Consider the following 72,089-nt stretch of genomic DNA (forward strand, 5'->3'; position numbering starts at 1 on the left):
AGTTTTTACTCAACTTTCCATCGCCTTACGGTGCCCGTGAATGTTTTCACGAATAAGACTCTCATTTATTCATTTTTCCTTGTGCTTCTGAACAAAAGTGTTACCCTTGCTTAACTTAGCATATTTCAAAGATTGATCGGAAGGTCTTTCTTTGAACTAGGGTGCGGGCTTTTGGACGGGTTTAGAAAGAAAAGGCGGCATGCCGACTTAAAAAAAAGTAAAATAACAGGGTTCAAAATTATAACTTTTGGAATCAGATCTTTTGCAAAACCACAACTTCTGACCCAGTTTCTTCGAGTCTGGGAAATTTTGGATTTTTGTATTGATGGGACCGAACCGTGAGGCTTGTAAGCACGTGATTTTTGCCCTATGTGAGAATTACTCCCAAAAAATTCAAAATAAAACAATTTTCCTTTGTGTGCAATTTTGAGAATTTTCGTGGCATTTTTGATAAATTATTTGTATTTGTCCATGCATGTTTATTTGTTAAATTAATAAAAAATACAAAAATATGCCGCATTTGCATTTAGGATGTAAGTCTACAATTAGAAGTAATTAAGTTTGTTTTACAAGAATGAAAATTACAAAAATATGCATCGTTTGCATTTTTAGCATTCGATGTCAAATTGTGCAATTTTGTTTTAATTGGTGTTTAATTATGTATGATAATTGTTTCTAGGAATTAATTAGTATTTTTGATAAGTTAATTTAGTTTATAACTTAATTTAGAATTTTAGTTTTATTAATTAGAAAGTAAAAGAAAAGAGAGTAAAAAATATAAAGAAAATCGGAATTGGGCCTCTTCTTCAATTTTAAACCTAGGCCCAAAACACCTCTACCCAACCCAAAACCCCTTGACCCAAGCCCAACCGCCCCCCATCTGACCACACGACCCCTCCCCCCTCACACTCCTTCTCTCATTTTTTGTTTCATTTGTTACCCCTAAACTCTAAACCCTAAACCCTAAACCCTAAAACTCACTACCTAAAAAACCCTAAAGACCCCTTCTCTTTCTCCTAGCCGCCGGACCCATGCACCCCCTCCCCCTCTCTTCATCTTCTCCGTTCACCCCCACACGAAACCCCACAGCCCCCCCTCCGTTCACCACTGTCCATGCACCCCATCCCCGTCGCCGCTGAGCAACCACCAGCCCACGACCATAGCTTCAGCTCCCTATCCATCGTCGTGGCACCCCAAACACCAACAACGAGCCATGTTTGACCACCACCAGAAAACCTCCATTAACGTCGCCACATGAAGCTCGAAACTATCTGAAAAACCAGCCACCCAGCTCACCGGAATCAACCAGCACACCCCCCTCCTCCGTGGTCCACCATTGACAAGCAGCAGCACTGCTGCGTCGACCAACCCCCCTCCCCGTCCATTCTTCTTTTCCGTCGTCGGACCACCCAAGTCAACACCCCGTCCGCCATTGAAACTAAGCGACGCAGCCAACCAGACGATGCCATAGCTGCTGGTCCTTCTTCTTCTTCGTCCCCAGCTCAACCATGAACGACCACCCAACGTCCAGCTTCACCTCACAAACGACCACCCCTCACGTCGAACACATAACAACCGTCGACTCTAAACCTTCACCAACCAAAACAACCTCCCCTAATCCTCCTCCTCACGCCAGCGACTCAACAAAGCTCACCGAAAAACGACCCATAAGACCAGCGACCTCCTTCAACAGCCTTCCACGACCACACGCACACATATGGATAGAGCAGCAACAAGAGGTCATTGAAACAAAGTGAGAGATAGACGGAGGAAAAGCGAAGTAGTCCAATTAAAGTCCGGTGAAGTTCTGTTGAGGTCGCCATTTGAAGTCTGCGATCTCGTTTGGTTGCTGGTTTTGTCTTCGTGAATCAGCTTTAAAGGATTTTGACAGTGAGATCTAGCCGGTTTTACATTTTTGGCGATTTCCATTAAACGGGTGGAGTTTTGTTTGAGTCGAGGTTTTGGTTCGAGGTCCGGTGCGTCGAGTTCGTCGTTTGTCGTTCTGAGTTCGTCGAGGTTAAAAGTGAATGTGGGTTTTCGTTGAGTCGAGATCCGGTACGTCGAGGTTGCTGTCTGAGTTTCTGTTCCGTTGCGGTCATTTCCGGTTAGTTGGTTTAAGTTTCATTTCTGTCTGTATTTTGTTTGATATTCTCGGATTTGAAATCAGTATATGTTTGATTCTTTTCTTGTTCGTTGTTTATCATTTCTTGAGTATTTCTTCCGTTTGTTTTATTCATTTGTTCTTGTTTAGTTTTAATATAGAAGTGTGTTAGTTTAATCACTTGAATCCGTTATCTTGGTTGTAATGTTGTTAGATTTAATTTGAAGTTCCATTGATTATTGAGTTTAGTGATTTGAATTTACTTGTTTGTTATGTTCAATTTGTTACTGTTATTGAATCGGAAAGTATGTTTGTTATTAAAAATATTGTTCAGTCAAAATGATTTCAGTTGTTTCTTTATTGTTCATCATATGGTTTGGTTCCCTGAATTCTTAGTCTTTGTTTTGATGATATTTGACATAATCTGTGTTTCTAGTTTAAATTTGTTGATGAAATTTGATTAGGAATTGGTTATAGCTGTTGTATTTTGGTTAATTGATTAGGTGAATTGGTTATAGCTGATGTGGGTAGAATGGTAAATTGCAGTATTTTCAGGGGTAGAATGGTAATTTCAGAGGGGTATTTTTGGAATTGAAAAATTGAACAATTATTTATTTTGAGTGTTCTGTCCACTAAGCGCTAATATATTAAAATAATACATAAAATAATACGTAGTGGGGGACAAGACATAATGGTGGGGAATTAATACATTGTTTAATATAGTGGGGGACAAAGCATGCGGTAGAGGGGCAATAAGGGAATTAAATAAGGAAAAGATATGTGTTAGTGGGAATTAATACATTGTTTAATATAGCGGGGGAAACATTAGGTAGTGAGATTCAAAAGGGGGATGGGTAGAAGATGGTGAGATTTAATTTAAGTGCTTCAAAGTTTGGCTATAAAGAAGGGGGGGCTGGACACAAGTTAAGGGAGATTGGAAGAGGAGATTCGGGAGAGAATAGAGGGAATTTCTGAATATTAAGAGAGAAAAAGGGAGGGAATTTCTGAATATTAAGAGAGTTTAAGGGGGATTCTCTGAACATTAAGAGAGATTTGAGGATTTTTCGGAACAGAAAAAAACATTATGGAAATCTAAAGAGAGAGTAGTATACACCCGATATACAATTTGCATACACTAGATATATAGAGGGGTCAGAATTTAAGGGGTAAACATTAACTGGTCTTTCAATCTAAAAAAAAGGTTCACTTTGTTTCTGCCCGTTGATTGTTGTTGGTGTTTCTGGATTTTCATTTGGTTTGTTCCTTGAGTTTGGTTGGTTATTTGCTATTACTTCACTGGTTATTACTGGATTTTTTTGCTTGATTTTAAAATCTGTCACTGGTTTCTCATTGCTGGTTGTTACTGGTTGCGGGGTGTTGCTGTTGTTGTATGCTACTGCATTTCTGCTGATCTTCCTCTCCTTTTGCTTCCAATGTCAGGTACACAACTGACATGCTGGTTACTATAAGCTGAAACATGAAGCATGAATACAAATAAAGAGTTGAAGTTTTAATTTGATTTAGTTTTGTTACTAATTGTACTTAGGACATTTTATACACTACTATTTTCTTAAAAAAATTCTGCCATTTCTGTATAACTGGACAGTGTTATAGTAATGTAGTCAATAATGTCCCGTTGTTTTAGTTTGGTTATTAGGTAGTATAAGTTCAAATGTATGTTAAATAAAACCAGGCCAGTAGACTGTTTTAATATCATGGCAACTTAGCTCCAACAATCAATTGTTTGAATTTAGGAATAAAACTAGACCCTTAAGTTACTTCATTCCAATTAATTGCTCTTTCTAAAACTTGCATGTAACTTGCTTAGTTAGATACTATCATCTTATGTATCTGTAAGTGCAAAAATTGTGAACATATGTAGAAATAATTAACTAGGCCCAATATTGGAATAAGACGACCCAAGTCAAGTTTAATACTACATGCGGTGAACCTGGGCCCACGTTGGCCAACGGGCTGTCCATATTGTGTTTACATTCTGATTTAACAAATTGCGTTCGGAACCCGACTATAACAACTCGTAAGCATGTAAATAAATTAGGACCTTTTCTCTTTCATTTTTAGAGACTAATTTAATAGAAAAAATGTAGGCACTTTAGGATTATCCTTTTAAAAAAAAAGAAATGAGCCTCGCCCAATAAAACACACAAGTTGCGGGGCCCTCAATAATTGGTTAATAACTGTATAGACTTCGGGATCGGTCGTTTAGCAAATTTCACGGCTTTACCCAAAATAATGATACGCTAGTCGCTTTAGGCGTGCCTTTAACAATTTACTTTCGTAAACTCGGGTGCACATTTATGTGACTCAAATCCAAATCTCAACAGAGTCGAAAATGTGTCGATAACCACAGGTACATTGATGTGACGTGGTTCGAGATACGTTTTTCACAATGTTGTAATTCTCTGTTAAATTAATAATAATAATAAAAGCGGTAAAGAGTATAAAGTTTGCACATAAGTTCATAGTTGTATAAAATCAGATAATCAAGCCGAATATGACAGTTGAGCGACCGTGCTAGAACCACGGAACTCGGGAATGCCTAACACCTTCTCCCGGGTTAACAGAATTCCTTATCCGGATTTCTGGTGCGCAAACTGTTAAACAGAGTCATTCTTTTCCTCGATTCGGGATTCAACCGGTGACTTGGGACACCATAAATCTCCCAAATGGTGACTCTGAAATTAAATAAATAAATCCCGTTTCGATTGTCCTTTAATTGGAAAAACTCCCTTCCGCGCCCCTTTGCGGCGGCGCAGGTGAAAAAGGAGGTGTGATAGCTCTGGCGACTCTGCTGGGGACGAACCCAGAATCTCTGGTTCAGGGTTCAGAATTCGAGCTTAGATGAATTGTTATATTTGGCTTTATTTATTATTTGATCTTATTACATGTTTTGGCCTAAATGTGCAAAATGATGTTTTTTTACCGCTTTGATATTATTTGAACTGTACATATAAACTGTGCCGAAACCTTCTCTTCTCACTTCCGGGGATGTGCTTACTGGTTGAGACTCCCTATTCTGTTAGTGTCATAACCTGAAATAAAAGAGACTCGGAAAGTTTCTAAGTCGGCTGGCCTTTTGGTTCCCGGAAAGGAGCTTCTTCCTCAACTCGAGTTGTCCGCTCGGGTACACTGTCTAGAACATATACCGAGGTTGAACCTAGAATAACTTGACTTTATGCCGGATCCCTAGTAGGAACTTTTATTTGCATCATGTTGCATTTGACTTAGGGGACTCAACACAGGGATTGGGTCCGTCTAGGACAAGCAACCTGAAATGAAAAAAGACCATCCTGCTGTATCCTGTTTGTTTTGCACATTTATTTGCTTCAGATATGTATGCCGATCGGCTTCTGAAATCGGGAATCTTTGAAAAATTGTGAAAAAGAGAAAAAGAAAAATAGCAGTATAGGGAGATAACTACTTGTTTTTAGAAAAATAAAACAAATGTCCAAATAGTGTCAAAACCCTGCCGAAATTTTGAAAAATGAAAAAAATTGTCTTTTTTAGTTTGATTTATTTGAAAAAAAAAAGAAAGAAGTCTTGTTTACAAGTTTAGTTTATGTTGCCCGTACTATGCAGGTCTGATTCTCACCGGATGTGAGATATGTAGGCAAACCTCTTCGATTCCGGCCCACCATATTCAAAAAATCCAAAAATATTTTCCATTACTCGCTTCTTTAGAAAGACTTTATTTTAGACCTCAATTATAAAAAATATATATATATAATACAAAAATATTTCCTTTTAATCTCTCTCAAAATCCAAAATATTTGTTTACAAATTCAAAAGAAAATTCAAGATTCAAAAATATTTTTCTTTTCTTTTGTAGTATTTCTTTCATAAATTCAGAGTAATAGTCCAAAAATATTTCCTTTCTTCTTTAGAAATTTTTTCGAAATTTCCAAAAAAAAAAAAAGAAAAAAAGTTAAAATTCAAAAAATATTTCTTTAGACGCCTTTCTTTTCAAAAAAAAAAAAAACAAACAAATCGAAATCCAAAAATATTTTCTCTCTTCTTTGTAAGTATTTTATTCGGAAAAAAAAGTTAGTTTATTTTCTTTATCCTGATCGGCCCGAACTACGCCGGTTTGTTTCTCACAGGATGTGAGATACGTAGGCAGCCCTTATCGGGTCCAACTTCCCCTTTTGCAAAAATAGCCAAAAAAAAATGTGTCAAAAATTTTAATTTTTCATAGATTTGGGTGATGTTGTTTTTGTCAGAAATAGCCGAATGTTTGCAAAAAGGACGCCGGACGGCTGACTTTGCATAAACGGCCACCTTTGGTCATGTTTTTAGGATTTTGGTCAGTTAGCTAAAGCAGCCTTAAAATCTTCGTCCCCGAGGTGCTGAAAGGTCGCGTTGGCAAAAACCCGGTCTTTTATTTTAATTTAAAAAATAATAAGAAAAAGAGTCAGTAGTCAAGAATACCGTTTAGATTTTGGTCAAAATAAGCCGAGCCAGCTTCGGTGGTGTCTTAAAACCATTTCTTGCCGAGATAGCCTGAGAGTAGCTTTCAATTGTCAAAAGGCTATTTTCGTAAAAGAACGGACAAGTTTGTGAAGTGTCATAAAATAATCTTCCCGGCCTCAAAATTCATGTGAAATTGGAAAGGGGCCACGTTTGCAAAAACAGGCGTTTGGTCAAAATCGGCATATAGGGGAAGGAATCTGTCATTTTATTTTGCTTGAGTTTGTATTTCTTTTTATTAGAGAATGTGGGCCGAGTCCATTGCTCATCTTTAAGTGATTCCAAAAATGTTTTATTGTTGTTTACCTTTTATGTGTCAGAACTACGCACGGTCTGATTCATGCGGGGACATGATACGTAGGCAATCCACATAAGATTCGACCACCATTAAAAGAAAGAGAGAAAAAAAGGCAGCGCAATTACAAGAAGCCGGATATTTGCACATAACTGAAGCAAATGCATTGATAGAAAGGGTTAACTGCCTAGTTGCATTGCATCCTCAATATGTGTTTCCTATCTGTTAAAAACCCTAGCGATAACAGGTTGCTTCCATTTTGTCATCTTTCAATAATCCAGAAAGGTGGTTGGTTGTGATCCTAAAGTAACGCTTCCCTGCAACAAAGGCAAAAGACAATGGCAGAGAGCAACGGAACTGAGTGGGTTGGTACCGACGCCAGAAAGCAGTTGATTGAACAAGACTACGGGTTGGTAGAAGAGGTAAGAATGTTGAGGCAGCATGTGGCAGACATGTATCAGGCATGGATGACTGGGAAAGCAACACCCCCGCCACCGCCTAGCTTCTTAAACTCTGTCCTTACCCAAGCACCTCACACAATAACAGATGATCCCCCATACTCTCCGTATCTACCCACTTATAACAGCTTTCCCAGCCACCCGAGTAGCTTCATCAATCTTCATCCAACTATATTCTCTCAACACTACTCCCCTCCCCAACGCTACTTCTCTCCACAGGACTCCCAAAGATATGCTTCACTTTCCACGTATCCAGCTCCTCGAAAGGCCTACCCACGAGCACATCAGAAACCCCCTGGATAAGGTTTTAGGCCAAATCAAGCATTTATGAATGAGAGGTTGCTGAAACAAGGAAAGACTCTCACCCCTATCGGAGAATCTTATGCAAGTCTGTTTGAAAGAATAAAGCATGCTGGCCTGATTGAGCCGCTCCCCGGATATACTCCAGATCCACGTGCAAGAAGCTTTGATCCTACTGCACGATGCGCATACCACTCCAATGTTCTAGGGCATAGCATTGAGAGTTGCTGTTCGTTGAAAAGGGAAATAGAAAGAATGATTCACGAAGGAGTGATTACGATCGGTGACAGTAATAAAGAGCATGTGAACCCTCTTGGGATATTGACTAAAGCTAAAGATGTGGAAGCAGATAGTGGTCTTGATGCAAAGCTCAGTGGCTAAGATGCCATGCTTGGTAATTGGGAAGACGCTCCCTTTCTTGGTCAGTCGGAGCGGAAATTTGGTGGTTCATTTTATTGTCATTTCTGTTGTCCGGGTTAGTGACAGGGTTGTAATCCGGACATTGTCTTATGTCAAACCCTTTTATCCTTCCATTTTGTCATAGTGTTGTCTAGGATTGTTTTAGGTTTGTTCCAAGGTTGTACCCCAGTTGTTTTTCTTGTTTTGTTATACGAACCATTTCACTGCTTGTCTAATGCAAATTCCGGTCTTTTGTTACCTCCAGTCATCTTCTTTGTTTAGTTCTTTTTATCCTTTTGTTTTGTCTTTGTTCAACGCCGATTCTAGTGACATGACATGCACGCAAAGTTTAGGCCTAATCTCAAAAGTTAATTATAAAGTCATTGGGAGATGATCGAGACACTTAAGGGAAATAAGAACAGTTTGAGATCATTTGAAGCCCAAGCCACGTGAAACTGGGGCAAGTAAAACATAAGGAAAAACCATAAAAGCAAGTTAGCCATATTAACAAGGGGGTCGTTCATGGTAACGAAAGTGAGATTATTACCCAACGGCGCTTTTTAAAAAAATGACAAATGACAAGGCGAATGTGTGGATATGGTTATCAAGTCCGGCACAATCAGAAGATGTGGCGAATATTTTAATTGTGTTGTTTGTGCTTAGCATGTTTTGAAGATTAGAATGACGAAGGCGTTTTATTCTGCTATCTAAATACTTTATCCTTCGTTAAACCTTTTGAGCCTTATTGGTTTTCTTTCATACCCCTCGTTCGGAATCAGTAGCAAAGACTAGAAAACACAAGCATGGAAGAAAAAGAAAAAAAAAAGAGAAAAGAAAAGAAAACAACAGAAACAACAAAACAACAAAAGAGAAAGGAGAAATGAGCAAAAGAGAAAGAAAATGAAAAAGAAAAGAAAAATAATAAATAAGTGGAAAGGAAAACGAAAAAAAGGGGTGGAAACTACGTTTGACCTGATTCCTCAAAGAAGGATACGTAGGCGCCTCACGGATCGGTCATAGTGTAACATAGTGTGCATAGTGTGCAGAGTGTAACATAGTGTAACAAAGAATCAAAAATCCCCAAGCAGAAACTGGTGCAGGAGTTGTGTTTAATGGAAAGAAATCTGGTTCCGAAGGTTGTAAATTTTGAACCCAAATTGATTCGTTTTGAGCCACTAATATCCTTTCTTTCTAGCCCTAGCCAAAACCCCACGTTACGGTCCAAAGAAAGACCTTTTGATCAGTTTTCGAAAGATGCCAAGTCATGCAAATGGAAGTCGAGAATAACACTCTGATCCCCGGCAGAAAAGCAATAAAATGAGAGAATCTTATCGGTGAAAACCTTCACGGGCTCCTTGAGGCGGCTATAAGTTGAGAGAAAAACCAAAATGAGAGAGACTTGATAGTGAAAACCCTTCGGGCACTACAAGTCGAATAAAGATTGAGAATCATACAGGAAAGCACCAAACGAAGATTGTGAAAGGCGATTAACAACGGAGGATAGGCCACGTGTGCATGTCATGACCAATAGAGTTGGTATCCACATCTGATAGGTTTTACTTTGTAGTTTTCTTGTTAGGAGTCATATTTTTCTTTTACCTTTTATTCTTTTTCTTGTACCTTTGTCATTGCCTCTTCTTGAGTCTCTTTGGTCAGAACAAGCAAGAAATGATTTCAAAATTTGCCATCAGCTTTCCAATTATGCGAGACGAGATCTGACTAGTAGATCAAAGTGGTATAAGTCAGGAAAGAACAAGCGCAATGAGTTGGTAATAGTCAACGTGCTTTGAGGTTTGCGCAAAATACCCAAGATTGGTCCATATCAATTCAGGGATAGTGCAACAAAAAGAAGGCCAGGGGGATTAAACCGAGGGTATATTCGATGATGAGATTGACAAAAGGATGGACCAGTGTCAAGAAGGATATCCCCAACAGAAATCGAGGATTATAAGGCCAAGGCCAGCGGAAAATCAAGAAAGAACAACGCGGAAAGCAATGGACATAATTGGGAAATTCATAGGAGACTCAAAGGTGGGGGAAATGCCAAGTTCACGGACAGTACCGCAAGAAGATATTGGGTCTGCACCGGGAAAAAGGTATTTCAGTAACACATACAATGAAGGGAATGGTTAATCAATGAACATGCAAGATCTTCAAGTGAAATCAGCTGGCATGAAAAATACATGAGGTCAGATAAGGGGACTGGGAAAATGGTTAAGAGGTTTGTAAATAAGGAATCATCAAGAAGGTCGGAAGGTATCAGCCCAGTTCAAGATGGTCAGACAACGCATAGATGGGAAAATGGTTGATAGCATCCCCAGCAGGAGTATCGCAACCAACCACCACGTTTTAAACTGACCAAATTTTCTTTGATTTGAAGTAGGGACAGGGAATGTTACTGACGACGGGAAGATGCGCCACAAGAAAGATTGTCAAACTGGGGCAGAAAATTTTCGTTCATTTCGAAAATTTTCGAGAAGTCTAACACAAGTTTGGTGGAAAGCGGTATCCCCACCAGTTTTTCGGGAGAAAGCAAAACAAGTTTTAAAGAAAGCAATGTCAGGAGGAAGATAACACGAGTTTTAAGGGAGGTAGTCTTCGAAGGAAGAAGAAAAAAAAGAGGACCTAGTCTGATGAATCTTCTCCTAGGATCAAAATCTTAGTCTGATGAATCTTTCTCCTAAGATTGAAAACTTAGTCTAATGAACTTTCTCCTAGGATAGAAATCTTAGTCTGATGAATATTTCTCCTAAGATAACAAAAATAGAAATCTTAGTCTGATGAACTTTCTCCTAGGATAGAAATCTTAGTCTGATGAATCTTTCTCCTAAGATAGAAAACCTAGTCTGACGAATTTTCTCATAGGATAATTTGAGAAAAAAGAGGAAGACCAGTTTTGCAAAAGGAAACGGTTTGCAGAGGAATGAAACATCGGTCTTGAGGAAGGAGTAAGATAACATATTTTGAAAAAATGTTATCCCCAGCAGTCCACAGAAAAAACAATACAAGTTTTGAGGAAAGTAGTTTTTCAAGATAGAAGAAAAATGGTTGTTGAGGTCAGGAGCCCGCCTGTAGAACGGAGGTTGTTTATGTGAAAAAAGTTGAAGAGGTCAGGAGCCCCCCCTGAAGAACAGAATGGCGATTTATTATTCGAGTTTGTTGTTGAGGTCAGGAGCCCCCCCTGAAGAATAGAATGGCAATTTATTTTTCGAAATTGTTGTTGAGGTCAGGAGCCCCCCCTGAAGAATAGAATGACAATATATTTTTCGAAGTTGTTGAAATCTCGCCCGCCTGAAGAAAGGAATGGCGATTTATTTTCGAAGTTGTTGTTGAGGTCAGGAGCCCCCCCTGGAGAACAAAATGGCGATTTATTTTTTCAAAGTTGTTGTTGAGGTCAGGAGCCCCCCCTGCAGAACAGAATGGTGATTTATTTTCGAAGTTGTTATTGAGGTCAGGAGCCCCCCCTGAAGAACAAAATGGCGATTTTATTTTTGAAGTTGTTGCTGAGGTCAGGAGCCCCCCCCTGAAGAATAGAATGGCGATTTATTTTTCGAAGTTGTTGAAATCTCGCCTGCCTGAAGAAAGGAATGGCGATTTATTTTTCGAAGTTGTTGTTGAGGTCAGGAGCCCCCCTGAAGAACAGAATGGCGATTTTATTTCAAAGTTGTTGTTGAGGTCAGGAGCCCCCCCTGAAGAAGAGAATGGCGATTTATTTTTCGAAGTTGTTGTTGAGGTCAGGAGCAACCCCTGAAGAACAGAATGACGATTTATTTTTCAAAGATGTTGTTGAAGTCAGGAACCCCGCCTGAAGAACGAAATGACGATTTATTTTTCAAAGTTGTTGTTGAGGTCAGGAGCCCCCCCTGAAGAACAGAATAGCAATTCTTTTTTTTCGAAGTTGTTGTTGAGGTCAGGCGCCCCCCCTGAAGAGCAGAATGGCGATTTATTTTTTGAAGTTGTTGTTGAGGTCAGGAGCCCCCCTGTAGAACAGAATGGCGATTTACTTTCAAAGTTGTTGTTGAGGTCAGGAGCCCCGCCTGAAGAAAGGAATGACGTTTTATTTTTAAAGTTGTTGTTAAGGTCAGGAGCCCGCCTGGAGAATGGAGGTGTTGAAATTTTCAATAAGTTGTTGAGGTCAGGAGCCCCCCCTAAAGAATAGAATGGCGATTTTTTTTCGAAGTTGTTGTTGAGGTCAGGAGCCCCCCCTGAAGAACGGAATGTCGATTTATTTTTTTTCGAAATTGTTGTTGAGCTCAGGAGCCCCCCCCCCTGAAGAACAGAATGGCAATTTATTATTCAAAGTTGTTGTTGAGGTCAGGAGCCCCCCTGAAGAACAGATCAGGAGCCCCCTGAAGAACAGAATGGCGATTTATTTTTGAAGTTGTTGTTGAGGTCAGGAGCCCCCCTGAAGAACAGAATGACATTTTTTTTTTAAAGTTGTTGTTAAGTTCAGGATCCCCCCCTGAAGAACATAATGACGTTTTATTTTTAAAGTTGTTGTTAAGGTCAGGACCCCCCCCCCCTGAAGAACGAATGGCGATTTATTTTTCGAAGTTGTTGAAATCTCGCCCGCCTGAAGAAAGGAATGACGATTTATTTTTGAAGTTGTTGTTGAGGTCAGGAATCCCCCCTGAAGAACAGAATGGCGTTTTATTTTTAAAGTTGTTATTAAGAGCCCCCCCTGAAGAACAGAATGGCGATTTATTTTTTGAGGTTGTTGAAATCTCGCCCGCCTGAAGAAATGAATGGCGATTTATTTTTCGAAGTTGTTATTGAGGTCAGGAGCCCTCCCTGAAGAACAGAATGACGATTTATTTTTTGAAGTTGTTGAAATCTCGCCCGCCTGAAGAAAGGAATGGCGATTTATTTTCGAAGTTTTTGTTGAGGTCAGGAGCCCCCCCTGAAGAACAGAATGGCGATTTATTTTTCGAAGTTGTTATTGAGGTTAGGAGCCCCCCTGAAGAACAAAATGACAATTTATTTTTAAAGTTTGTTGTTGAGGTCAGGAGCCCCCCCTGAAGAATAAAATGACGCTTTATTTTCAAAGTTGTTGGTTGAAGTTGGGAGCCCGCCCATATAACAGAGGAATACATTTCAGTCTTTAAATTTCAAGTCTGGAAGTTGGGAGCCCGCCCATATAACAGAGGAATACATTTCAGTCTTTACATTTCAAGTTTTGAAGTTGGGAGCCCGCCCATATAATATAGGAATAAATTTCAGTCTTTTAATTTCAAGTCCGGAAGTTGGGAGCCCGCCCATATAACAGAGGAATACATTTCAGTCTTTACATTTCAAGTTTGGAAGTTGGGAGCCCGCCCATATAACAGAGGAATACATTTCAGTTGTTAAATTTCAAGTTTTGAAGTTGGGAGCCCGCCCATATAACAGAGGAATACATTTCAAGTCAGTAAAGCAGAGGAATATAGCCGAAATCCCCAGCAGGAAACAACAAGAATCCCCAGCAGAGGAAGGAAGTCCAAGACTCGATGGAAAAATAATGTGAAGCTCCCGAGAAGGAAATAAACAGTTCGAGATCGGCAGTCAAGGGAGAATACAAGACAAATCAGAAGTAAAGAAATGTCAGAGGAGTCACTGAGACATCAAAGCAACAAGAGACACAAGAGCATGGCTGAAGATCCAGATAAGATTTTGTAATTCATAGACTATAGTTTAGTCTAGCTTCTTGTTTTCTTTCAGCATGGTGTAATAAGGTGGTCGGCAAGCAGTAATAACAGCATGCAACAGCAGTAACATTGCAGTCCCATGGTAGTCCCAGCTACCAAAACTTCCTGAACTACATTAACATGATTCCCTTCTAGCCAGGGATATGTAGGAAACCTTTGAAGCAAAGGTTCGGTTAAATCTTTTTAAAAAAAATGCTTCACACGGAGTACTCGGATGGGCAAAAATCGTTCGTATCTTCTCACTTTATCTTTGAACGAAAACTATTTGTGTTTTCGGACAAAGAGGGGCAGTTGTAAGCACGTGATTTTTGCCCTATGTGAGAATTACTCCCAAAAAATTCAAAATAAAACAATTTTCCTTTATGTGCAATTTTGAGAATTTTTGTGGCATTTTTGATAAATTATTTGTATTTGTCCATGCATGTTTATTTGTTAAATTAATAAAAAATACAAAAATATGCCGCATTTGTATTTAGGATGTAAGTCTACAATTAGAAGTAATTAAGTTTGTTTTACAAGAATGAAAATTACAAAAATATGCATCGTTTGCATTTTTAGCATTCGATGTCAAATTGTGCAATTTTGTTTTAATTGGTGTTTAACTATGTATGATAATTGTTGCTAGGAATTAATTAGTATTTTTGATAAATTAATTTAGTTAATAACTTAATTTAGAATTCTAGTTTTATTAATTAGAAAGTAAAAGAAAAGAGAGCAAAAAATATAAAGAAAATCGGAATTGGGCCTCTTCTTCAATTTTAAACCTAGGCCCAAAACACCTCTACCCAACCCAAAACCCCTTGACCCAAGCCCAACCGCCCCCCCATCTGACCACATGACCCCCCCCCCCAACTATTTCTCTCATTTTTTGTTTCATTTGTTACTCACTACCTAAAAAAACCCTAAAGACCCCTTCTCTTTCTCCTAGCCGCCGGACCAATGCACCACCTCCCCCTCTCTTCATCTTCTCCGTTCACCCCCTACGAAACCCTACACCCCCCCTCCGTTCACCACTGTCCATGCACCCCCTCCCCGTCGCCGCTGAGCAACCACCAGCCTACGACCATAGCTTCAGCTCCCTATCCATCGTCGTGCCACCCCAAACACCAACAACGAGACACGTTTGACCACCACCAGAAAACCTCCATTAACGTCGCCACATGAAGCTCGAAACTATCTGAAAAACCAGCCACCCAGCTAACCGGAATCAACCAACACACCCCCCCTCCTCCGTGGTCCGCCATTGACGAGCAGCAGCGCTGCTGCTTCGACCAACCCCCCCTCCCCGTCCATTCTTCTTTTCCGTCATCAGACCACCCAAGTCGACCCCCCGTCCGCCATTGAAACCAAGAGATGCAGCCAACCAGACGACGACATGGATGCTGCTCCTTCTTCTTCTTCGTCCCCAGCTCAACAACGACCACCCAACGTCCAGCTTCACCTCACAAGCGACCACCCCTCACGTCGAACACATAACAACCGTCGACTCTAAACCTTCACCAACCAAAACAACCTCCCCTCGTCCTCCTCCTCACGCCAGCGACTCAACCAAGCTCGCTGGAAAATGACCCATAACACCAACGACCTCCTTCAACAGCCTTCCACGACCACACGCACACACATGGATAGAGCAACAATAAGAGGTCATTGAAACAAAGTGAGAGATAGACGGAGGAAAAGCGAAGCAGTCCGGTTAAAGTCCGGCAAAGTTCTGTTGAGGTCGCCGTTTGAAGTCTATGATCGTGTTTCGTTGCTGGTTTTGTCTTCGTGAATCAGCTTTAAAGGATTTTGACAGTGAGATCTAGCTGGTTTTACATTTTTCGGTGATTTCCATTAAACGGGTGGAGTTTTGTTTTAGTCGAGGTTTTGGTTCGAGGTCCGGTGCGTCGAGGTCGTCGTTTGTCGTTCTGAGTTCGTCGAGGTTAAAAGAGAAGGTGGGTTTTCATTGAGTCGAGATCCGGTACGTTGAGGTTGTTGTCCGAGTTTTTGTTCCGTTGCGGTCATTTCCGGTTAGTTGGGTTAAGTTTCATTTTTGTCCGTATTTTGTTTGATATTCTCGGATTTGAAATCAGTATATGTTTGATTCTTTTCTTGTTCATTGTTTATCATTTCTTGAGTATTTCTTCAGTTTGTTTTATTCATTTGTTCTTGTTTAGTTTAAATATAGAAGTGTGTTAGTTTAATCACTTGAATCCTTTATCTTGGTTGTAATGTTGTTAGATTTAATTTGAAGTTCCATTGATTATTGAGTTTAGTGATTTGAATTTACTTGTTTGTTATGTTCAATTTGTTACTGTTATTGAATCAGAAAGTATGTTTGCTGTTAAAAATATTGTTCAGTCAAAATGATTTCAGTTGTTTCTTTATTGTTCATCATATGGTTTGGTTCCCTGAATCCTTAGTCTTTATTTTGATGATATTTGACATAATCTGAGTTTCTAGTTTAAATTTGTTGATGAAATTTGATTAGGAATTGGTTATAGCTGCTGTATTTTGGTTAATTAATTAGGTGAATTGGTTATAGCTGATGTGGGTAGAATGGTAAATTGCAGTATTTTCAGGGGTAGAATGGTAATTTCAGAGGGGTATTTTTGGAATTGAAAATTTGAACAATTATTTATTTTGAGTGTTCTGTCCACTAAGAGCTAATATATTAAAATAATACATAAAATAATACATAGTGGGGGACAAGACATAATGGTGGGGAATTAATACATTGTTTAATATAGTGGGGGACAAAGCATGCGGTAGAGGGGCAATAAGGGAATTAAATAAGGAAAAGATATGTGTTAGTGGAAATTAATACATTGTTTAATATAGTGGGAGACAAAACATTAGGTAGTGGGATTCAAAAGGGGATGAGTAGAAGATGGTGGATTTAATTGAAGTGCTTCAAAGTTTGGCTATAAAGAAGGGGGGCTGGACACAAGTTAAGGGAGATTGGAAGAGGAGATTCGGGAGAGAATAGAGGGAATTTCTGAATATTAAGAGAGAAAAAGGGAGGGAATTTCTGAATATTAAGAGAGTTTAAAGGCGATTCTCTGAACATTAAGAGAGATTTGAGGATTTTTCGGAACAGAAAAAAATATTCTGGAAATCTAAAGAGAGAGTAGTATATACCCGATATACAATCTACATACACTAGATATATAGAGGGGTCAAAATTTAAGGGTTAAACATTAACTGGTCTTTCAATTTAAAAAAAAGGTTCACTTTGTTTCTGCCCGTTGATTGTTGTTGGTGTTTCTGGATTTTCAGTTGGTTTGTTCCTTGAGTTTGGTTGGTTATTTGCTATTACTTCACTGGTTATTACTGGATTTTTTTGCTTGATTTTAAAATCTGTCACTGGTTTCTCGTTGCTGGTTGTTACTGGTTGCGGGGTGTTGCTGTTGTTGTATGCTACTGCATTTCTGCTGATCTTCCTCTCCTTTTGCTTCCAATATCAGGTACACAACTGACATGCTGGTTACTGTAAGCTGAAACATGAAGCATGAATACAAATAAAGAGTTGAAGTTTTAATTTGATTTAGTTTTGTTTCTAATTGTACTTAGGACATTCTATACACTACTATTTTCGTAAAAAATTTCTGCCATTTCTGTATAACTGGACAGTGTTATAGTAATGTAGTCAATAATGTCCCGTTGTTTTAGTTTGGTTATTATGTAGTATAAGTTCAAATGTATGTTAAATAAAACCAGGCCAGTAGACTGTTTTAATATCATGGCAATTTAGCTCCAACAATCAATTGTTTGAATTTAGGATTAAAACTAGACCCTTAAGTTACTTCATTCCTATTAATTGCGCTTTCTAAAAGTTGCATGTAACTTGCTTAGTTAGATACTATCATCTTATATCTCTGTAAGTGCAAAAATTGTGAACATGTGTAGAAATAATTAACTAGGCCCAATATTGGAATAAGACGACCCAAGTCAAGTTTAATACTACATGCGGTGAACCTGGGGCCACATTGGCCAATGGGCTGTCCATATTGTGTTTACATTCTGATTTAACAAATTGCGTTCGGAACCTGACTATAACAACTCGTAAGCATGTAAATAAATTAGGACCTTTTCTCTTTCATTTTTAGAGACTAATTTAATAGAAAAAATGTAGGCACTTTAGGATTATCCTTTTAAAAAAAATAAATGAGATGAGCTTCGCCCAATAAAACGCACAAGTTGCGGGGCCCTCAATAATTGGTTAATAATTGTATAGACTTCGGGATCGGTCGTTTAGCAAATTTCACGGCTTTACCCAAAATAATGATACGCTAGTCGCTTTAGGCGCGCCTTTAACAATTTACTTTCGTAAACTCGGGTGCACATTTATGTGACTCAAATCCAAATCTCAACAGAGTCGAAATTGTGTCGATAACCACGGGTACTAGAACCACGGAAATCGGGAATGCCTAACACCTTCTCCCGGGTTAACAAAATTCCTTATCCTCGATTCGGGATTCAACCGGTGACTTGGAACACCATAAATCTCCCAAGTGGCGACTCTGAAAATAATAAAATAAATCTCGTTTCGATTGTCCTTTAATTGAAAAAACTCCCTTCCGCGCCCCTTTGCGGTGGCGCGGGCGAAAAAGGAGGTGTGACAAGGCTGCCTACGTATTCTTAAAAAGAATTAGGTCGAACGTAGTTCAAGACATATGAGTTGCTTTGTTTTTGTCACTTTTCTTTTGCTTTCTTTTTTTTTCCTTTCTTTCCCTTTTCTTTCTTTTGCTTTACTTTTCCTCATTTTCCATTTTCTTTTTTTCTTTTTCTTTTTTTCTTTTTATTTATATTTCTAAGCTCTAACTTCTGATTCCAAAAAGGGGTATGAAAGAAAATAAATAAAGCTCAAAGGGGTAACAAAGGATAAACGTATTTAGATAGTTGAATAAAATACCTTCGTCATTCCAATCTTTGAAATATGCCAAGTACAAACAATACAAATGCAGACAAACCAAAGAAATCATACATAATATCTTTTGACTGTATATGAATTGATAGTTATTTCTACACATTTGCCTTCTATATCTATTAAATACAAAGCACCATTGGGCAACACTCTCATTACAATGAATGGCCCCTACCATTTTGGGCAAACTTGCCTTTGGCTTCAGCCTGATGCAGAAGAATGCGTTTCAATACTTGTTGACCCACTTCAAATTTCACGGGAAACACCTTCTTGTTGTATGCTCTTGCCATTCTCTTTTGATACAATTGACCATGACATACTGCCGCCAGCCTTTTCTCGTCAATCAGACTTAACTGCTCCAAACGGGTTTTGACCTACTCATCATCATCAATTTCAGCTTCAACAACAATCCGAAGGGATGGAATTTTGACTTCCACGGGTATAACTGCTTCAGTACCATATACCAACAAATAAGGAGTTGCACCTACTGAAGTATGAACAGTAGTGCGATAACCCAGCAAAGAAAAAGGCAACTTTTCATGCCATTGCCTAGAAGCTTGCACCATCTTTCGAAATATCTTCTTTATGTTCTTGGTAGCTGTCTCAACAACTCCATTTGCCTTGAGGCGATACGGAGTGGAATTTCAATGCATAATCTTGAAATGTTGGCATACTTCTTTCATCAAATGGCTGTTAAGATTAGCACCATTATCTATGATTATTACCTTGGGGATTCTGAACCGGAAAATGTGGTTTGAATGAACAAAATCGATCACTGCCTTCTTGGTCACAGATTTGAAAGTCATAACTTCAACCCACTTGGTGAAATAATCAATGGCCACCAGAATAAACATGTGCCCATTTGATGCCGCTGGCTTAATTGGTCCAATGACATCTATGCCCCAAGCAACAAAGGGCCAAGGTGCGGACATCGTATGCAACTCAGATAGTGGAGAATGAATCAAATCACCGTGTACCTGGTATTGATGACACTTGCGCACAAATCTAATGCAATCCCATTCCATGGTGAGCCAATAATACCCTGCTTGAAGAATTTTCTTTGCTAAAACATACCCACTCATATGCGGCCCGCAAACTCCAGAATAAACTTCGGCCATGATGGTCGAATCTTGTTTAGCATCTATGTACCTTAGCAATCCAAGATCTGGAGTTCTCTTGTACAAGACTCCCCCGCTCAAGAAAAATCCACTAACCAAATGTCGAATTGTCCTCTTTTAATCACCTGTGGCCTGTACCGGATACACCCCCATCTTGATGTATTCCCGGATATCATGGAACAACGGTTCACCATCAAGTTCCTCCTAAATCACATCACAGTAAGCATGCTGATTACGAACTTGAATATGCAGAGGGTCAACATAAGCCTTATCCGGATGATGTAACATTAACGCCAGAGTAGCCAAGGTGTCGACAACCTCATTATGCATCCTAGGAATATGCCTGACCTCTACTGATCTAAATCATTGACAAAGATCATGCAAACATTGTCGATACGATATGGGCTTTAGATCCCGAGTCTCCCATTCTCCCTAAATCTGGTGCACCAACAGATCCGAATCTCCCAAGACCAAGACTTCTTGGACTCCCATATCTATAGCTAACCTCAAACCCAAAATGCATGCCTCGTACTCAGCTATGTTGTTGGTACAATAGAAATGAAGCTAGGCTGTAATAGGGTAGTGGTGCCCTATTTCAGAAATGAGTACAGCCCCTATTCCGACACCTTTCATGTTAGCAGCTCCATCAAAGAAAAGTTTCCAACCTGGATTTTCATCCTGCTCCACCTTGTCAATATGCATCACCTCTTCATCATGAAAATAAGTCTTCAATGTCTTATACTCTTCATCCACCAGGTTCTCAGCCAAATGATCGGCCAATGCTTAGGCTTTCATCGCGGTTCGAGTCACATAGATAATGTCAAACTCTGTGAGCAAAATCTGCCGCTTTGCAAGTCTTCATGTGGGCATAGGCTTCTGAATGATATAATTTAAAGGATCCAGGCGAGAAATGAGGTAAGTAGTGTAGGACAACAGATAATGCTTCAACTTTTGTGCCACTCAAGTCAGGGCACAACATGTCCTTTCAAGGGGAGTATACTTAACCTCATAGGATGTGAACTTCTTGCTGAGATAATAGATGGCTTGCTCCTTCTTTCCTATGATGTCGTGTTGACCCAGCACACAACCGAATGAATTATCTAAGACTATAAAATAGAGAATTAAAGGTCTCCCAGGCTCCGGCGAGACCAACACAGGTGGGTTTGAAAGGTACCCCTTGATCTTATCAAATGCCTCCTGGCACTCATCAGTCTATTTGACCGCAGCATCCTTCTTCAGCAACTTAAAGATGGTCTCACAAGTTGTCGTGAGTTGATCAATAAACCTACTAATGTAGTTTAAATGCCCGAGCAAACTCATCACCTCAGTGTTATTGTTTGGGGATGGCAATTCTTGGATGGATTTGATCTTTTACGGATCCAACTCAATGCCTCGCCGACTGACCATGAACCCCAACAGTTCCCTAGAAGGAACACCAAATGCACATTTTGCAGGGTTGAGCTTAAGATTGTACCTGTGGAGCCTCTGGAAAAAATTTCTCAAGTCTCCAACATGGTCAGACTGCTTTCTTGACTTGATGATCACATCATCCATATAGGCCTCAATTTCCTTGTGTATCATTTTGTGAAATACGGTAGTCATCACACCATGGGGAACGTAATGCTATCGGGTTTGCTGTAACCTTACCCAACTTCTACCATGTTCACCTCATCAAATAGACCCAGCTTAAGTTGTACCTGCGAAGCCTCTGGAAAATTTCTCAAGTCTCCGACATGGTCAGACTGCTTTCTTGACTTGATGATCACATCATCCACATAGGCCTCAATTTCCTTGTGTATCATTTGTCACACCTCCTTTTTACCTACGCCATCGCAAAGGGGCGCAGAGGGAGTTTTTCCAACTAAGGGACAATCGAAACGGGACTTATTATCTAATTCAGAGTCGCCACTTAGGAGATTTATGGTGTCCCAAGTCACCGGTTGAATCCCGAATCGAGGAAAAGATTGACTCTGTATAACAGTCCGCGAACCAAAAATCCAAGTAAGGAATTCTGTTAACCTGGGAGAAGGTGTTAGGCATTCCCGAGTTCCGTGGTTCTAGCACGGTCGCTCAACTGTCATATTCGGCTTATTTATCTGATTTTAATACATGTTGAACCTGTGTGCAAATTTTAACTGTGTACTGCTTTTATTATTATTATTTTTACGGAGAATTGCAACATCGTGAAAATACATCTTGAACCACGTCACATCAATGCACCCGTGGCTATCGATACATTTTGACTCTGTTGAGATTTGGATTTGGGTCACATAAATGTGCACCCGAGTTTAAGAAAGTAAATTATTAAAGTACGCGCCTAAAGAGACTAACGCGTAGTTATTTTGGAAAAAAAGCCGTGAGATTCGCTAAGCGGCCGATCTTGAGTTCTAAGTAATTAGTATATACAATCGTGAGGGCCCCGCAATCTGTGAGTTTTACTAGGCGAGGCTCATCTCGTTTATTTTAAAAGGACAATCCTAAAGTGACTACATTTTTTCTATTTATTTCTGTCTCTAAAGATAAAGAAAAGTCATAATTAATTACATGCGTATAATGGCCCAGCTTTTATTATTTTTGCTCCAACAACTTAGCAATTTCAGCGGCTATACCAAACGAGAAGATACTGTTCAATTGAATTCCATTCAAGTTGTTCAATTCTACTAAATGCAAACTTAGGCGTGTATGGTAGGCTGAAGTAAACTGCAGTAAATTAAAGTTGATTCTGATTGATATACATGAGAAATTAGCTGACAACTAACAGCTCCCGCTCTAACATTCATCAGCTATTTCCAGTACTCTAAACCTACTTCCCTATTCTACTTCAATTCTGTTTTCAAAAAAAAAACTACGTCAATTGAGATTATACTATAGCATGGCTAAATGATAAATATCCAACTAATAGTCCATTGTTTCCATCACGCACAGGAATATAAATACACTAACACTCAAATAATAACCACATGAACAACCTAGGTGTAGGGTTTATCAGTTTGAATTTAAAGCAACAGTTTACATTAACTGAAGATAATTCTAACTAAACAAATCCCTATCCAATACAACTCAAAACCATCAGAAATAACAACTAGGCAGTAGCTAGGCAGCACGAAGACTCGGATCATGCTTCATTTCATTCCAATAGCTAAGGATATACAAATGTGTACCTGGTATTGACAATACAAGAAGAAGAAAAAGAGGATCAGCAGTAGCAGTAGTAACAAACAGCAGTTGCAACAGCAGTGCAACAACAAATAACCAGCAGCTACAACAGCAATTGGCAACAGCCCAGTAACAAATCAAAAAAGAAACCAGTAAAATAAACTCCAGCAGCGACCAATGAAACAATAACACCAGCGACTGAGGCAGCCTTGAAGTTTATTGTTTAAACACTGAACCTCAACTCTTTCTCAGTACTCACTGAAAGACCCTTTTCCTTTCTTTTTAGTTCTTCTAATTCTTTCTTTAAACTGACTTCAAGACCTCCAAAAACTTAAAGAGCACTCATTTTCTGCTCCCCAAACTCTCCAAAAATCCATCCTCTCTTTTCAGTCCTAATCCTCCTCTTTTATAGCCATCCAGGCCTGCCCCCTCTTTAAAACTTAACTACCCGACCCACTTCCCCACTAAAAATCTGCATTTTTCCACTTAAAACCCACTAATGAAAGCTTTTTCCTTATTTTCAGCCCTCATTCCCTCTTGTTCCCCATTACCTTATTAATTTAAAGACATTTAATACCCCACTAACAAGTCACTAACACTAAAATATTACCCTAACTGTTCCATTCCCAAATCAACCCTGAAACCCCTTAATATTACTGCCCTAATACAATTTATTCATCTGCATTAAAACTTTTAACTCTAAAATCTGTCCAAGCTAACAATTGCTTAAAACTAATTCTGATTAATAGCTATAACCAATCCTCCTGACAACTGGATGACTAAGGTTAAATTTCAATTGAAACAAATGAACTGAAATTAAATCAAAACCAAACTAACACAACACAGAACTCAACAGAATCCTTAAAACTGAAACTGAAAATTGAATCAAAATCATATTAACATCACACAGAACCCAACAGCATCATTGAAGTTGAAACTTGATATGGTGATTAAGCTAACACAATTCTAAGTTAAACCTATCCAAAATGCTGGATCACTGTCAGTTTAATGACACTGAACCCTTAAGCTAAGTGTCCACAGATCATCACACACAATAACCATTTGACGAACTTATTGGTCTACAAACAAGAATGAATTAATCGACGAAAACAATTAACCGATTGCCTACAACAATTGACAGCAATCAATCAGAAATAGATAATCAGGCAATTCAAGCAGCATTGACAATAACAGGGATTTATAATAAGACTTAACTAATCGTCGAAACTTATTCAAATCGATTAAATAGCCTATAATTATACACAACAATGAGCAGAAACAAATTCGACCAAATAGAAAGGTCTGAGGGAGAAGAACAGAACAATCGACAAAAATTAAAAATTAATATAACAATACTAAACAAATAAACAGATGTTTAAAACATCAAAAATAGAATAAAGGGAAAAAGGAAAAATACCTTAAATGGAACAGAGAACAGACGGACTTGAATCGACTCGGACTTGAACTTTTTTGAGGTCAAACGGACCTTAATCGAGTGTTCTCAATTGACAACACTTCGACTAAGGTTAGTTAAACACCCAAATTCCCTTAAATTTCGAACAGAAACCAGTTTTGTTTTTCTAGGGTTCTTACGTTTCAATTTGGGGTTCAAGTGGTTCTGGTCTGATTGGAACGGAACCAAGCATGTTTTGGGCATGAGGGAGGTCAGTGGGTGCCAAGGTGTGAGTTCATGGCGGATTGGGGTAGGTCCAGGTTTTGCTCGAATCTTCAAATGAAAATTTAAGAAGTTTGAGGATGATTCGAAGCAAACGGGTACTGGATTTGGATTGGGGGTGGTTAGATGTTCTAGGGGTGTTAATTTGGGGGTCATTAGACGAACTAGGGTTCTAGACTGATTCTTCGATCTGATATTCGAAGCAGATGGTGATGATTCGAGGACAACGGAAGGTAGATTTGGAAAGAGGAGGGTGTGGTGGTTCAGGAGTGTGAAGATGGGGGTCATTGGACCACCGGAACCGCCGTGAGGCGATTTTCGGTAGGCGGTGCACGGTGGCAAGAGGCGGGGGGTCTGTTTGGTCTCTGAGGCTCAGAGACGAAGAGGTAGGGGGGCTTGGTTTAGGGGGCGGGGTAGGATTTAGGAATATATACCGGGTGGGGAATTTAATCCCAGCCATTAGATCAGTTAATATCAACGGCCAGGATCAAGGAGATTAACCCATACTGCGTCGTTTGGTTTAAGTAGGGGGTCAGTTTGAACCGGGTAACGGGTCGGGTTGTAAGGGAAGCCTGGGACCGTTAGATCAAGTTAATTTCACCGGTCCAGATTGAAACGCCTGAAACGACGTCATTTTGGCTGAGGCTGTAGCCGGACTGGATTGGGGCGGGTATTGGGCTGATTCAGGGTGATATTGGGCCTGAAACTTCCTTTTTAAAAACCAGCCCAATCCGATTTTAGCCCTTCTTCTCTTGTTCCTTCTTTTTCATTTTATTTTCTTTTTTTGATTTTTAATTACCAAAACTCAAAATTAACTTTAAAGTATACTAATTAATCCTTGATAATAATTATCACCCACAATCAAATACAAAGACAATCACACAATTTGGACATTAAATGCTAAATGCAAAGTACATATTTTTTGTGTTTTTTTTCTTAATTAAGGTAGAAATAAACATGCACAGACAAAAATACAAATAAATCACAAATAACACAAAACCATTTTATTTTGAATTTTTGGGAGTAGTTTTCATAGGGCAAAATCACGTGCTCACAGCTGCCCCTCTTTGTCCGAAAGCACAAAGAGTTTTCGTGCAAAGATAAAGTGAGCGGATACGAGCGATTTTTGCCCGTTGGAATACTCCGTGTGAAGCATTTTTTGAAAAGATTTAACCGAACCTTCGCTTCAAAGGTTTTCTACATATCCCTGGCTAGAAGGGAATCAGGTTAATGTAGTTCGGGAAGTTTTGGTAGCTGGGACTACCATGTGACTGCGATGTTGCTGTTACTGCTGTTGCATGCTGTTACTACTGCTTTCCGACCTCCTTATTACACCATTGCTAGAAAAAAAACAAAAAGCTAGACTAAACTAATGATTACAGAATCTTATCTATCTTCGACTTGCTCTTGTAGTCTTTTTTCTGATTTCTGAAATGGGATTCATGCTGGGGGTATTTTTGTTGTGACTCTCCGCATTACTGACTTTTGACTTGATCTTGACATGCATTCCTCTGTTCTGCAGGCGGGCTCCTGACTTCATCAACTTCAAATATAACAACCTCCGTTCTAACAGGCGGGCTCCTGACTCCTTCAACTTAAAATTTAACAACCTCCATTCTACAGGCAAGCTCCTGAGTCCAACAACAACTTAAAAATAATTCAGCCTCCATTCTCCAGGCGGGCTCCTAACTCCAACAATAACTTTGAAAATAAATCAGCCTCCATTCTCCAGGCGGGCTCCTGACTTCAACAACTTCTTAAAATGTAACACCTCCATTCTCCAGGCGGGATCCTGACTCCTTCAACTTAAAATTTAACAACCTCCATTCTCCAGGCGGGCTCTTGACTTTACAACTTCTTAAAAATACAACACCTCCATTCTCCAGGCGGGCTCCTGACCTCAACAACTTCTTAAAATGTAACACCTCCATTCTCCAGGCGGGCTCCTGACTTCAACAACTTCTTAAACATATAACACCTCAATTCTCCAGGCGGGCTCCTGACTTTATAACTTCTTAAAAATACAACACCTCCATTCTCCAGGCGGGCTCCTGACCTCGACAACTTCTTAAAATGTAACACCTCCATTCTCCAGGCGGGCTACTGACTTCAACAACTTCTTAAACATACAACACCTCCATTCTCCAGGCGGGCTCCTGACTTCAACAACTTCTTAAACATATAACACCTCCATTCTCCAGGCGGGCTCCTGACTTTACAACTTCTTAAAAATACAATACCTCCATTCTCCAGGCGGGCTCTTAACCTCGACAACTTCTTAAAATGTAACACCTCTATTCTCCAGGCGGGCTCCTGACTCCATCTTGACTTTAAAACACATCACCTCCATTCTCTAGGTGGGTTCCTAACTTCAACTTCAACTTGAAATGACAACAACCTCCATTCTCCGGGCGGGCTCCTGACTCCTTTAACTTGAATCATCTTCTTTCAGAACTGCTTCCCTCAAAACTGGTATTTTATTCCTCTGAAAACTGCTGGGGATAACACCGATATTTTATTCACAAATATGTTATTTTCCTTCTTCAAAGACTACTTCCTTTAAAGCTGGTGCTTTCACTTCCCTGAAACCTGCCGGAATAACACTGCTGGGGAATTATCTTCCTCCTTTAAGACTAGTTACTCTCCTCCTTTTAACAATGGTGGGGATGATACTGATTCAAAGGCCACCACCTTTAAAACTTTGGATTATCTTGCTTCTTCCAAGATTGCTTTCTTTAAAACTTGTATTGCCCTCTCCCATAAACTTCTGGGGATTCCACTTCCTTCAAGACTTGTGTTATCTTCCATCTTCCCCAAGTGGCTATCTGATTTCAAGAAAATTTCCGCAATGAGAGAAAATTTTCTGCCCCAGTTTGATAATCTTCTTTGCGGCCATGTCTTCCTGCTGTCAATAACATTTCCTTTACCTACTTCAAATCAAAGAAATATTTGTTAGTTTAAAACGTGGTGAGTGGTCATGCCACTCCTGCTGGGGATGGTTTTTCCCTTTTTCCTTTCCCTACTTTGCGTTTTATTACAAAACTTGCCTGGGATGATATTATTTGCTGGGGATGATATTATTTGCTGGGGATGATATTATTTGCTGGGGATGATATTCCTGCTGGGGATGGTTTTTCTTTTCTCTTCCTTCCCCGCTCTGTGTTGTCCGACCATCGCGGAACTTGGTCGATAATCTGTCGGAGTTGTTCCTGCATTTCGCAAATCTGCTAGGGATCCTCTTGGAATTTGATCCATAACTTTTCAACTGTTGTTTTTTTCTGTTTTTTCTCCAACTTCCCCTGAAAATTCGTTCCTCTTGGAATCTAGACCCATCCATCATTTGGTCTTGCGACAAACTTTTTTTCGCTTTGTTGCCTTATCTTTGGCCCGCCCTATCCACAATGTGTTTTTCCACATTGTGATGATTTCAAAAGATAGAAAGAAAAAGAAGAAGTTTTTCCGAACAAATGCTGGGGAAAAAGAAAGAAAAGAACTTATCTGAATGATGTAACCGATCCCAACGATCATGTCATGCATTCCGGATTAATTAACCCAGTCTATTTATATCAATTAATCTTTCGGACGGCCGCATCTTGTTGGGGATAAATAGGCACTCAACCCTTTTCCAAATGCGGATCCTTTCCCCCAATCTGGTCTTGTCGTCTCATAGTGCCCTTCGAGGGGTTTTCACTAATATGACTCTCTCATTTCTCTCAACTCTCATCACCTTACGGTGCCTGTGGAGGTTTTCACTGATAAGACTCTCTCATTTTATTTCTCTCAACTTCTGTCGCCTTATGGTGCCTGTGGAGGTTTTCACCGATAAGACTCTCTCATTTTATTTTATTTTTTTCAGCTGGGGATTGGAGGGTTACCGATATGACTCTCTCTGCTGGGGATTCTTTTCGGCTATCAATTCGTTTCCAGTTTATGATCCTCTTCTCTGCTGGGGACCAGAGTGTTATTCCCGACTTCTATTTGCATAACTTGGCACTTCTCGGATACTGATCGGGAGGTCTTTTTTGAACATCAATATGGGTTTTCGTGTATGGCTAAAAGAAAAGGGGTATCAAAAAGGGTTCAAAATCATTTTGATGGGTAAAACATTACATGCTCTTGGAATCGAACTTTCTTCCCAAAATTACAAACACAACTTCTGCCCCAGTTTTCTTGCTTGGGGATTTTTTTTTATTTTTTTGTTACACTATGACCGAGGTGTGAGGCGTCTACGTATCCTTCTTTGAGAAACCAGGTCAAACATAGTTCCCACGATTCCTTTGTATTTCTTTTTCTTGTGGCTTTTCTTTTTGTTTTGTTATTATTATTATTTTTCCTTTTCTTTCTTTTTTTTTTCATTTTCGTTAGTGATTCCAAGAGTGAGGTATGAAAGAATAAATAAGGCTCAAAGGGGGAAGCAAAGGTTAAAGTGTTTGGATAGAAGAAAGAATTGCCTCCGTCATTTCATTCTCCGATAAATGCCAAGTACAAACAAACCACAATTACAATCAAAAGAAATCATACATAATATCTCTTAACTGCGTCCGAATTGATAGCCATGTTGATGCATTTCCCTTCGATATCTGTTAAACATAAAGCGCCATTGGACAACACTCTGGTTACAATGAATGGCCCTTGCCAATTCGGGGCGAACTTGCCCTTTGCCTCAGCCTGATGTGGGAGGATGCGTTTCAGCACTTGCTGGCCCACTTCAAACTTCCGGGGACGCACCTTTTTGTTGTATGCTCTTGCCATTCTCTTTTGATACAACTGGCCATGACACACAGCTGCCAATCTCTTTTCATCAATCAGGTTCAACTGCTCCAAACGGGCTTTGACCCACTCGTCATCATCAATCTCAGCCTCAGCGACAATCCGAAGGGATGGAATTTCAACTTCTGCCGGTATCACTACTTCAGTTCCATATACCAACAAATAAGGAGTTGTACCTACTGAAGTACGAACAGTAGAACGATAACCCAACAATGCAAATGGTAATTTCTTATGCCATTGTCTGGTTCTTTCTATCATCTTCCTTAGTATCTTCTTTATGTTCTTGTTGGACGCCTCGACCGCTCCATTCGCCTTGGGACGATATGGTGTGGAATTACGGTGTGCAATCTTAAACTGCTGACATACCTCTTTCATCAAATTGCTGTTAAGATTAGCACCATTATCCGTGATGATCACCTTTGGGATTCCAAATCTACAGATGATATGGGTGTGAACAAAATCTACCACTGCCTTCTTGGTTACCGACTTGAAAGTTTTAGCTTCAACCCACTTAGTGAAATAATCGATGGTCACCAGAATGAACCTATGCCCATTGGATGTTGTTGGCTCAATTGGTCCAATGATATCCATGCCCCAAGCGACAAATGGCCATGGTGCTGTCATTGTATGCAATTTTGTCGGCGGAGAATGAATCAGATCTCCATGTATCTGACACTGATGTCATTTCCGCACGAAACTGATACAATCACGCTCCATACTGAGCCAATAGTACCTTGCTCGAAGAATCTTCTTCGCCAATACATATCCGCTCATATGTGGCCCACAAACTCCCGCATGTACCTCTATCATAATTGTCGTGGCTTGACCAGCATCTATACATCTAAACAATCCCAAGTCTGGTGTTCTTTTGTACAACACTCATCCACTGAGGAAAATTCCATTTGCCACTCGCCGAATGGCTCTCTTTTGATCTCCGGTGGCCTGCTCTTTGTATATCCCCATCCTGAGGTACTCCTTGACATCATAAAACCATGGCTCGCCATCCATTTCTTCCTCTATCATGTTGCTATAAGCATGCTAATCACGAACCTGAATATGCAATGGGTTAACATGAATTTTGTCTGGGTGGTGCAACATCGATGCTAAGGTGGCCAAAGCATCAGCGACCTCATTATGAACTCATGGGATGTGTCTGAACTCCACTGATCGAAATCGCTTGCTCAGATCGTGCAAACATTGTCGATATGGTATTAGCTTCAAATCCCTTATTTCCCATTCACCCTGAATCTGATGCACCAGGAGGTCCGAGTCTCCCAAGACCAAGACGTCCTGGACATTCATGTCTACAGCTAACCGTAAGCCCAAAATGCATGCCTCATATTCAGCCATGTTATTGGTACAATAGAAACGTAGTTGTGCCATAATAGGATAATGATGTCCTGTTTTAGAAATAAGTATCGCTCCTATTCCAACTCCTTTCGCATTTGCGGCTCCATCAAAGAAGAGCTTCCAACCTGGTTCCTCAGATACTTCCAACTCATCTACATGCATCACTTCTTCATCAGGAAAATACATCCTCAAAGGCTCGTATTCTTCATCAACATGATTCTCGGCCAAATGATCGGCCAATGCTTGGTCTTTCATCGCAGTCCGAGTCACATAGATGATGTCAAACTCTGTGAGCAAGATTTGCCACTTCACAAGTCTTCCTGTCGGCATAGGATTTTGAAAGATATACTTCAATGGATCCAAATGCGAAATGAGGTAAGTAGTGTAGGATGACAAATAATGTTTCAATTTCTGAGCCACCCAAGTTAGAGCACAACATGTCCTTTCTAGATGAGTGTACTTAACCTCATAAGTCGTGAACCTCTTCCTAAGATAGTATATGGCCTGTTCCTTTCTGCCGGTGATGTCATGCTGCCCCAGTACACAACCAAATGAATTTTCTAAGACTGTTAAATAAAGAATCAAAGGTATTCCTGGTTCTGGCGGAACCAGCAGAGGTGGATTTGATAAGTATACCTTGATTTGGTCAAATGCTTCCTGACATTCTGCCGTCCATTCTACCGCATCATCTTTCTTCAGTAGCCGAAAAATGGGCTCACAAGTTGCCATGAGTTGCGCAATAAACCTGCTGATATAATTCAACCTTCCCAACAGACTCATTACTTCTGTATTGTTCTTCGGCGGTGGCAAATCTTGGATGGATTTGATCTTTGATGGGTCCAACTCAATGCCTCGCCGACTGACGATGAATCCCAACAACTTTCCAGATGGAACACCAAATGCACATTTGGCTGGGTTGAGCTTAATATTGTACCTTCGAAGTCTTTGGAAAAACTTCCTTAGGTCTGCTACGTGGTCTTCTTGATGCTTGGATTTTATAATCACATCGTCCACGTATACCTCAATCTCTTTGTGTATCATGTCATGAAACACAGTAGTCATTGCTCTCATGTACGTTGCCCAAGTATTCTTCAAACCAAATGGCATTACCCGGTAGCAATAAGTCCCCCACGGTGTAATGAAAGCCGTCTTTTCTGCATCTTCTTCATCCATCAGAATCTGATGATACCCCGCATAGCAATCTACAAAGACCCGATCTCACGTCCGGCATAGTTATCGATCAAGATATGGATGTTGGGTAATGGAAAGTTATCCTTTGGGCTTGCCCTGTTCAGATTGCAGTAATCGACACACACCTTGATCTTCCCATCTTTCTTCGGCACTGGCACCACATTAGCCAACCAATCAGGATATCGAGTGACCCGAATAACCTTTGCCTGCAGCTGCTTGGTTACTTCTTCTTTAATCTTCACACTCATATCTATTTTGAACTTCCTCAATTTCTGCTTGGCGGGAGGAGATGCCGGGTCAGTGGACAATTTATGAACCACTAAATCAGTGCTTAACCCCGGCATGTCATCGTACGACCATGCAAAAATGTCTTTGAATTCAATGAGTGCTTCGACTAGTTCTTCCCTGATATTTGGTTCAATGTGGATGCTTATTTTAGTTTCCCTGATATCGTTTGCATCCCCTAAATTGATGGCTTCTGTGTCATTTAAGTTGGGCTTGGGTTTCTCTTCGAACTGGCTTAATTCTCTGTTTATCTCTTCTATGGCTTCATCCTCATCGTATTCTGATTCATCATCATAATCGACCTCTTCTACAATTAGTTCAGAATCAGATTGATTTTTTAGACTAGGTTGAAGATCCGTTGTGCATGCCATGTCATTAGAACCAGTATGAAGAGAACTGTTCAGAAAGAGAAAAAAAGAAAACAGAATTAAAACAAAATAAAGAGAGAAAACTTTCACTTTATGAAACTGCGGGATAACAGAGTTTCACACTTTTGCCGAATACAAAAATAAACAAAAATTGGATCACAACTCTGGAATAATCTAGAAAACAAGAAAGAAAAATCCAGAGCCTACTACCAAGACTCCCTTCGGGTAGGAAGAGGAGTAGCTGTCCAATTGTTGATATTGGCCCTAGGCCCCACAAACTGTATATCTGCCTTACTGGAACCTTCTCCAGCTTCTATCATTTTGACATCGACGAACAGACTTTCAAAGCCCTCATTCAAATCTCCATCTGGCCCAATCAGTGGTCCGAGAACTTTCGGGACCGATAACTTTCTGATACCTGCTCTGATAAATGATCTGGATAGGCGCGGGACCGGTTTGGGAAGAACCCAAACTCTCTTCTTCAATTTTCGAGCCTGTCTTACATCTGTTGCGGTAGGCTTGAATCCCAGCCCAAAAGTATCCAGGTTCTGGGGCAAAGAAACTGGCTGGACAATACCCTGCAGGTCAACCCCCAAACCTTTTCCTGGTACAAACCCGCTGTTTAACATTTCCGAGGCTATTATGAAGTTTGCAGCTACGATTCTGGGAAGTGGAAGGCCCCCGCCTTCAGGAATTTTGTCCACTGAGACTGCGTCAAAAACCTGGTAAACCCATGGGCCCTTGTCATCGTCGGTTTCTATGAAGGGCACAATGGTATCACTAACGGCGCATGTACCGTCATCCCCGTGTACCACAATCTCTTGTCTATCCCATTCAAATTTGACCATCTGATGCAGTGTAGAAGGCACTACTTTGGCTGCGTGGATCTAGGGTCGCCCCAATAGAAGATTATACGACACCACCACGTCTATCACTTGAAATTCCATGGTGAACTTGACCAGACTAATTGTCAATTCTAGTATGATATCACCCACTGTGTCAGTACCACCCCCATCAAAACCTCGAATGCAGACGTTGTTCTTGTGAATCCTATCATCATAAACTTTTAGTTTGTTCAGAGTGGCCAAAATATAGATATTGGCACTGGACCCATTATCAATCAGTACTCAAGTGACCACCGAGTCTTCGGATTTCGCAGTCAAATAGAGTGCTTTGTTGTGTTCTGTACCCTCTATTGGAAACTCATCGTCAGAAAATGTCACTCGGTTTACCTCGAAGATTTTATGCACTATTTTCTCCAAATGGTTCACTAAGAGTTTGTCCGGAACATGGGCTTCATTCAGAATCTTCATTAATGCCCAACAATAATCGCTTGAATGGATCAACAAGGATAGCAACGAAATCTGGGTCGGGGTCTTCCTCAACTGTTCTACAATGGAGTAGTCATGTGCCTTCATCTTCTTCAAAAACTCCTCTACTTCTTCCTCCGTCACTGGCTTCTTTATTGTTATAGGATTAGCCCTTCTCAATTCTGCAGGAGCAAAACACCTTCCCGAATGAGTTAACCCCTGGGCCTCGCATACTTCTTCCACAACCTCCTTCCCCTTATGCATCACCATCACTTGACTGTAGCTCCAGGGCACAGCTTTCTCACTTGTTATCGGCAACTGCATTACTGGCATGATAACAACTGGTTCTACGCGGTCCCCCTTCACAACTAACACTGGTGTGCTTGGTACTCCCTGCAGCACTACCTTGACCGGCTCTGGCTTCTTCGCAACAACAGACGAACCTTTCCCCATTACCACAACTGGCTTGTTATCTACCCTTCCCAACTGTACCACTGCCTTTCCACTGGTCGGCTTTTCATTTGGACTGACACGAATCATCATTACCGTTTGTGAGGGTTTCTTGGGCTCCCCTCTTTCGTGCACTAGTTCGATCATGTGGGCCTCATAGTGCACCGACAATGGGTTCTCATTGATGTTGGGTGCCTCTGGTGCCTGAACCTCGATCCTATTTGTGTCAATAAGATCTTGTACGGCAGTCTTCAACTTCCAACACTTCTCAGTATCATGCCCGGGAGCCCCCGAACAATATTCACAGCTTACCGAGTGGTCCAGATTTTTGGGAAAGGGATTCGGTAATTTGGGCTCAACAGGACTCAATAGGCCTAATTGCCTCAATTTATGGAATAGAGTAGTATATGTTTCTCCCAACGGAGTGAATATTTTCTGCATGTGCACCCTTTCATTCCTGAAAGCCTGATTTCCGCGGAAGCCTGGCCCTGAAGGATTCCTGTAGGCCCTTGGTGGTGGATATGTGCTTTGCGGAGGTGGGTATGTGTTTTGTGGAGGTGGATATATATTCTGGGGTAACGGCGCACGCCATTGTCGGCAAGCCAAAGACTGGGTGTAAGTTTGGGCGTGATGGACAGAGAAATGTGGCTTTTGTAGTGGATAATAGGGTTGTGGAGGGTCGTATGGGGTGTGTGGGTAATTTGGGTGATGGGGTCTGGGTTGGTAGTGAGGGGAAGGGCCTCTGGATCTGGACCAAGTACTTGTTTCAACTATTGCGACCTCCTCTCTCTTCTTTTTCCCGAGCGCACCTCCCGTGCCGCTTTGGATAGCCTGAGTTGTGGCCTTTATTGTCGAATACCTCATTATCTTGTTGGACCTGAGTGCCTCTTCAACCATACCACCCATTTTTACTACTTCGTTGAAAGATTTACCAACTGACGTCACCAGGTGACCAAAGTAAGTTGGCTCCAAAGTTTGTAAGAAGTAGTCCACCATTTCACCTTACCTCATTGGTGGATCGACTCTTGCTGCTTGTTCTCTCCAACGAAATTTGAATTCCCTGAAGCTCTCTCCAGGATTTTTCTCAAATTTCAACAGTGTGAGACGGTCAGGGACGATCTCAAGGTTATACTGGAAGTGACCTACAAATGCTTGTGCTAGATCGTCCTAGGTATACCACCTGCTAGGATCCTGCCTCGTGTACCATTCCAGTGCGGAACCGCTTAAACTTTGACCAAACTAAGCTATTAGTAGCTCATCCTTTCCACCTGCCCCTCTCATCTTACTACAGAAACCTCGTAGATGTGCCATGGGATCCCCATGTCCCTCATATAGATCAAACTTTGGCATCTTAAAACCTGTCGACAATTGAACATAGGGGAAGGGACACAGATCTTTATAGGCCACACTAACTTGGTTGCCCAATCCATGCATATTCCTGAAGGACTGCTCCAGGCTTTTTACTTTACGAAGCACTTTGTCCTACTCCGGGTTCTTAGCCGGCCTCTCAGTTTCCGCCGGGAGCTGAAGGTGAGGGGCGTAAGTGTATGGTTCGGGTGCTTTGAAGGTGAGTTCGGGAGGATAGTATTGGTTGTCATGAACCTGAAACACTGGTTCATCAGATGATTTTTGCAATGTGACGGGTGGAGGTGCCACGAAAACAGGACCAGTTGGTGGAGGAAGGTTTTGCTTGGGTGGTGGAGCTTGGGGATTATAGGAAGTTTCCCCCTGATAGTATTGGGAAATGGGTAAGCTCGTTGATAGACCAGTGGGAGGGTGTTTCGGAGTCCGAGCCGGCGAGAGGGTAGGAGTAGGGGGAGGTATTGGTGATGTTTGTCCCTTAGCCCAGGCTAGGTGCATCCCAACTATCTCTTGTCTCAACCTGTCTACTTCCTCCTTCATCATTTGCATCTCCATCTTTTCCTCCTCAACACTTTTGTCCGAACCAGACATACTTTTCGGAATGGGCCCTTTAGATCTTGTGTCATAATGGTAATCTGCCAGAACGTTCTAACGAGCTAACTGTTTCGAAATCTCTGGATCAATAACAAACTTGTTAGCGTTAGAGTTTAACAAATATTGCAATTTCACGTTGGGGATGCAATGTTCCTAAGCAGTTTAACCATTTCTATCATGTCTTTGTTCTGACTGCATGCATCATTCCGACTTCTTTTAAGTGCCTCCAAACTTTCCTTTTTTAGTGGTGGTCGAATCTTATATGGATTGCCTACGTATCATGACCCCGCATGAATCAGACCGTGCGTAGTTCTGACACATAAATGCGAAAGCAAATTTTGGGAATTTTCCATTTTCTTTACTGAAACATTATAATACAAACTAAACATTTTTTGAAAGGAGAACAAACCCGAAGTAAAACCAATTACGGACTACAAAAAAACTACTGACATATTTTGATGCAAAAGAGAACATACAGACAGACAACAGACTCTAAAAACAAAAACACTGACTCGAACTATAATTACACTAAAGCTCCAAAGGTTGGTGCCCACGAGGTATCGTTCGGCCTTGCCGCGGGCTTAGGTGCGAGATCCCTTTCAAGTTGCTCCAGTTCCTACATTGTCCGCTTGACAAATATCATTACTACTGACAAGAAGGTAGTGCGGGTCATGTCTTCACACATTCGGCATCTCCTAATGATGGCATGGGCAATAGTCCCAAACTTGTTCCTGGTTCGACCTTTTTCTATGAGCAGGCGCCTTATCTGATTACTACGGCCCCCCAAAACCTGAGAATCCTGGAGATGCTGCCTTTGCAACTGCCATATTTCATCTTCCATTCGAGCCAGTAAATCATAACAGTGTCCACTTTCGATTTCATAAGCTTCAGCTTGCTTAGCTGCCTTGTCCTCAAGGGTGGTCATTTTTCCCTTTAGTTTGGCAATGGTTTTTTCATATTCCTTCTTCACCTGCTGCAAGTACTGTGTACGCTCTTTTGTTCTTTTTGCCCATTGTGCCCGGAGCTGTGCTACGGCACCCTCGGATTTCTTCAGGTCCTCCCGGCGCTCAATGATTTCCTTCTTAGTCCGTTAATCAATCTTTCATCGGACCGACTCCTTTTCTGGTTGTCAGTATCTATCCTCATTTGTCGGATCTGAGCCTTGAGAGCCTCATTTTCTTGGGCTAATTTGTTCTTCTCTCCTTCATCGGTAGCAACTTGCACCCTGTTCTCAAATTTCAGATCCTTAATCTGTTGTTTCAGCTTGCCTACTTCGGCCCGGTATTCGCGCTCTTTGGCCAACCAGTCCCACGTTTCTTGTGGCGCCTCAACGAACTCTTGAATGTGAGGTTTTTTGGTTGGCCGTTCTAGATCGTCTCTTACAACGTCTCTCTTCCTATACCAGGCGATATAAGCAGGTGAGACTTCGCCTCTAGATAGGTCATGTACTCGAGTGTTTACCGTTAAATATTGGCATTCATTCCATATAGAACGAAAGGTTTCTTCATGAAATTGGCCATTGGTGCTAACCTCGATTGCATAAACACTGAGATCTTCATCTGGGTGTACCACCTAACACCTCCCTAACTGCCTCATCACCCGGTAAGGCGCATTAGGCTGAATGCCTCGGAGTCCCATTAAGAGGAAGTAAGGACCCGTGGCGGGCATGTACACAACTTCGTCAACAGGAAGCCAACCCAATGTCCATCCTATTTATGCTGCAGTGATGGCGCGAAGGCAAGATACCCAGTCTTCAGACCCTTTTGGTAATTTGAGCCCTGAAACCCTCGTGTTATATCCTTCAATGCAACCTTCGTTTGTAGATCTATAGCTCATATACTGAGGATGATGACACAAGTGCTCGATCATGCACATCTGCAATAAAAAATTGCATCCTTCGAAAAAATTTGCCCCGGCTTTACAGGCTGTGAGAGCTCGGTATATCTCGGACACTATCATAGGGGCAAGTGTGCTTTTGTTGTTGGTAATTAGGACCTTGACGACTCCAGCCACCTTCAAATCAATATTTCTGTCTTTCCGAGGAAACACCACAATGCCCAAGAATGCTACCATGAAGGCGAACCACCTATGTTCATCCCATTTTGTCCGATTCCCTCTGCTGCAAACCCCGCTTTCCAGATCGTCGAATCCTCCTATATGCCCATACCTCTGGTATATGAACTGCAGAGTAGAAAAACCTCTATCCAACTTAGAGTACGGGACTCCCTTGCTTATCTTCAGTAGATCCATGAACTTGTGTGAATTAACTGATCTTGGAGCAATCAGATATTTGTGCCTTAGCCCCCCAGTAATGTCCATATAACCTGCTACCTCTTCTAAGGTTGGGGTGAGTTCAAAATCTGAGAAGTGGAATACACTGTGGGCCGGGTCCCAAAATGTAACCAAAGCCTTTATGATGTCACATCTGGGTCTGACGTTCGACAAACTGGTGAGACCTCCCAGATGTAGTTTGATCCTATCTCGCTCTGACTTTTCCAAATCTTCCCACCACAAGCGCAACTCCAAAGGGATCTTGCTCCTAACTGTTACCGGCAAACTTGGACCCGGGCTCATTCTGTATGTTTGTTTGGGGTGATTAACACTCATTGGACTCAAAGAAAGAATAAACTAAAATTGACACACATTTAAATAAAACTCCGGTCTTGTCAATACAGCCTTTCAGCACTTCGAAAAAGATTTAAAGCCTGTGTTTTACCAACCGGACAAAACCTTGAAAATGACCAAAAATGGCTATTTTCGCAAAAACAGCCTTCCGACGTCTTTTTAGGGACATTCGGCTATTTTTACAAGAATGGAATCACCCGACTTATTTATGACGAAAGATTAAAAATTTTGACATTTTTTGGCTATTTTTGCAAAAGGGGAGGTTGGACCCGATGAGGGCTGCCTACGTATCTCACATCCTGTGAGAATCAAACCGGTGTAGTTCGGGCAATGAAAATAACCTAATTCTGAAAACAAGACTTGTTTAAATAAATTACACTAAAAAACATTTTTTTTTCATTTTCTCAAACTTTTGGCAGAGTTTGCTATTACACTACTATTTTTATTTTTCTCTTTTTCCGATATTCCAGTATTTTCAAAAGCCGGTCAGCATGCAAGTCTGCAGCAAATAAATGCGTAAAACAAACAGGATGCAGCAGGATGGTCTTTTTCATTTCAGGTCGCTTGTCCTAGACGGACCCAACCCCTGTGTTGAGTCCCCTAAGTCAAGTGCACATGATGCAAATAATCGTTCCTACTAGGGATCCGGCATGAGGTTTTGTTATACTAAGTTTATCCTGGAGGTTTGTTCTAGACCTGGCTTACCCGAGCGGACAACTCGAGCCGAGGATGGGAACTGCATACCGGTAACCAAAAGATCATCCGGTTTTGCAACTCCTCTGAATCCTCGTTCTATTTTGGGATATGACACTAACAGAAAGAAGTCACAACCAGCGTGCACTCCTCAAGAGAGAGAAGAGAGGAGCTTCGTAGCAGTTTATATATACAGTTCAGACAATATCAAAGCGGTAAAAGCAATACTTAGCACATTAGGACCAAACATGTAATCAAATCAGATAATAAATAAATCCAAATATAACAATTCATCTAAGCTCGAATTCGGAACCCTAAACCAGAGATTCTGGGTTAGAGATCCCCAGCAGAGTCGCCAGAGCTGTCACACCTCCTTTTTACCTACGCCACCGCAAAGGGGTGCAGAGGGAGTTTTTCCAATTAAGGGACAGTCGAAATGGGATTTATTATTTAATTCAGAGTCGCCACTTAGGAGATTTATGGTGTCCCAAGTCACCGGTTGAATCCCGAATCGAGGAAAAGATTGACTCTGTAAAACAGTCCGCGAACCAGAAATCCAAGTAAGGAATTTTGTTAACCCGGGAGAAGGTGTTAGGCATTCTCGAGTTCCGTGGTTCTAGCACGGTCACTCAACTGTCATATTCGGCTCATTTATCTGATTTTAATACATGTTGAACCTGTGTGCAAATTTTAACTGTGTACCGCTTTTACTATTATTATTTTTACCAAGAATTGCAACGTCGTGAAAATACATCTCGAACCACGTCACATCAATGCACCCGTGGTTATCGACACATTTTGATTCTGTTGAGATTTGTATTTGGGTCACATAAATGTGCACCCGAGTTTAATAAAGTAAATTATTAAAGTATGCGCCTAAAGAGACTAACGCGTAGTTATTTTGAAAAAAAAAATCCGTGAGATTCTCTAAGCGGCCGATCCCGAGTTCTAAGTAATTAGTATATACAATCGTGAGGGCCCCGTAATTTGTGGGTTTTACTAGGCGAGGCTCATCTCGTTTATTTTAAAAGGACAATCCTAAAGTGACTACATTTTTCCTATTTATTTCTGTCTCTAAAGATAAAGAAAAGTCATAATTAATTACATGCGTATAATGGCCCAGCTTTTAATATTTTTGCTCCAACAACTTAGCAATTTCAGCGGCTATACCAAACGAGAAGATACTGTTCAATTGAATTCCATTCAAGTTGTTCAATTCTACTAAATGCAAACTTAGGCATGTATGGTAGGCTGAAGTAAACTGCAGTAAATTAAAGTTGATTCAGATTGATATACATGAGACATTAGCTGACAACTAACTGCTCCCGCTCTAACATTCATCAGCTATTTCCAGTACTCTAAACCTACTTCCCTATTCTACTTCAATTCTGTTTTTCAAAAAAAAAACTACGTCAATTGAGATTATACTATAGCATGGCTAAAGGACAAATATCCAACTATAAGTCCACTATTTCCATCACGCACAGGAATATAAATACACTAACACTCATAATAACCACATGAACAACTCAGGCGTAGGGTTTATCAGTTCGAATTTAAAGCAACAGTTTACATTAACTGAAAATAATTCTAACTAAACAAATCCCTATCCAATACAACTCAAAACCATCAGAAATAACGACTAGGCAGTAGCTAGGCAGCACAGAGACTCGGATCATGCTTCATTTCATTCCAATAGCCAAGGATATACAAATGTGTACCTGGTATTAACAATACAAGAAGAGGATCAGCAGCAGCAGTAGTAACAAACAGTAGTTGCAACAGCAGTGCAACAACAAATAACCAGTAGCTACAACAGCAATTGGCAACAGCCCAGTAACAGATCAAAAAGAAAACCAGTAAAATAAACTCCAGCAGCGACCAATGAAACAATAACACCAGCGACTGAGGCAGCCTTGAAGTTTATCGTTTAAACACTCAACTCTTTCTCAGTACTCACTGAAAGACCCTTTTCCTTTCTTTTTAGTTCTTCTAATTCTTTCTTTAAACTGACTTCAAGACCTCAAAAACCTAAAGAGCACTCATTTTCTGCTCCCCAAACTCTCCAAAAATCCATCCTCTCTTTTTAGTCCTAATCCTCCTCTTTTATAGCCATCCAGACCTGCCCCCTCTTTAAAACTTAACTACCCGACCCCCTTCCCCACTAAAAATATGCATTTTTCCACTTAAAACCCACTAAGAAAAGCTTTTTCCTTATTTTCAGCCCTCATTCCCTCTTGTTCCCCATTACCTTATTAATTTAAGGACATTTAATACCCCACTAACAAGTCACTAACACTAAAATATTACCCTAACTGTTCCATTCCCAAATCAACCCCGAAACCCCTTAATTTTACTGCCCTAATACAATTTATTCATCTGCATTAAAATTTTTAACTCTAAAATCTGTCCAAGCTAACAATTGCTTAAAACTAATTCTGATTAACAACTATAACCAATCCTCCTGACAACTGAATGACTAAGGTTAAAATTCAATTGAGACAAATGAACTGAAATTAAATCAAAACCAAACTAACAGAACACAGAACTCAACAGAATCCTTAAAGCTGAAACTGAAAATTGAATTAAAATCATATTAACATCACACAGAACCCAACAACATCATTGAAGCTGAAACTTGATATGGGGATTAAGCTAACGGAATTCTAAGTTAAACCTATCCAAAATGCCGGATCACTGTCAGTATAATGACACTGAACCCTGAAGCTAAGTGTCCACAGATCAGCACACACAACAACCATTTGACGAACTTATTGGTCTACAAACAAGAACGAATTAATCGACGAAAACTAATTAACCGATTGCCTACAACAATTGACAGCAATCAATCAGAAATAGATAATCAGGCAATTCAAGCAGCATTGACAAGAATAGGGATTTAAAATAAGACTTAACTAATCGTCGAAACTTATTCGAATCGATTAAATAGCCTATAATTATACACAACAACGAGCAGAAACAAATTCGACCAAATAGAAAGGTCTGAGAGAGAAGAACAGAACAATCGACAAAAATTAAAAATTAATATAACAATACTAAACAAATAAACAGACGTTTAAAACATCAAAAATAGAATAAAAGGAAAGAAGGAAAAATACCTTAAATGGAACAGAGAACAGACGGACTTGAATCGACTCGGACTTGAACTTTTTTGAGGTCAAACGGACCTTAATCGAGTGTTTTCAATTGAGAACACTTCGACTAAGGTCAGTTAAACACCCAAATTCCCTTAAATTTCGGACAGAAACCAGTTTTGTTTTTCTAGGGTTCTTACGTTTCGATTTGGGGTTCAAGTGGTTCTGCTCTGATTCGAACGGAACCAAGCGTGTTTTGGGCAAGATGGAGGTCAGGGTGTGAGTTCATGGAGGATTGGGGTAGGTCCAGGTTTTGCTCGAATCTTCGAATGAAGATTCGAGAAGTTTGAGGATGATTCAAAGCAAACGGGTACTGGATTTGGATTGGGGGTGGTTAGATGTTCTAGTGGTGTTAATTTGGGGGTCATTAAACGAACTAGGGTTCTAGACTGATTCTTCGATCTGATATTCGAAGCAGATGGTGATGATTCGAGGACAACGTAGGGTAGATTTAGAAAGAGGAGGGTGTGGTGGTTTAGGGGTGTGAATATGGGGGGTCATTGGACCACCGGAACCGTCGTGAGGCGATTTCCGGTGGGTGGTGCACGATGGCAAGAGGCGGGGGGTCTGTTTGGTCTCTAAAGCTCAGAGACGAAGAGGTAGGGGGCTTGGTTTAGGGGGTGGGGTAGGATTTAGGAATATATACCGGGTGGGGAATTTAATCCCAACCATTAGATCAGTTAAAATCAACGGTCAGGATCAAGGAGATTAACCCATACTGCGTCGTTTGGTTTAAGTAGGGGGTCGGTTTGAACCGGGTAACGGGTCGGGTTGTGAGGGAAGCCTGGGACCGTTAGATCAAGTTAATTTCACCGGTTCAGATTGAAACGCCTGAAACGACGTCGTTTTCGCTGAGGCTGGAGCCGGACTGGATTGGGGCGGGTATTGGGCTGATTCGGGGTGATATTGGGCCTGAAACTTCCTTTTCAAAAACCAGCCCAATCCGATTTTAACCCTTCTTCTCTTGTTCCTTCTTTTTCATTTTATTTTCTTTTTTTGATTTTTAATTACCAAAACTCAAGATTAACTTTAAAGAATACTAATTAACCCTTGATAATAATTATCACCCAAAATTAAATACAAAGACAATCACACAATTTGGACATTAAATGCTAAATGCAAAGTACATATTTTTTGTGTTTTTTTCCTTAATTAAGGTAGAAATAAACATGCACAGACAAAAATACAAATAAATCACAAACAACACAAAACCATTTTATTTTGAATTTTTGGGAATAGTTTTCATAGGGAAAAATCACGTGCTCACATCATTTTGTGAAATACGGTAGTCATTGCCCTCATGTAGGTTGCCCCAGCATTTTTCAAACCAAATGGAATTACCCAGTAGCATTACGTTCCCCATGGTGTGATGAACGCCGTCTTTTCTGCATCTTCCTCATCCATCAAGATCTGGTGGTACCCTGTATAGAAATCCACAAAAGACCCGATCTCATGCTTGGCACAGTTATCAATCAAAATGTGAATATTTGTCAATGGGAAGTTATCCTTTGGACTTGCTTTGTTGAGATCGCGGTGATCAACGCACACCCTGGTCTTAACATTCTTCTTTGGTACCGACACGACATTAGCTAACTAGGTGGGATATCGAGTAACCCGAATAACCTTTGCATCCAGCTGCTTTGTGATTTCTTCCTTGATCTTCACACTCATGTCAGTCTTAAACTTCATTAACTTTTGCTTGACAGGAGGGAATGCCGGATCAGTTGGCAATTTGTGAACTACCAAGTCAGTACTCAAACCCGGCATGTCATCATATGACCATGCAAAAATGTCTTTATATTCAAACAGTGCTTTGACTATTTCTTCCTTGATTTGTGGTTCCAAGTGTATACTTATCTTGGTTTCCCTAATATTATCTGGATCTCCTAAATTGATTGCTTCAATTTCATTCAAATTAGGCTTGGGTTTCTCTTCAAAATGATTTAGGTCTTTACTAATTTCCTCAAATGCAGCTTCTTCATCATATTCTGTTTCATCATCACACTCTATTTATTGGATTATTATTTCTGAGTTAGATTGGCTTTTAAGACTTGGCCGAAGATTCCTCATGCATGTCATGTCATTGAAACCAACCTAAAAAACTGTTCAAAGAAAGACAAAATGACACTATCAAGAGTAATGGAAAAAGGGGAATTGCATTTCATTGAAAATAAAAGATAGAAGGGTTTGTACATCAAAACAAGCGAAAAATAAAAATCTGGATTACAACCATGGAATAACCCAGATAATAGAAAGGAAAACAAAGCAAACTACAAAAACTCCTTTCGAGTAGGGAGAGAAGTAGCCTCCCAATTGTTAAGCTTCACTTTTGGCCCCATAAATTGAACATCTGTTTTGTTGGAACCTTACCCAACTTCTACCATGTTCACCTCATCAAATAGACTCAGGAACCTTTCAATCAATTCTTCATCAAAATCAACCACAGGCTTTGGGATTGCTGACACTGGGCATTTCACGACCCCTGGCTTGACAAAGGACCTGGAGAGATGTGGGATAGGCTTAGGGAGCGACCATGCCTTCTTTTTCAACTTTTTAGCCTTCTTCATATCATCCCCTATGGGCTTGAACCCCACATCAATGTACCTAGATTTTCACGTAGAGCCACTGGCTACACGATACCTTACAAAGACGCGCCCAGACCCTTGCCCGGCACAAAACCATTCTTTAACATTTCATTTTCTACCATGACGGTCGCAGAAGCTAGCTTTGGACCTGTAATATATTCCCCTTCCGGAACCTTCTCAACTGACACTGTTTCAGAAACTTGGTAAACCCAAGTCCCCTTATCATCTTCAACCCCAATAAACGGGACAGATGTATCATTGTAAGCATATAAGTTCTCATCGCCATGCACAAAGATTTCATGTCTGTCCCACTCGAACTTTACCAGCTGGTGCAAAGAAGACGTGACTGCTTTGACAACATGCATCCAGGGCCTACCCAACAGCAAATTGTAGGAGACGACCACATCTAGTACCTAGAACTCCATGGTAAATTCAACTGGTCCTATTGTTAGTTCGAGCACAATATCAGCAACAAAATCTTTTCCCCCTCCGTCAAAACCTCATACACATATATTGTTCTTGTGGATCCTTTCAGTATCAATTTTCAACTTGTGCAGAGTGGAGAGAGGGAAAATGTTCGCACTGGAACCATTGTCAACCAACACCCTCGTGACCACAGAATTTTCACATTTCACTATGAGATAGATAGCCCGATTGTGTTGTGTATCCTCCAAAGGCAACTCATCATCCGAGAAGGTGATCTTGTTCGCCTCAAATATCTTGTTGGCAATCTTCTCCAAATGGTTCACTGTGATCTTATTAGGGACACGAGCCTCATTCAAAATCTTCATGAGGGCCCGGTGGTGCTCGTCTGAGTATATCAACAATGACAAAAGAGAAATCTGAGTGGGTGTCTTCCTCAACTGTTCCATAATGGAGTAATCATGCACCTTCATTTTTCTCAAGAATTCTTCTACCTCCTCCTCGGTGACTGGTTTCTTCACTAATATTGGATTATCTTTGAGTGGCTTGGCTTTACTTAATTCCTCTGGGGTAAAGCATCTTCCCGAACGAGTCAACCCATGGGTTTCATTAACTTCCTCTTCTTTCCCTTTATAAGTTACTATCACTCACTTGTAATTCCATGGAACAGCCTTGGTGTCATCTATCGGCAGCTGGGTCACAGGTTTAATAATAATAGGGGTGATGCGAGCCCCTTCCACGATAATGACAAGTTTACTTGCTACCCTTGGCATGACCACTTTCGGATTTCCTTGCTTTGTTTCAACATCATCTGGGAACCCCTTCGCGACTGCCACAAGTGGCTTATCTTTGGGCGTGCTCAACTTGTCTGTTAGCCCTTCAACTATCGAAGATGTTGCCTTTGTAATAATTGGAGTTTTGACTGGCTTACTTTCACTGGCATAGATCATCATAATAGACTTTGAAGGCTTCTTGGGCTCCCCATCCTTATGAACTATCTCAATCATGTGCATTTCGGCATGGGCTGGCAACAGATTTTGATTGATATTTGGCACTTTCGGGCTCTGGACCACAATTTAGTTTGTATCAATAAGCTCCTGGATGGCACTCTTCAAATGCCAACACTTTTTTGTGTCGTGCCCCGGAGCATCATAATAGTATGCACATCTGAGGGAATAATTCAGGTTTTTTGAAAAGGGATTTGGTAATTTCGACTCAATCGACCTTAGAACGTCCAATTGCCTCAACCTCTAGAACAGATTGGCGTAAGACTCTCCAAGCGGGGTGAAAGTTTATTTCCGCTACTGACTTTCCCTTTTGTACTCCGGGTTGGGTCGAAAGTTGGGACCAGTAGGGTTTCGGTATGTTTGTGGAGGTGAGTAAGGGTTTTGTGGAGCTAGGGTATGCCATTACGGGTAAGGAGGGGTTGAGCATATGACTGTGCCTGGTGGACATGGTATTTGGGTAGCCTGACTGAATACTAAGGGTCTAGTGGTGGGAAGTAGTGTTGGAGTGGATTATATGGAGTATGGGTGTAGGTTTGAGGCTGGGGACGAGGTTGGGTATAATGATGAGGTGAGCCCCTTAGGTCATGCCACGATCCTGAGACGACCATAGCAATATCTTTTTTCTTCTTTTTCCCTAACATGCCCCGGTGCCATTCTGGATTGCTTGTGTAGTTGCTTTGATGGCAGAGTAACTCATCATGTTGCTCGATTTGTGTCCTTCCTCTACCATTCCTCCCATCTCCACCACTTCATTGAAAGACTTACTTATGGCCGAGATCAAATGACCAAAGTAAGAGTGGGCTCCAAGGCTGAAGAAAGTATTCTACCATTTCATCTTCCTCCGTTGGAGGGTTGACTCCTGTCGCATGTTCTCTCCATCGAAAACCATTCCTTCTGAAACTCTCACTGGGATTTTTCTCTATCTTAGTCAAAGACAAGCGATCTGGGAGAATCTCTACATTGTACTGGAAATGCCGAGTGAAAGCTTGGGCCAGATCATCCCAAGTGTACCACTTGTTGTTGTCCTAGAGGGTGTACCACTCCAATGCTGTACCACTCAGACTTTGGCTAAAATATGTCATCAACAGTTTATCTTTCCCACCGGCTCCCCTCATTTTTTTGCAAAATCCTCTCAAGTGGGCCACAGGGTCTCCGTGCCCGTCATACAAGTCAAACATGGGCATTATGAATACAACAAGTAGCTGGACATCAGGAAACAAACACAAATCCTTATAAGCCACACTCACTTGGCCCCCTAAACCTTGCATATTTCCCAGCGACTGCTCCAAGCTCTTTACCTTCCAAAATATCTCCTCTTAATCCGTGTTTTTAGGTGGCTTCTCAGTTTCGACAAGAAGTTTGAAGTGGGGAGTGTAGGAGTACTGATCTAGAGCTTTGAAGGTGGGATCTGAGGCATAGTACTGGTTATCTTAGGCTTGGAATGCCATATCACTAAAAGATCGATGGAGTGTAGCTGGTGAAGGTGCTACGAAGACAGGGGTAGCTGGCAGAGCAGGGTATGTGGTTGCATTGGCTAGTGGAGTTTGGATGGTTTGGGAAGTGGTGGTAAGGGGTGAAGCTTGGTGCGTGTTATGGGGATATATCAACAATGGGGGGTTCTTGATATTGAGCTAGTGGTGGGATGAAAGCAGGGTTGGCGGGGTATGACGGTGGAGGGTTCCCTTTCATCCGTGTCTGGTACATTTCGACCATTTGGTGTTTCAACTTATGTACCTCTTCTTTCAAACCAGGCTCAGATTCCTCCATCTCTCTCGGTGGGTCAATAACACTCGCGTCCAATTCTTTGCCAGCCATGATCGCCTTGTGTTTAGACCTGGTATTATATGGGTGGCTTGCCAGAATGCCAAACAAACTAACCACTTTCCTGTACTCAACGACAACAACAAACTTGTTAGTTTATAAGGGTTTAACAGATAGGCAACAACACATTTGAGATGCAATGCACCTGAATAGTTAAATGCCTTTATCGTGTATTTGGACGGTTGCATGCTTCATCCCAGCCTAACTAACTCTTTTCACTTTCTCTTCTCTCTTTTTCTTTTCTTTTTCACTCCTGCCTTTCTTTAGTCGCTATTGATTTTCCCACTTGGTTCTTATCACTCCCCTTTTATTTTGCACTCGCTTTTGTTCTTTCATTTTGCCATTCTTTCTTTCCACTCAGTTTTTTTCTCTCTTTTTTCATTTTATGGTTATGATCGAATCCTATGGGGATTTCCTACGTATCATGATGCCACATGAATCAGATCATTACGTAGTTCAGGAACAAATGCGAAATAAAAGCAAGAATTTTTTTTTGGGTTTTCAATATTTCATTAAATAAAATCTTTTTGGGGTTTTCTATTACAAAGACTCTGACATACAGAATTAAAAAGACAGAACAGAGTCAAAGAAAACTAATAGACTTTATAAAAACTTAAATACATAATCAAAAAGAAAAATCAGGAATACATAAGTTCCTCCAAAACTACTCCAGGGGCGCACGGGACATCAGTTGGTCTCGACACAGGCCTACGTGCAAGATCTCCTTGGAGGCGATCCAGGTCGTCCATTATCTGGCAAACAAAAGTCATCACTACGGCGAAGAAAGTGGATCTAGTCATATCCTCTCATTCATGGCATTTCATGATGATATAATCAGCAATTCCTCTAATCCTTTCTCTAATGATGCCTTTCTCTTGGAGCAGGCGTCCAATTTGTTGAGATCTAGCTTCCAGAACTTGGGTGTCATTATGGCTTTGCTCCTGCAACTGTTGCATGTCCTCTTCCAGTCGAGACATCAATGCATAACAATGTTCCCTCTCTGCCTTGAAGTTCTTTTTCTGTTTAACCATTTCATTCTCGAGGGCAGTTAGCTTCTTCTTTAGATTTGCGACCTCTCTATCATATTTTCCTTTTGATTGCTGAACAATCCCTGCCCGTCCTTCTGCGTTCTTCACCAACTTTTCCCGGGGCTCTTGCCAATTACTTTTTAGCTTTTTCCAAACTGGCCCCATAATCACACACTTTTCGCCTAAGACTGTTTATAAGTTTTCATCTGTTTCGCTCCTGACCGGGCTTTCGGCATCTATCTTCATCCTTTGAATCTGGGCTCGGAGGGCTTCATTTTCTCGGTCCAACTTCTTCTTCTCACCTTCATCCATAGTGGCTTGTACACTACTATCAATTTTAAGATCTCTGATTTGCCCCTCTAATTTGCTTATCGTGACCCAATAGCTTTTTTCCTTTGCTAACCAATCCCATTGTTCTTGTGCCCCATCAGTGAACTGTTGTACGTGGGGACTTTTGGCGGGCCGTTCAAGCTCTTGATAGACTTGAACCCTTTTACCATACCAGGTCGTGTAGCTCGGCTCTACCTCACCCTTGGACAAATCACGTACTCAAGTCTGTGGCTCCAGGAACCTACACTGATGCCAAATCTGGCGAACTTTTTCTTCTGGGAATGCAGTTTTTGACCTAGTTCAATGACTTGTCGACTTAAATCTTCATAATGAGGGATAGTTTGGTACCTGCCCAGCTGGTGTAGAATCCTGTGTAGAGCATACGGCTTAATACTCTGAAGAGCCATTAATAAAAGATAGCACACTCCGACTGACATATAGATAACATCATTGACCGGGAGCCAACCAAATGTCCACTCAATTTTTATTGTAGTCAAAGAACTCAAATGTGCAAACCATGCCTCCGTACCTTCTGGAAACTCATGACCATCCAACCGATTTTCGTGTTCTTCAATGCAGTTAAGACCAGTCAGACCATTGTTCGTGTACCCTGGACGATGGCAAAGGTGTTCTTCCATCCAGAGTTATAAAAGCATGTTGCAACCCTCAAAAACAATTTCCCCATGCTCGGAAAACAGTTATAGCTCGATAAATTTCGGCTAGGATCATTGGTACAATAGTTCCATTAGCCTTTTTGATCATTAAGTCAGCCATTCCTACGAGCCCCAACTCTATATGTCCATCACTCCTCGGGCAGATTAGGGTGCCTAAGAATGCCACTACGAAAGCCAGTCCCCGACGTGCTTCCCACTTTCCTTTATTCCCTTAATGACTTAAACCAGTATCAGGAGCTTTAAAACCGTAGGGGTCCCCATAGCGGTAGTATACGAAGTAGAATGTGCAAAATCCTTCAGCCAAATTTCCATCTTTGACTTCCCGATTAATACTCAGAAGATCCTGAAACTTGTGAGGGGTTACAGCTCTTGGTGCCACTGGGTATTGGCTCCTGAGATTCTTGTAAGGTCAGTATAGCCTGCTATCTCCTCAAGTGTAGGGGTTAACTCAAAATCAGAGAAATGGAACACATTGTGTACCGGGTCCCAAAACGGTATCAAAGCTTCAATTATGTCCAGTCTTGGTTTAATCTTCAAGAGACTAGTGAGCCTGCCTAAAGCTTTTATTGCAGCACCTCTGCTGACTTCCCCTAGATCATTCCACCACATATGGAGTCCTGTCGGGATTTTCTCTACAACTTTGAAAGGTTCATTTTCAATAGTGCTCATCTTGCACAGTGATCGATTAAAAAAACATGATTTATTTTGACCCAAAAGGAAGATTATTATTATTTTTTTGCAAAATTGCAACTCAAACAACTTGCTCAAAACGAAACACCTTTGCGAATATGGTCCTTCAGCACTTCAGGAAAGAAGATTTTAGGGCAGTGTTTGCTAATTGGCCAAAAATTTGAAAAAAGACCATAGGTGGCTATTCTTGCAAAAACAGCCTTCTGGCACCCTGCCGGGACATTTCTAGCTATTTAGACAAAAATTGCATCACCTAACTTTATTTAAAAATGGCAACATTTCATATGTTTGGGTTATTTTGCAAAAATGGGGTTGCATCTGATGAGGGTTGCCTACGTATCCCACATCCGGTGAGAATCAAACCTGCGTAGTTTGGGCAGTTTTGACGCAACAGAAAAATATAAACACTTTGAAATAACTTTTTCCCCTTTTTTCTTTATGTTTTTCAAAATTTCGGTAGAGCTTCGGGATATTTTGGACACCAGGTTTTTCAAAGGCGGGTAACTTCCTACCTCAATTTGATTTTTCTCCCTCCTACCTCAATTTGATTTTTCTCGATTTTTCTTCCTTATTCTAGAAGTCGGTCAACATGCAATCTGAATCAAATAAATGTATAAGTAGCACGTACAATGCATCAGGATGATCTTTTATTTCGGGTACACATGTCCTAGACGGACCCAACCCCTGTGTTGAGTCCCCAAAGTCAAATGCACATGATGCAAACAAGCGTTCCTACTAAGGATCCGGCATGAAGCTATGTTATTCTAAGTTTAAAACCTTGGTGTATTTGTTCTAGACCTGGCTTACCCGAGCGAACATCTCGAGCCGGGGGGAGCGTACCGTGAATACAGAAGCTTCACTGGCTTTGCAACTTGTCCGAACCCCGTTCAAAAATTGGGATATGACTCTAACAGAAAAGAAGTCACACGAAGTGCACACTTCCCAGATGATTTAGAAGACTCAGAGAGAAGAAGGTTTCGTAATAATTTATATACAGTCCAAACAATATCAAAGCGGTAAAAAGCGATATTTAGCACATTAGGCTCAAATATATAAAAATCAGATAATAAATAAAGCCAACTATAACAAATATTCTAAGCTCGAATTCTTGAACCCTGAACCAGAAGTTCTGGGTGCATGTCCCTAGTGGAGTCGCCAAAGCTGTCACACTTCCTTTTTTCATCCGAAAAGGGGGAGAGTTTTTCCAATTAAAGTGATAAAAATCGAAACGGGATTATTTATTCAAATTCAGAGTCACCACATGGGATAATTTATGGTATCCCAAGTCACCGGTTTAAAATTCCGAATCAAGGAAGTTGACTCTTATTATGGTCTGCGAACACAGTAATCCGGGTAAGGAATTCTGTTAACCCGGGAGAAAGTGTTAGGCATTTTCGAATTTTGTGGTTTTAGCATGGTCGCTCAACAATTAATAGTTGGCCTAATTATCTGATCAATTACACATTTTAAACCTACATGCATTTTTAACTTTCTAACCATTTTAACTGTATTTTAGGAAAATTCATGATCGCTATACACTTATATATTTTTGAAAACGCATCGTAAACCACTCTATATGAAATGCATCCGTGGTTAACGACATATTTATTTTTATTTAACATTATTGGAAATTGAAGTCGGGTCACATGAAATGTATACCCAGATTTTGGAAATTATATATCGCAACTACATCACAGGAACCGTACCCGTAGCTATGATGATTTATTATAACGCGCCTAAAGAAAATTACGAGGGTTCATGTTAGAACTAAGATTCAGGATAAAATGATGAGGTCCATGGGTTCTGAATTTGTTTTTGGCAAAATATTGGTACGTAAGGGACTGAGTTTGAAATGTACTGCTTTCTTGATTTCAAGCAAGTGCGTTTAAAGCAACATTTAAATAGCAATTGCAGTACTTAGCAAATGATAATAATGCCAATTCAACAAGTTTGCACTAAAGCAATGGTCTAATAAATTGGTCAGGCGGGAATCGATCTTACTTGATGCATGACTCAAAACAATATCAAGTAAAGGGATGGGCCGGATGGACTCCAATGGATGAAATCCGAAGTCCAAACTGGATAGCCCTCATGATTCCCTTGTTGGGTCTTTTACAACATTTAACTCAATTAAAGCACCAGAAAGCAGTAGTACAAATCAGGAAATTTAACAATAACAGAAAACTTTGCAAGTCACATTCCAACACTTTGATTACCATTAAGCATGATATGGAACTAAAGCTGCTACCTACAGATTCAGAGCCATAGAGATTTAACCCTCAATTTCAAGAAAATTAGACTTAGTCTAACTGGATTGAAGCATATTAAAAGAACATTAACGGATTGAATGAGGAAAATGTGTCCAATCACTTAACCATTCTTAAGAAAATGACTGTGTTCTGATGCCTACTCAAGTAAGAACTCAAAGAGATTTCAATTGATATCTTTAACTAATTGCCACAAAAACTGATGGATTCAGTCGACATCCAAATTCTAGTAGGACCAAATTCAACATTTAACAATTGATGAAATTACAACATAAAGACCAAAGGCTCATATATCACATGAAACTTATGCACCAAACACAAATTTACATCTACTAATAAAAGCCAACACATGATATTAATAAACCAGAGAAAGAATTACATGAGTTAGCAAAACATAAGAGCTAACTACTGAACATGACATGGTTGTATTAGTCTCAAAACACACATATCTTCACATTCAATTTGCAGCTCAAGGTTTCAAGGGGGGTACCTGGATACAACAATCAAAATAAAGAAAATATGTTTAGAAATTAGCAAGGGGTAGTGGGAAACATTGGACTTAGTAGCAGGGAACAACAGTAATAATCAAACCAGCTTCATTATCAAGTCATTTCTTAGAGAACGAGAAATTCAGAGAAAGTTTTTCTAAGTTTTTGCGAAAGAAAATCAGAAGAAATAGAACCAACTACCAATGAAACAGTGCTGAACCTTTTTGTAGTGTTTTAGGATTCTGAATCTCTCTTAATGAGTGAAGAAGAGGTCCTATTTATACTCTAAGAGAGTTGTTATCTTCTCTCCAAGTCAGGGAATAATTCCTTTTGAAAGCAGCCCTCAAAAGCATATTTTTTTTAACAGAATTGGACAGCTGGTAACCTCTCATTGGTTTCAGTATTTTGTACTGGCTAAATAAAGCCAACTGCCCATGTTCTAGAAGCTTCCTAATGCCTTATCTGAATTCCCTATTTACCCAACCTTCAAACAAACTCCTTAAGTGTTTTCTTTGTTCAATTCAACCCCTACAAATGTCTACTGATTTACACATTAAGGCAAACAGAAATAAACAAGCCAATATCAATAGACAAATCAAATAGCAAACACTAAAGCTAGACAATGTAATTAAATTTTAAACATCTGAAAACTTAAAAGTAAACCTAAACCCTAAAATGAACCAAGTTCATGATGAACTCCACAAAGGCTCTTTAAAAACGAACAGGTTTGATGGCTAGCATAGGCAAATGAGTCAAACAAATAACAACAACACAAAATACTGTAAATAACCTAAAGCATGCAAACTAAACACCAATTATGAAAAAGAAAGAAAAGAAGGAACAAAAGCATGAAAAGAAAATACCATCATAATCTGTCATAAACAGTTAAGAACCCGAATTGAACTAATTAATGAACTACAAATCGACTTGTTAATTAATCAAATAAGGAAACAACATCCTAAAAAAGACTGAATAGAAAATAAAAAATAACCACTTTTTTTTCTTCTTTTTTTTTGATTTTTTCTTAGGACAAATAAAACACCAAAAATAGAACAAAAAGGATTAGGAAATACCCAATGAGAAGGATGAGCTGAAGCTAGGCTCTTGGTTGACTTTGAAATGGCTTGAAACTGACCCCAAATGATTGTTCTCGTCAAGAACAATCTATTTGGGGTGAGTTTTAAACTAAACGAACAATGGATTTGCAAGAAACTCGAACATGTAAAATTAGACCTTCTTTTTTTTATTCTCAGATCTGAAATTGGAATGGTTTGGTGGGGATTATAAGGGAATCAATTATGAATTCGGAAAGATGGGAAAAGGGTGATTGTATGGTGAGAATTTGGATGTGTTAGGAGACCAGTCGTCGCCGTGAAATGATTTCCGGCAGGCGGCGTCAGGGTTTAGGCTGTGTGAGTTTTGGAGAGAAAAATAGGGCAGCTAGAGTTTACAGGTTAGAGATGCAGGAGGGGGGATGAAGGGCTCTCTAGGGTATGGGGGTCTCTCCGACATATATAAGGGAGGGGAGAAATGAGTTCCCAGCCGTTAGATCATCAAAGATCAACGGTTGGGATTGAATGCCTCAAAACGGTGTCGTTTTATGTAAGGGTTAGGGCTGGACCGGGTATAGGATTGGGCTAAGTGGATCAGGGTGTGGATTGGGCTCAGAAATGGTTTTGGTCCAATTTCGGGTCCAAAACAGATTTTACTCTTCTTCTTTTTGCTTTGACTTGATTTCTTTTTAATTTCAAATTTTAAAAACTTAATTAAACCTAAATTAAATCCTAAACTAAACCTAGCAATGTAAAACCAAATGATTAATTGATTTAATACTACTAAAAGCACGGTACTAATTTGTAAAACTAAAGTTAAAATGGAATAATTTATATAATTTTTTGCTTTTGTTTTATTGATGCAATTAAATGACAATTAAACTAAAAGTGCAACTATAAACCTAAGAATGCAATGCATGAGACTTAAACATATTTTCGGGTACTTTCTATGCTTTTAATATATGCAAAAATGAAACAAAATGCAAACAATTAAGCAAATATTCCTAGATATTCTATAAAATTGAAGTAAACTACAAAAATTCTATTTTGTGATTTTGTGGGAGTATTTTGGTCGGGGAAAAATCACGTGCTCACGATGTTACAATGATGTTACGCCTTGAAGCATTACATTACAATGATGTTACGCTCTGCAGTATTATATTACGACGATGTTACGCTCTGCAGTATTTTATTACGACGACATTACATGTAGTAAACGTGAAATTATCGTAAGATAATTTAACTCAGTTCAAGGAGAAGATTATTTGGATATTATAAGCATTATGCTATTTCAAACAAGGGATAAGTAAATTCGTGAAGGTGAGAGGGTAAGCAAATCGAAAAAATGAGTTTCATCGATGTTTGGCATTTAGGGATAAAATACGGCCCAAGCTAAAATACCCGATATTTATGGACTAGTACCATACAAGTACCACATGGCCATGATAGTAAGGTGTATAGAGTGTATTAAAAGTGAGTAGTATTTAATTATAGTGGGATAATTCTTAATTATGCGAATAATTGGTTAATTATCGGGTAACAGGACATTACCTAATTAATTGGGGATATATTAGATAAGCATTAAAAAGCATGAGATGGTAGCCCCTCCTTCTAATTTAAAATGACTCTTAAGTCATTACAAATAGGTGGAAACTAAGTTAGCCAAGAAAGGGACACCACATTCTTATCATTATTACACAAGTTTTACCATCAAAACCTTAGAAACTCTTTACAATTCAAAGACATTAGAAGTTTGTAATCCAAGAACATTAGACATTTCAAAGCTTTCTACAAAGCTTTCTTTCTCATATCTTGGAAACAAGTTACAATCAGAATGTTAGAAATATTGACGATTCAAGCTCTTACAAGATATTAATAACGAGATTTCATGCATCCAAATTTTCCTACAAAGAATATTATATAGATTTTTCCCTTCTCCAGGTATGTTAAGGCTATCCCTTCTTTCTTTTTGGCATGATCCAAATAAGACAAATGAAACGAGCAAGATACGCAAATTTCATAAATGACTCTATTCATAGAAATACTAGGAGTGTCTATATTCTTGATTCCCAATGTGAATTATTATTATATCTTCTGTTCATGGGTCTCAGAAAAATACGTATTTGATAAAGTTTATCTGAAAGGCATACTGATTTTTATGGCATTCTGAGGAAATTTATTAACATATTTCTTATGCATTTCATGCATTTACACATGTACATTGACCCATGACCAGACGGCGTTATATATGTGTATATATATGTATAATATATGTATATGGGATATGAGAAAAGGTTATAGCATTATATACGCACCACCACCTGATCAGCTGGTATACGTTGATGATTTTGCCCACAATAGCCGAGATGATATGATGGGATGCCCATAGAGGCTGATGATGTTATGAAACATGTACCTATGCACGACATGACATTCATACGCATATGCATGACACTATAAGTATTTCATGATTTACAAAGTTTTCCAAACTTACAGGTTGAGTCATTTACTCCATATTTCTTCCATGTCTGTTATGTACTTATTTATGTGCCTTACATACTTGGTACATTATTCGTAATGACGTCCCTTTTGCCTAGGGATACTACGTTTCATGCCCGCAGGTCCCGATAGACAGGTCGAGAGCCCTCCAATTAGGCTATCAGCTTAGCGGATGATGTTGGTGCGGTCCATTTGCTTCGGAGTTGCTTGTTTGGTTAGTATGATTTAGACATGTACTGTTTGGTATGGCGGGACTCTGTCCCGACCTTTATGAAAATTATGTATTCTTAGAGGCTTGTAGATAGATGTCATGTACGTAAAAGATTGTATGGCCTTGTCGGCCTATGTTCAGTATATGAGTGGTTATTTTGGTTTTATAGGCATGTATGTCTTATGTATAAGATGGTGTCACATATTGTTTTCTACTTATCTCACGGTAGCCTTATGGCTCAGTTATCTATGATAGTATGACATGAAAAGATATGTTATGTTGGTACTCGGTTGAGTAAGGTACCAGATGCCCGTCGTGGCCCATCAGTTTGGGTCGTGACAAAAGTGGTATCAGAGCAGTTCTATACTAGGGAGTGTACAAGTCGTGTCTAGTAGAGTCTTGTTTATGGGTGTATCGTGCACCACACTTATAAGCAGGAGGCTACAGGGCATTTAGGACTATCACTCTTTCTTTCTACTCTAGATCATGTGGTAGAGCTTAGTTGTAAGAACTCAATTTCTTAAACTCTATCTTACTTATAGTACGACGATACCTACATCTAGAAAGAAGGTTGGTAAGAGGTATGGCTTTGGAAGAGTTGAGTCGGAGGAACTCGACGTTGCATCATGCTTATGATAAGTAAATGTGAGGTCTTCAGCAGATCATGTGTATACTAAGATGTGTAAGCTTCTCGATAAGAATCCCTAAGGCAAGAATGCCTATCCACTCTTACGGTAAAAAGGAATAAGGAGGGTGAGACAAGTTTTAGCAAGTAAAAAAAGCAATGTGAAGAAGGGTACGAGGCACCCAGTTAATGAAGATTATCGGTATTACAATCCTGGCAAAAAAATATAAGCATTGTGAGTTACCCTCAACAGAACAAAGGTATGTATAATGGGCCACACTCATCTCAGTGATACCATATTGGGGGCTAACAAGTGTATATTAAGAAAAGGACGGGATATCAGGATCCATCTGGGGTTAGAGTAACCCAAAATGGTGAATTGATTGTTTGCGTTAGTTGATATTGTCAAAGGATATTGCAAATGTGTTAATAGATCTCCTTGTGAGACACCCAGATGGTGCACTCTAGAATATTACAATTAGATGTGAAAACTAGCATGATCAAAAAAATTCAGAAGATAGGCACTGAAAGCCTGGAAGGGATAAATATTACCTTAGTATGACTCTCGTCCCTAGTAGAGCGAGGACGTTGAGCAACCCGAAGAGCCAATGAATGAATCAAGGAGAGCTAAAAGCGAAATAATGTCGTGTTGAAGTTTTCACAAGAAAGGGTATAGGCAAAAATATTAGCAGAGTAATGAAAAGAGAGAGAAGGAAATTATGAGTTAGATGTGATATATGGATAACAACGATAGAGTGTTACAGAATCTATAGTCAGATGAAGAAAGATACGAAAGGTGATAGGCCTTAAGACAACAAAAGAGTATAGGCCATATAGTCACATCCTCATTTTGAGAAATAAGTTCGCGACTCTAACTTGATTAACAGAAGGAAAAGTTAGACCCATAGTAATAAACATCAGTATGAACTGATGAACAAGATAAACTAAATATGAATTAGGAATTGACTAATTTGATAATAATCAGCATCATGAGAGTTTCACATTTTGTTCCGGCGATAATAAAATGGAAGATAGAAGAAGATCCATGATGAATTCAGAGAACGGCCATTTAGGGAGACGCTTCCCTAAAGCAAGCAATATGAGCAAAGTTAAGCTTAAGGGACTGCATGTGCCAGTTACACTAAGTGTCACCATCGCGAGTGTGGAATTTTGTTATCCTTGGTATAGAAGGATTACCGCAAGGCGAGTAAGGGTCATTGATGATGTGAAAGGATGCCAAAGATGAAGAGGAAAAACATCTATAGGCAGGTTGTCATAGCTACAAGTCTTAGTAGTCCCCTAAAAGGGGGAATATGTAATGATAAAATGAGAAAGGGATGATATTGCATCTATCCAGATGTTACAGATATGCTATGATTCCAGAACGCTATGTAAGCACGACGTAAAAAAAAGGGAGTAAGGGTTCCTGCCTCGGATGTTACTAATAGATAAGGAGCTCGTACGTGAGGTAAGTTAAGACAATAAAATAACCCAAGAAAGTATGCGATGTAATTGATATGAGAATGAGCCAGCAAGTAGTTGGTAGCTGATTCAGGAAGAGCCTAGTTATGGCTAAACAGGAGGTTGCAGATGAGTTAGCAGATTGTGCAAGATAAACATGGTAAAACCTAATATAGTGAATTTAGCCTCGTAGTGATGTCATTGTATTACTTGAGAAATATTCAGATAGGAGTTGGGGTAGTTAAAGGTATCGTATGAATGTTAAGAAAATAAAAGAGAGTGCCACTAGGAAGACAGTCAAAATATCAGTTCAGAAGCAACCCTACAAGCACAAGGACGTGAAGGCAAGAACTACAGATAAATATAGGTGAGTACGAACATTAAGAATTCCATCGGGTATGTGATGTAATAAGCTCGCAACTGTACAAGATTTAGAAGGCCTTCCCTAAGTACTACAATGAAAGACTAACTAAGGAAATAAGGAAGAAGGCTTCAACCTAAACATGGTAACTCGAAGAGAAAAAAATGGTCATGCAAAAAAAAGGTCTCACTATAACATTGTATGCACGCTATAAAAAAGTGGCACCTACTGTGGCTAACGAACGGGGAGTAAAAATCAAAAGTAATATTCGAAATCATATGAGTTGCACGAAAATTCCGGCATGTGAGGGAACTAAGATAAGCTAAGTATGCATGCAACAATGAGGCAGAAGACCAGGAAAAGTAATAGCTTACGTTTAAAGAAAGTTGAGAAGGAACTATTTGATCAATGATCCAAAGTTGGTTATGTTATGAATGCACTTGCGATTTTGGAGTATACATATTTGTTGACAATCATACGGCCGTAGAAGACTCTGATATAAGTTAAAAGAAAGAATTGAGTCCAGGTCCTAAACAAAGAATTGAATTATTAGAAGATTATATCCTGGGTATTTTATAGTGTCCATGAAGATAGCTTGAGCCTACATGAAGGTTGATCAAAGGGAAAAGAAGACTAAATAGTTATATCAACTAAGTAAATCAGGAGTATGATTACTGGACCTAGAAAATTATAGACCTCATGATTGAGAACATTACAAGATCACTCTTAAATATCAGAGGCACAAGAGAGATAGAATAGTAGCCATATTCTATAAGGGCACTAGAAGAATACCAGCCTCATAAGAAGTCAGTATGAAGCTCTCACTGGATTATGTATACACCAGAGGTACAAGTATGATAATAAAGCTTCAAGTTATGGATGTGAATTATACCAACGTGGAATGAATGTCATGAAAGAGGTACAAGATATGATGCAAGATTGTAAGGTAAGTAAGGTAAAGGTGAACAACGTGTGCGATACTCAAATATAGAAGGTTGTGAATAGTCCTTACTTCAGATAGAAGGTTAGAAATGTGGGATTTAATATCTAGGAATAATAGTGGCATCGTATCTAGAATATCCTCCAGCCAATGGTCTAGGTATCGAGAAGCCTGATTAAGAGAGTAAAGAAGAGTTAGAGACGATATGATGTCTCGCTTAATATTCCAGAAAGACATAAGGAAATCTATGATGCAAACCATGTGAAAGGTTGCAAGTAATATAAATAGATATGTGTAGGTCGCAAGCTATTGTATGGTGAAGCGACAAGGTTCTAGAAGACTGGAGTAAGATAAGAAAGGGCATGTGAGAAGGTAACGAAAATGGATAAGTCCTCAGGATTAAGCCCATAAAAAGAAGAAGAGCAAATGGTTTCTCTAAGTTATACAAAGCTCACTATAACCTAAATGAACTCAAAGGAGTCTAAGACTAGTAGCATTTAGAAGAAATGGAATGCTACCCTAACAGTAGAATGAGGGTGTAATTGTAACAGATAAAGGATGGCGTTTAGGCCTTCGATTGATTAATGATTTGAAGAGGATTTCATGAATTTTATGGGATTAAAATACCCACGTAAGGTAAATCACTTTGAGATACTATGAAATACGGTTATCGAAGCATGGTATTGCCCCTAGGTGGATTGGTCTAATCACCTTAGATGTTCCCCAATGAGACATAAGCCCTAGTGGCAATGTATTACGTAAGAAGTTTCAAGTTATCAATGGAAGATTATAGATAAACATTGATGTGAATCAACAATGAAAGATACAAAGTACGAGATGAGATTAGGCCATCACCCTTAAGATGAACAGTAATAAAGAAGCATTAAAAGATTTAACTTTATGCATATAGGATAAGCAACGAGAGTAATTTGAAGTTTGGTTGCAGACCTCAGTAACGATAAATCAAAGTAAGAGTTATGGTATAGTATGACCTACTTAGAGGTAGTAAAGCAAATGACACCAAAGGGACAACTTAACGTAATTTGGTATATGTTCACAAAGTGAGGCCTAAAGATTGGCTAAGAGCTGGAGGAAAGAGTAGAGAAGCGTCGCATAGGCGCACATACAAAGTTAGAGTCGTACAGGCTAAATGATAGAAGGTAACAACAGTTACAAGATTAAAGGGATTCTGACTACAAGGCATGGTGTGAGAAAGAGACTTAAAGGGGGGAATGCCCTACCCTTTAGATTTATTCAAAGAACAATTACCTAAATGGAAAGGAGAATATTAAAGTATTCGCAAGAGATATGGGTTGTGAGAATGATAAATGGATCAGTCAATATTCGAGGGCGAATGTTTCAAAGGGGTGAATGATGTTACGCCCCACAATATTACGTCGATATTACGTCCCGCAGTATTATATTATGATGATGTCAAACCCTGCAGTATTATGTTACTATGATGTTATGCCCTATAGTATTACATTATAATGATGTTACGCTCCGCAGTATTATATTACGACAATGTTATGCTCTGCAGTATTTTATTACGACGACATTACATGTAGTATATATGAAATTGTTGTAAGATAATTGACCTCAGTTCAAGTAGAAAATTATTTGAAGATTATAAGCATTGTGCTATTTCAAACAAGGGATAAGTAAATTCGTGAAGGTGAGAAGGTAAGCAAATCGAAAAAATGAGTTTCGTTGAAGTTTGGCATTTTGGGATAAAATGCGTCCTGAGCTAAAATACTCGGTATTTATTGAGTACCATAAAAGGTACTACATGGCCATGATAGTAAGGTGTATAGAGTGTATTAAAAGTGAGAAGTATTTTAAGTAAAGTGGTATAATTCTTAATTATGCGGGTAATCGGTTAATTACCGGGTAACGAGACATTACCTAATTAATTGGGGATATATTGGATAAGCATTAAAAAGCATGAGATGGAAACCCCTACTTTTAATTTAAAATGACTCATAAGTCATTACAAATAGGTGGCAACTAAGTTATCCAAGAAAGGGAAACCACATTCTTATCATTATTGCACAAGTCTTACCATCAAAACCTTAAAAACTCTTTACAATTCAAAGACATTAGAAGTTGGTAATCCAAGAACATTAGATATTTCAAAGCTTTCTACAAAGCTTTCTTTCTCATATCTTGGAAACAAGTTACAATCAAAATGTTAGAAATATTGACAATTCAAGCTCTTAAAGATATTAACAACGAGATTTCTTGCATCCAAATTTTCCTACAAAGAATATTATATAGATATTTCCCTTCTCCAGGTATGTTAAGGCTATCCCTTCTTTCTTTTTGGCATGATCCAAATAAGACAAATGAAACGAGCAAGATATGCAACTTTCATAAATGACTCTATTCATAGAAATACTAGGAGTGTCTATATTCTTGATTCCCAATGTGAATTATTATTATATCTTCTGTTCATGGGTCTCAGAAAAATACGTATTTGATAAAGTTTATCTGAAAGGCATACTGATTTTTATGGCATTCTGAGGAAATTTATTAACATATTTCTTATGCATTTCATGCATTTACACATGTACATTGACCCATGACCAGACGGCGTTATATATGTGTATATATATGTATAATATATGTATATGGGATATGAGAAAATGTTACAGCATTATATACGCACCACCACCTGATCAGCTGGTATACGTTGATTATTTTGCCCACAATAGCCGAGATGATATGATGGGATGCCCTCATAGGCTGATGATGTTATGAAACATGTACCTATGCATGACATGACATTCATACGCATATGCATGACACTATAAGTATTTCATGATTTACAAAGTTTTCCAAACTTACAGGTTGAGTCATTTACTCCATATTTCTTTCATGTCTGTTATGTACTTATTTATGTGTCTTACATACTCGGTACATTTTTCGTACTGACGTCCTGGGGATGTTGCTTTTCATGCCCGCAGGTCCCGATAGACAGGTCGAGAGCCCTCCAAGTAGGTTATAAGCTCAGCGGAAGATGTTGGTGCGCTCCATTTGCTTCGGAGTTACTTGTTTAGTTAGTATGATTTAGACGTGTACTGTTTGGTATTGCAGGATTCTATTCCGACCTTTATGAAAAATATGTATTTTTAGAGGCTTGTAGATAGATGTCATGTACGTAAAAGATTGTATGTCCTTGTCGGCCTATGTTCCGTATACGAATGGTTATTTTGGTCTTATAGGCACGTATGTCTTATGTATAACCTGGTGTCACATGTTGTATTCTACTTATCTCACGGCAGCCTTACGTCTTAGTTATCTATGGTAGTATGACATGAAAAGATATGTTATGTTGGTACTCGGTTGAGTATGGTATCGGGTACCCATCGCGGCCCATTGGTCTGGGTCGTGACAAAAGTGGTATTAGAGTAGTTCTGTCCTAGGGAGTCTACAAGCCTTGTCTAGTAGAGTCTTGTTTATGGGTGTGTCGTGCACCACACTATGGCCCCAAAAAGTTGACTACTGCACTATTTTTGTATAGTAGCGTGTACAGGCAGCAACTTTACAGCTGGGGAAGTTGACTTGTACAGTCTCCTCGGGAACTGGTAGTTATCTGTTCCCTGTGTTGTTCCTTTGACTCTGAAGAGTTGAATCTGTGTCCCCAATTGGAGACTTGTTGATCTTTAGGTTCTAGAGGATGTGTATCAGGTTCCTTATCTGGTTCTTGACAGTAAGTTTGTTAGATAATCAAAACATAATAGGGATACACATACAACCTATCAGGGTAGTACTAGAAAAATTATGTTTTAGGTTTATTTTCGCATAGATATCATGTTTTCCAGGTTTCTTTTTCTCACAGATATCATGTTGAAGTTCACATCTAGTTAGATATCATGTATGTAGTAAATACTAGTTTGTTAGTTTGAATAATATTGTAAAGGCTGTGAAATCTCATGTTGTATGTATACTGTTATTGAAGGTTTGTAAAGCATGTATTCACTATGTAAATGTGAATGTTAGCTAAACGTGAATAGGTTTTTGCTTGCTCTTGGAGGTGCTATAATATTTATCCCAAGCCTCTTTTCTTCTGTTTAGGCTAAAGTCAAGATACACATTAACATTTCGAGCGGTGTTTTGGGTTTTTCTATATCCTAGAAATATGACTGTAGTTTATAATTGTACATCAGGATTTAACTCAGTAGATGCATAACTTGTAAAAGGGATGTTTAGAATATACCCATAGTCCTCTAAATCCTTTTTATTTGAACTGATATCTATCTTTGTCAAACATGTTACCTCACTTCTTTTTTAAGTAGTATAACAAACAGTCAGCCTCTAGCTAGCTATTTAATTTGCGGAACTTGTTTTAATTTATTATTTAGGGCAGTATGTTTTAACTCTAATTCTTGTCAGCTTTAATCACCTAGTTGTAAAGATTTTTATAGAATTTACTGTCAAAACTTTCTTTGAGTCTGCTTATCGAGAAGTTTGTTTGAAAATCCTTTGGTTACATAATCTGATAAGAATGATCTCTGTAAGCTTAAAAATGCCTTTTTGCTTGAATAACAATGTGAGAATCAATTTTAGTTTGTAAAATAATTTGTCTGTGCTCCATTTTAGCTTTTTATGATAATATTAGTGTAAGACTATCTTCGCTAATCTTTATCTTCCGATCTTTCTTTATTTGCATGTACATTTTAGAGCAACACGGATGTCTTAATGCAAGACTCTCTCTACCATGAAGCCGCTGCATATCCTTTTGGAGTCTGTCTTATTCTTTTGCACTGTACTACAGTGGAGAACAGAGGGTCTTATGGATTTTGGGCTATTGCATAAATTATTATTTTGTTATATTCTAACCACCTATTATCTTTTGATGATTGTTGTCTTTATTGACTACTTTTAGTTTCTAGTTAATTTACCTATATACAATTAATAACTTAGTCTAATATGTGATAATTACTTTTGGGAATAAGCTTCTTGTTTGAATCCAACACTTGAGTCAGTAAACTTGGGGTTAATAACGATTTTAGAAATCTCGAATTCCTTTTATGTAAGAATCAGTTTGATGGATTTTGGAACTATTAGACTAATACTTACAGCTCTATGTAGTTTGAAGTATCAAATATATTTTTCTAGTCGGCTATCACCATTCCAACCTCTAGAATTTAAGCTATACTTACAGTTTAATACATTTTTATCACTAACTTAAGTCCGGTTGGTAAACTATTTTAATATGGATCTTAAAGAGTACCTTACACCTTCTTTTTAAGATTATTGAACCCTTACCTTAGAATTTCTTAAGTTTAGTAGATCATATATAGAGTTAATATTCGTAAAATAGGCGTCCTAATTCACCTTTAAAATAATTAGATGGTGACTATTAGTTAATAATAAATATTTGAAAATCACCAATATGTTGTACACTATTTACCCATGTTAAAATGAGGTATAACAACGAGTTAAAGACCAGCTCGGCAAAACGATGGAAGTCTACATAGACGACATGCTAGTCAAGTCCAAAAGGAAAAAAGATCACATCGACCACCTAAGAGAAGCCTTCGACATACTCAGATGATACGGAATGAAACTGAACCCCGAAAAGTGTGCATTTGGCATGACCTCAGGAATTTTTTTAGGTTTCCTGGTATCACAGCGAGGAATAGAGGTCAATCCTGATCAAATCAAAGCCATCGAAGGGATACTTGAACACTTGACCACCAAAAAACAGGTTTAGATAGGTGTTACAGATTCTTCGGCATACTCAAGAAGGATAACAGCCTCTAATGGACTTCTGAGTGCGTCCAAGCCATGAAGGAGTTAAAAGCGTATTTGTCGTCTCCACCATTGCTTTCAAAACTAGAGCCAAAGGAACGTCTCCTCGTCTACCTCGCAACATCTGAAGTAGCATTGAGCGTAGTCCTGGTCCGAGAAAATAAAGGTAGCAGTCTCCCATCTATTACGTTAGCAAAACACTAGTCGACGCCATGATGAGATGCCTTCACCTCAAAAAACTGGCTCTGGCCTTAGTCGTAGCTTCACAAAAGCTTAGACCGTATTTTGGGTGCCACCCCATCTCGGTCGACACAACTTTCCCCCTAAGAAGCATTTTGCATAAACCTGAGCTATCGGGTAGGTTGGCCAAATGGGTCATCGAACTAAGCGAGCACGATATCACATATCAGCCGCGAACAACGATAAAGTCACAAGTTCTTGCTGACTTCGTCATCGCTCGCTTTATCTTTGCACGAAAACCCTTCGTGTCTCCGGGCAAAGAGGGGCAGCTGTAAGCACGTGATTTTTGCCCTATATGAGAATTACTCCCAAAAAATTCAAAAATAAAATGATTTTTCTTTGGTGTGCAATTTTGTGATATTTTGTGATATTTTGAAGAATTATTTGTATTTGTCTGTGCGTGTTTATTCGCTAAATTAATAAAAAATACAAAAATATGTCGCATTTTGCATGTAGGATTTAATTCTACAATTGTTAGTAATTAAAATTGTTTTACAAAAATTAAAAATTACAAAAATAGGCATCGTTTGCATTTTTAGCATTTAATGTCCAAATATACAATTTTATGCTTAATTAATACTTAATTGTGCGTTAATTGTTATTGGGAGTTAATTTGCGCCTTTATAACTTAATTTAGTTCTTAATAATAGTTTAAGTATTTTTATAATTTAGTTTTAGAAAAATAAAAGAAGAAAAGAGAGCGAAAATATAAAGAAAGTCGGAATTGGGCCTCTTCTTCAATTTCAAGCTATAGGCCCAAAAAATGGCCCAATCTTCCCTACGACCCAGTCCATTTCGAACTGGGTCGACCCAGTCCATTAACCCAACACCCCTTCTTCATTTTTGTCCAACACAAAACAAAACCAAAAAAAAAAAAAAGTGAATTATCACTATTAATAGTTTTATTTTTTGTTTTTTTATATATATAAAAAAATTCCGAAAATATTTTATTTTATTTATTATTTTTATTTTAAAAAAAATATATATATATATAGTAATTTCGGAAATGATAATAAAAAATAAAAAAATAAAAAAAAGTAAAAGAATGTAGAAAATTTAAAAAAAGTAAAAAGTTTTAAAAAATTTAAAAGTAAAATAAGGTTGGAATTAAAAAATAAATATAAAGGTATCTGAAAATTTAAAAAATTTAAAGTAATTGAAAGTAGCATTTTTAAAAGAAAAAGAAAAGATAGTGGTTTGTTTTTTAAAGAAAAGTTAAATAAAGTGAGATTCTCTTTTAAAAAAAATAAAAAGTGGGATTTTAAATAAGATAAAGTAATTAAAGTTGGAATTTTAAAAATAAAAGTAAATAAAGGTGGGATTTCTTTTTCTAAAAAAATAAAAGCAATTTGTAAGTGGGATTTCTTTTAATTAAAAAAATAATAAAATAATATAAAAAAATAAATCTGAAAATTTCGAAAATTTTGCTATAAATAGAAGAGAAAATTTAGGAAGAAGGGTGGAAAAAAAGAGAGGAAAAACTAGATAGAGAGAAGAAAAAAAGAGGGGGCGGAGTGAGAAGTATACACCCGATATACATTCTGTATACACTGAATATACAGGGGCAGAATTCATTTTGGAGAGTTTTGAAGTTGAAAAAAAATAGTTACTGCTTCATTGCCTCGCTTAAGATCTGAAATAGTCAGAACCTTCCTGCCTTTTACTTCTTCACTATACTTGGAGTCGTTTATAGTCTCCTGGGTTTTCTGCTATTCCTACTGTACTGGTTTGCGATGTTGCTGAATCTGCTGTTGCTGTGTTATTACTGCTGCTGACTTCTCCTTCTTTTGTTCTTGTACTGCTGTTTCCAGGTACACATTTGTACAATCTCGGCTTGAAGCAAAAAATGAAATATTAATCAGGCTTTGTTCCTGTTGAATTCCTCCTGTTTAGATTTGTGGTTGAATATAATTTTTCTTTCTTCGTATAAAGATGTAGTTGAATGATTAATGAATAATGAGGTTGCATATGTATACTTTCTTCATCTAATAATGTTAGTTTAAATTACGGAGAATAATTAATCTGTTTTGATATTATGGTCAATCTCATGTTCTAGTATTATTGAATAACAGAATATAAAATGAAAGCAGTTTTTCTTTGTACAAACTCGATCGCAATTTTCCATTCGCATTAGCCGTAAACTAATAACTAATAAGTTACGTTTTTCAGCATGTAAATAATTAAGAGATTTTCTTTTAGTTTAGAGACGAACTTAATAGAAAATATAGTCATTGTAGGTTTATCCTGTAAAAATAAAAATGAGACGAGCCTCGCCAAATAAAACGTATAGATTGCGGGGCCCTCACAAAATGTATGGTTTAATTAGAATTCGGAAGGACCGTTTAGCGAATTTCACGGTCTTCCCCAAAATAATAACGCGATAGTCTCTTTAGGCGCGTGTTTAATATTTTACTTTCTTAAGCCTGGGTGTGCATTTCATGTGACCCGAATCCAAATCCCAAAACATCAAATAAAACGTGTTCCGGATTGTGGGTGCATTTCATGTAACGCAGTCCAAAGACGTGTTTTAAGCGATGTTCATATTTCTTTTAAAAACAATAATAATAAAGCGGTTAAAAGATAAAATTTGCACATAAGTTCATATTTGTATAAAATCAGACAATCAAGCCGAATATAACAGTTGAGCGACCGTGCTAGAACCACGGAACTCGGGAATGCCTAACACCTTCTCCCGGGTTAACAGAATTCCTTATCCGGATTTCTGGTACGCAGACTGTAATATGGAGTCATTCTTTTCCTCGATTCGGGATTAAAATTGGTGACTTGGGACACCCTAAATCTCCCAAGTGGCGACTCTGAAATAAATAAACCAATCCCGTCTCGATTGTCCTTTAATTGGAAAAACTCCCTTGCACCCTCGCGGGTGCGGAAAAAGGAGGTGTGACAGCTCTGGCGACTCTGCTGGGGACTTGGCCCAGAACCACTGGTTCAGGGTTAGAAATTCGAGCTTAAAATAACTGTTATAGTTGGCTTTATTTATTATCTGATTTTTACATGTTTATGCTTAATATGCTAAATGATGCTTTTACCGCTTTAATATTATCTGAATTGTGTATAAAACTGCTACGAAACTCTTCTTCTTTCTGAGTCTTCTAAATTTATGGTGTACACGTGCGCGTGACCCACCTTTCTGTTAGAAGTCATACCAAATAAGACGAAGTTGGGACAAGTAACTAGGCCGGGCAGACTTTCGTGCTCCCGGTACGTTGCCCCCATTTCGGCTCAAGCTGTCCACTTGGGTAAGCCAGGGCTAGAACAATATGCCTCAGGTTTTTTTTCACTTAGAATAACTCAGCTTCATGCCGGATCCCTAGTAGGAACGTTTGTTTGCATCACGTGCATTTGACTTTGGAGGCTCAACACAGGGGTTGGGTCTGTCTAGGACAGGTGTACCAAAAAATGAAAATGACCATCCTGATGCATCTTACTTGCTGCTATTTGCGCATTTATTTGATTCGGACTTTTGTGTTGACTGACTTTTGAATATCAGGAATAATATTTTGAAATTGAAAAAATAGCGGTTAGGGAATTGATTGTTTATTTTTGGAAAAAAAAACAATGCCCAAATAACTGTCAAAACTCTGCCGAAATTTTGAGAAAATGAAAAAAAAATATTTTATTAGTTTGTTTTATTAAAAGCAAAGGAAAAATAGAAAGAAAAAAAAGAGTCGTTGTTCTGTCTTGTTTTTAAAAAACAAATTAGAAAAAAAATAGTTTGTCTTGCCATAAAAAAAATGAAAATGAAAAAAAGTCTTGTTTTAAAATGAGTTTTTATTTATTTATTTGTTTAGATACCAAAATAAAAATAACTAATAAAATAAAAAGAGTCGCGTCGAAAGTGGTTTTATTATTTGTTGCAAATATGTATATATATAAAAATCCAAAAAAGTTGTTCTTTATTTCCAAAAAATGTATATATATCTTTATTTGTTGCAAAAATATTTGTCGTGCCAAAAGTCTAGAAAAGTTTTTTTTAGACTCTCAATTTTCAAAACAAAAAAAAATCCAAATTTTTTTTTCCGTTATTGACTTCTTTAGAAAGTCTTTTTAATTATTAAAAAAAATAATATATATATATATATATAATAAAATAAAATAAATTCGAAAATATTTTCCTTCTTCTTTAAAAATTGAAAAGAAAATTCAAAATTCAAAAAATATTTTTTTTAGAAAGCGTTTCTTTTATTAAAGGTAAAATTCCAAAAAAAAAATATTTTCTTTCTTCTTAGAATAAGAAAAAAATATCTTCCTTTTACTTTTGAAATTCTCAAAGTTCAAATCAAAAGAAAAGGAATTCTTAGAAATCTTTCTTTCAAAAAGAAAATCAATCAAAAATCCAAAAAAAAATATAAAAATACTTCCTTTCTTCTTTTAAAGCAGTTCTTTTACAAAAAAAAATCATAATTTAAAATCAGTTTATTTACTTTATTCATGACCGGCCCGAACTACGCGGGTTTGATTCTCACCGGATGTGAGATACGTAGGCAACCCTCATCGGGTCCAACCCCCATTTTTGCTAAAATAGCCAAAAACCAATAAATAAATAAAAAACATGTCAAAATTTTAATTTTTTTTCATAAATAAGTCGGGCAGTGTCCAGCCTCCACTTTTTGCTAAAACAAAATAGCCAAAAAAAAAATATGTCGAATTTTAAGAGTCATAAAGAAGTCGGGTGACGTTGTTTTATCAAGACATAGCCGAATGTTCCCGAATGGGACGCCAGAAGGCCGACTTTGCATAAACAACCACCTTTTGGGTCATGTTTAGGATTTTGGTCTAGTTGACCCACACAGCCTTAAAAATCTTCGTCCCCGAGGCGCTGAAGGGCCGTGTTTGCAACACCAGGTTTTTATTGTAATTTAAAAAAAAAAAAAAT

This window comes from Nicotiana sylvestris, chromosome 11 (assembly GCF_000393655.2).
Source record: "Nicotiana sylvestris chromosome 11, ASM39365v2, whole genome shotgun sequence".
NCBI classification, from domain to species: domain Eukaryota; kingdom Viridiplantae; phylum Streptophyta; class Magnoliopsida; order Solanales; family Solanaceae; genus Nicotiana; species Nicotiana sylvestris.